At 44.3% G+C, this 71,835-nt stretch overlaps 3 protein-coding genes, 1 long non-coding RNA gene and 1 pseudogene across 9 annotated transcripts in view; 4 read left to right on the top strand and 1 right to left on the bottom strand.

The window, feature by feature from the left end:
• Positions 1-10,643, top strand: part of LOC124045055 (semaphorin-3ab-like) — a 40,393-nt gene extending 29,750 nt beyond the window's left edge. Inside the window, exons 9-17 of one of the 2 annotated variants that reach the window (XM_046364275.1) lie at positions 765-837; positions 2,583-2,727; positions 6,221-6,440; positions 6,527-6,615; positions 6,736-6,777; positions 7,332-7,486; positions 7,787-7,848; positions 9,331-9,473; positions 9,685-10,643. In XM_046364275.1, coding sequence (XP_046220231.1) covers positions 765-837; positions 2,583-2,727; positions 6,221-6,440; positions 6,527-6,615; positions 6,736-6,777; positions 7,332-7,486; positions 7,787-7,848; positions 9,331-9,473; positions 9,685-10,137 — 1,382 coding nt within the window. In that variant the 3' untranslated portion in view covers positions 10,138-10,643. Of the gene's footprint in view, positions 1-764; positions 838-2,582; positions 2,728-6,220; positions 6,441-6,526; positions 6,616-6,735; positions 6,778-7,328; positions 7,487-7,786; positions 7,849-9,330; positions 9,474-9,684 lie in introns of both variants that reach the window. The other variant, XM_046364274.1, reaches the window with a different exon arrangement.
• A 9,343-nt stretch (positions 10,644-19,986) lies between these two features.
• On the top strand, positions 19,987-31,701 carry LOC124045756 (BLOC-1-related complex subunit 6-like). 3 transcript variants are annotated; one of them, XM_046365337.1, is made up of 7 exons: positions 20,068-20,143; positions 24,077-24,114; positions 27,115-27,758; positions 27,971-28,337; positions 28,757-28,926; positions 29,564-29,647; positions 29,777-31,701. In XM_046365337.1, the coding sequence occupies exons 3-7, from the start codon at positions 27,126-27,128 to the stop codon at positions 29,900-29,902; spliced, it is 1,380 nt and encodes a 459-aa protein (XP_046221293.1). In that variant the 5' UTR covers positions 20,068-20,143; positions 24,077-24,114; positions 27,115-27,125; the 3' UTR covers positions 29,903-31,701. The 3 variants fall into 3 exon arrangements, with proteins under 3 accessions (XP_046221291.1, XP_046221292.1, XP_046221293.1); XM_046365335.1 differs by lacking the exon at positions 24,077-24,114 and having other exon boundaries at positions 19,987-20,143; XM_046365336.1 differs by lacking the exon at positions 24,077-24,114 and having other exon boundaries at positions 20,031-20,143; positions 27,108-27,758.
• Positions 31,702-31,777: 76 nt separating this feature from the next.
• LOC124046857 lies at positions 31,778-38,653 on the bottom strand (annotated as a pseudogene).
• A 25,434-nt stretch (positions 38,654-64,087) lies between these two features.
• On the top strand, positions 64,088-69,948 carry LOC124045754. 3 transcript variants are annotated; one of them, XR_006840898.1, is made up of 3 exons: positions 64,088-68,500; positions 68,641-68,729; positions 68,918-69,948. It is a non-coding gene; the product is annotated as an uncharacterized LOC124045754 (long non-coding RNA). The 3 variants fall into 3 exon arrangements; XR_006840899.1 differs by having other exon boundaries at positions 64,088-68,729; positions 69,225-69,948; XR_006840897.1 differs by having other exon boundaries at positions 64,088-68,729.
• Positions 69,949-71,304: 1,356 nt separating this feature from the next.
• LOC124046856 (DNA repair protein complementing XP-C cells-like) overlaps positions 71,305-71,835 on the top strand; it is a 1,657-nt gene continuing 1,126 nt past the window's right edge. The window contains 1 exon segment of the mRNA XM_046367645.1: positions 71,305-71,835. This exon segment is cut by the window's right edge and continues 238 nt beyond it. The gene's annotated coding sequence lies outside the window, so the exon portion shown is untranslated.

Raw genomic sequence — 71,835 nt, 5'->3', positions numbered from 1 at the left:
CAGCATCTTTTGTGGCAGGCAATCCTCTGGCATCCGGATAGCATGGCTGAGCCATCTAAGCTAGTGGTGTGTGATGGACTCGTCAGTGCTCCTGCAGTTGGTTTTCTGTAGGATCTCTGAGTGTGGAACACGATTCTGGTCACTTTCAAAATGCACACCCCACCTCTGGATTATTTTAGTTTCTGAGTCTAAACCCATCTTCACTTCTGAGGGTACGGAGAAAGCAACTTCTTGGGCCGTGTGTGTTCTTCAGGGCATCATAAAAGTGTCATATCTGTATTTCTTGTGCTTTGGAGATCCACCAGTCATTTTGTAGATGTCGTAGAGCACTCTGTGCCTCCCTCCACTGAACATGCCATTGCTTTTGAGGGCTTCAGAAGTGGGGTTGTTGAGTGTGGCTTTATGCACCTTGGCTATGCTGTGGAGGGTGGATATGTACCATGTATATGCTGTGGAGGGTGGATATGCACCTTGTATATGCTGTGGAGGGTGGATATGTACCATGTCTATGCTGTGGAGGGTGGATATGTACCATGTCTATTCTGTGGAGGGTGGATATGCACCTTGGCTATGCTGTGGAGGGTGGATATGTAGCTTGTCTATGCTGTGGAGGGTGGATATGTACCTTGTCTATGCTGTGGAGGGTGGATATGTACCTTGTACCCTGTCATGTCACATATTTAATAATGCAAATCAGCCCTATAATCAGTTTGACCCAAGTTTCTCACCTAATGCAACATGTATCCCTTCTCTTCTCCTTCCAGAGGACATCTTTATCCTCCATGATGGGAAGGACAAGAAGAACCCTCTGATCTACGGACTCTTTACCACATCCAGGTGATTCAGCCTGTTTGTATGTGTGTGTGTGTGTGCGTGTGTGCGTGTGTGTGTGTGTGAGAGAGAGAGAGAGAGAGAGAGAGAGAGAGAGAGAGAGAGAGAGAGAGAGAGAGAGAGAGAGAGAGAGAGAGAGAGAGAGAGAGAGAGAGAAGAGAAAGAGAGAGAGAGAGAGAGAGAGAGAGAGAGAGAGAGAGAGAGAGAGAGAGAGAGAGAGAGAGAGAGATACTGATATGCGTCAACAGTAACCTTGAGAAAATCCTCTGCATTATTATTAACAGCAGACTCGTACATTTCCTCAATGAAAACAAGGTACTGAGCAAATGTCAAATTGGCTCTTTACCAAATTACCGTACGACAGAACATGTATTCACCCTGCACACCCTAATTGACAACCTCTTTTCATGCTTTGTTGATTTCAAAAAAGCCTTCGACTCAATTTGGCATGAGGGTCTGCTATACAAATTGATGGAAAGTGGTGTTGGGGGTAAAACATAAGACATTATAAAATCCATGTATACAAACAACAAGTGTGCGGTTAAAATTGGCAAAAAACACACACATTTCCTCACACAGCGCCGTGGGGTGAGACAGGGATGTAGCTTAAGCCTCACCCTCTTCATCATATATATCAACAAAATCCATTTTTTTGTCTGTTAAAATAACATCAAATTGATCATAAATACAGTGTAGACATTGTTAATGTTGTAAATGACTATCGTAGTTGGAAACGGCAGATTTTTAAAATGGAATATCTACATAGGTGTGCAGAGGCCCATTATCAGCAACCATCACTCCTGTGTTCCAATGGCACATTGTGTTAGCTAATCCAAGTTTATCATTTGAAAAGGCTAATTGCTCATTAGAAAATCATTTTGCAATTATGTCAGCACAGCTGAAAAGTGTTGTTGATTAAAGAAGCAATAAAACTGACCTTCTTTAGACTAGTCTAGTATCTGGAGCATCAGCATTTGTGGATTCGATTACAGGCTCAAAATGACTAGAAACAAAGAACTTTCTTCTGAAACTCGTCAGTCTATTCTTGTTCTGAGAAATGAAGGCTATTCCATGCGAGAAATTGCCAAGAAACTGAAGATCTTGTACAACGCTGTGTACTACTCCCTTCACAGAACACTGCAAACTGGCTATAACCAGAATAGAAAGAGAAGTGGGAGGCCCCGGTGCACAACTGAGCAAGAGGACAAGGCCAGCATCCTGGAGTCACCTCCTCACTGTTGAGGTTGAGACTGGTGTTCTGCGGGTACTATTTAATGAAGCTGCCAGTTGTGGACTGGTGAGGCGTCTGTTTCTCATACTAGACACTCTAATGTACTTGTCCTCTTGCTCAGTTGTGAACCGGGGCCTCCCACTCCTCTTTCTATTCTGGTTAGGGCCAGTTTGCGCTGTTCTGTGAAGGGAGTAGTACACAGCGTTGTACGAGATCTTCAGTTTCCTGGCAATTTTTCTTTTAAAATTATAAACTTGGATTAGCTAACACAAAGTGCCATTGGAACACAGGAGTGATGGTTGCTGATAATGGGCCTCTGTACGCCTATGTAGATATTCCATAAATAATCTGCCTTTTCCAGCTACAGTAGTCATTTACAACATTAACAATGTCTACACTGTATTTATGATCAATTTGATGTTATTTTTAACGGACATAAAAATGATTTTCTTTCTAAAACATGTGACAGTTGATTGAAAGGTAATAATGACTGACACACTATCCCCTCTCTTCCCCACAGTGACGTTCTGAATGGTTCAGCGGTGTGTGTGTACCGCATGCAGGACGTGGTAAGGGCCTTCAAGGGAAACTTCTACCACAAGGAGGGACCGCAGTACAAGTGGGCTGAGTTCACAGGAAAGGTCCCCTATCCAAGACCTGGCACAGTAAGTTCTCTACTAATGAGCTGCCATTCCCTGTCCATCGTTACTCACCATATTCTGATTCGTGGCAAGAAAAAGTACAGTTGAAGTCAGACGTTTATATATACCTTAGCCAAATACATTTAAACTCAGTTGTTAAACTCAGTAATCCAAGTAAAAATTTCCCATCTTAGGTCAGTTCTTTTTTATTTTAAGAATGTGAAATGTCAGAATAATAGTAGAGAGAATGATTTATTTCAGCTTTTATTTCTTTCATCACATTCCCAGTGGGTCAGAAGTTTGCATACACTCAATTAGTATTTGGTAGCATTGCCTTTAAATTGTTTAACTTGGGTCAAATGTTTCGAATAGCCTTCCACAAGCTTCCCACAATAAGTTGGGTGAATTTTGGCCCATTCCTCCTGACAGAGCTGGTGTAACTGAGTCAGGTTTGTAGGCCTTGCCTGCACACACTTCTTCAGTTCTGACCACAAATTTTCTATGGGATTGAGGTCAGGGCTTTGTGATGGCCACTCCAATACCTTGACTTTGTTGTCCTTAAGCCATTTTGCCACAACTTTGGAAGTATGCTTGGGGTCATTGTCCATTTGGAAGACCCATTTGCGACCAAGCTTTAACTTCCTGACTGATGTCTTGAGATGTTGCTTCAATATATCCACATAATTTTCTTTCCTCATGATCCCCATCTATTTTGTGAAGTGCACTAGTCCCTCCTGCAGCAAAGCACCCCCATAACATGATGCTGCCACCCCGGTGCTTCATGGTTGGGATGGTGTTCTTCAGCTTGCAAGCCTCCCCCCTTTTCCCTCCAAACATAACAATGGTCGTTATGGCCAAACATTTCTATTTTTGTTTCATCAGACCAGAGGACATTTCTCCAAAAAGCACAATCTTTGTCCCCATGTGCAGTTGCAAACCGTAGTCTGGCTTTTCATGGCGGTTTTGGAGCCATGGCTTCTTCCTTGCTGAGCGGCCTTTCAGGTTATGTCGATATAGGACTCGTTTTACTGTGGATATAGATACTTTTGTACTGGTTTCCTCCAGCATATTCACAAGGCCCTTTGCTGTTGTTCTGGGATTGATTTGCACTTTTTGCACCAAAGTACATTCCTCTCTAGGAGACAGAACGTGTATCCTTCCTGAGCAGTATGACAGCTACATGGTCCAATAGTACTTGCGTACTAATGTTTGTACAGATGAACGTGGTTCCTTCAGGTGTTTGGAAAATGTTACCAAGGATGAACCAGACTTGTGGAGTTCTACAGTTTGTTTTCTGAGGTCTTGGCTGATTTCTTTTGATTTTCCCATGATGTCAAGCAAAGAGGAACTGAGTTTGAAGGTAGGCCTTGAAATATATCTACAGGCACACCGCCAATTGACTCAAATGATGTCAATTAGCCTATCAGAAGCTTCTAAAGCCATGACATCATTTTCTGGAATTTTACAAGCTGTTTAAAGGCACAAACAACTTTGTGTATGTAAACTTCTGACCCACTGGAATTGTGATAGTGAATTATAAGTGAAATAATCTGTATGTAAACAATTGTTGGAAAAACTACTTGTGTCATGCACAAAGTAGATGTCCTAACCGACTTGCCAAAACTATAGTTTGTTAACAAGAAATGTGTGGAGTGGTTGAAAAATGTTTTTTTAATGACTCCAACCTAACTGTATGTAAACTTTCGACTTCAACTGTACGTGAACCCTTTGGATTTACCTGGATTTCTGCATAAATTGGTCATCAATTTTGATCTGATCTTCATCTTAGTCACAACAATAGACAAACATACTGTGCTTATACACACAAATTATTGTATTTTTCTTGTCTATATTGAATAATTTAAACATTCAGTGTAGGCTGGAAAAAGTATGTGAACCCCTAGGCTAATGACTTCTCCGAAAGCTAATTGGAGTCAGGAGTCAGCTAACCCGGAGTCCAATCAATGAGACGAGATTGGAGATGTTGGTTAGAGCTGCCTTGCCATATAAAAAACACTCACAAAATTTGAGTTTGCTATTCACAAGAAGCATTGCCTAATGTGAACCATGCCTCAAACAAAAGAGAGCTCAGAAGACCCAAGATTAAGAACTGTTGCCTTGCATAAAGCTGGAAAGGGTTACAAAAGTATCTCTAAAAAACTTGATGTTCATCAGTCCCCAATAAGCAAAATTGTCTATAAATTGAGAAAGTTCAGCACTGTTGCTACTTTCCCTAAGAGTGGCCATCCTAAAAAAGATGACTGCAAGAGCACAATGCAGAATGCACAATGAGGTTAGGAAGAATGCTAGCGTGTCAGCTTAAAAGATCTACAGAAATCTCCTGAACACGCTAACATCTCTGTTGACGAGTCTACGATTCGTAAAACAGTCAACAAGAATGTTGTTCATGGGAGGACACCACGAAAGAAGCCACTGCTGTCCAAAAATAATCCATTGCTGCAAGTCTGAAGTTTGGATGTTCCACTGCATTACTGGCAAAATATTCTGTGGACAGATGAAACTACAGTTGAGTTGTTGGAAGGAACACACAACCCCATGTGTGGAGGAAAAAAAGGCACAGCACACCAACATCAACAACTGTAAAGTATGGTGGAGGAGCATCATGGTTTGGGGCTGCTTTGCTGCCTCATTGCCTTGACAGCTTGCTATCATCGACGGATAAATTAATTCTCAAGTTTATCAAGACATTTTTCAGGAGAATATTAGGCTCTCTGTCCACCAATTGAAGCTCAACAGAAATTGGGTGATGCAACAGGACAATGATCCAAAACACAGAAGTAAATCAACAACAGATTGGCTTCAACAGAAGAAAATATGCCTTCTGGAGTGGCCCAGTCAGAGTCCTGACCTCAAACCGATTGAGATGCTGTGGCATGACCTCAAGAGAGCGGTTCACACCAGACATTCCAAGAATATTACTGAACTGACACAGTTTTGTGAAGAGAAATGGTCCAAAATTCCTCCTGAACATTGTGCAGGTCTGATCTGCAACTACAGAAAATGTTTGGTTGAGGTTATTGCTGCTAAAGGAGGGTCAACCAGTTATTGAATCCAAGGTTTCACTTTTTCCACCCTGCACTATAAATGTTTACACGGTGTGTTCAATAAAGACATGAAAGCATGTTATTGTTTTTGTGTTAGTTTAAGCAGACTGTTTGTCTATTTGTTTTAACCTAGATGAAGATCAGATCAAATTTTATGACCAATTTATTCAGAAATCCAGGTATTTCCAAAGGGTTCACATACTTTTTCTTGCCACTGTATACTGAATGTAGCTGGGAACGAGGCTCTCTACCAGTCGAAATTAAGGAATACAAGCACTATCTTTGACCCAACTCAAGCTCAACAAATATTCTAGTCCAAAGGCACAACTTTTTACAACTCTTCTCAACCTTAATTTGATCCCAACTTTAACCATGTTTTGCCCAACTCTTTCCATTTCATTGAATGCTTGATGCCAATGCAGCTCTCCCTATCTCTCTCCCTCTCCCTTCAGTGTCCCAGCAGTACATACGGTAGCTACAGCTCCACCCGGGAGTACCCTGATGACGTCATCTTCTTCAGCCGTACCCACCCTCTGCTGCAGGAAGCAGTGCTGCCGCAGGGAGGGTGCCCTCTGTTGGTCAGGGTGGGAGTGCACTACAAGTTCAGCCGACTGCTCGTGGACCGAGTAGAGGCAGTGGACGGACAGTATGACGTCCTGTTCATTGGCACAGGTGTGGGGATAGGTTTTGTGTATGTGTGCGTGCACGTGAGTGTGTGTTTGAGTACAGTACAAGCAGGAGTGTCCTCTGTGTTGCAGACTCAGGCCAGGTGCTGAAGTCTATCCCCCTCCCTAAAGAACACGGTGGCACCCAGGAGGTCACCCTGGAGCAGCTGCAGGTCTTCCAGGTACAAGTTTGTTGTATCCTTACTTTGACAAATCTGTAGTTTTAGATCATTTTTTGACATATCTGTAGTTTCTTCTGTTGTCTGGTTTACCCTAACACCTTTTCCCCTCTCCCACCACAGCACAAGTCACCTGTGACTACCATGACACTGTCCAAGAAAAAGGTAAGAATGATGCACATATACCCTCCCCCCCAAACACACACAAAGCTCCCCATCTTATATCTCCAAGAAGTGCTTAAGCACTGGTTGCTATGGTAACCACAGAGCGATGAGGAATCCCACTGGCTACAGACGTCAATCCAACGTCTATTCTATGTTAGTTCAAAGTAATTTAATTGAAATGACATGGAAACAACCAGTTTTTGCCTAGTGGGCTGGTGCACATTGAGATGGTGAATCTACATAAACACACGTAAACATGCTCTGTAGCAGTCAGTCTCAGTCGTGTGTGAATTTGGAAAGTGTGAATCATCGAAAGCATAATTCCTGAAATAACTGACGGTTGTGGCATTTGCTCTCTCAGCCATTTTATAATGATGTGTTTTTCTTCTGTTTTCTTTTTGCTTTTTGTGTGTGTGTGTGTGTGTGTGTGTGTGTGTGTGTGTGTGTGTGTGTGTGTGTGTGTGTGTGTGTGTGTGTGTGTGTGTGTGTGTGTGTGTGTGTGTGTGTGTGTGTGTGTGTGTGTGTGTGTGTGTGTGTGTGTGTGACTACAGCAGTGGCTGTTTGTGGGTTCTGCGGAGGGTGTGGCCCAGTTGGCTCTGTTCCAGTGTGAGCTGTACGGCCAGGCCTGCACTGAATGCTGTCTGGCCAGAGATCCCTACTGCACCTGGGACGGACACGCCTGCAGCCCCTTCATGCCCATTGCACGCAGGTGGACACGCTTAGCTCACACGCAACCCAGACCCAACACTTACTGTATATCTAGCTAGCACTTCACACAGTTACAGTATAGAACTACAGTATAAACTAAACACGAAGAAACATACTGTTAAAATAGAGAGGAAAATAAAGTTGTAAGTTTAAGTCTATGACATGCCTGCTCACTCTCATATACCCAGTACCCACTCATCCAATACATGTCTATGTAGCTATAGGCCTGCCCTACTCATAAATGCTCACATTTAGTGCATACTCTTATCTACCATTATGTATTTTTTCTCTCTCACCGAAGGAGGAACGCTCGCCAGGTTGGTGATGAGGAGGACCCTTTGACACAGTGTGTCAGACAGGGAGGTGAGCAGAGACTGTCAGAAGCCGCAACCCCACAGACATACAGTACCAGTCAAAAAGTTTGGACACACCTACTCATTCAAGGGTTTTTCTTTGTTTGCACTATTTCCTAATAATAGGGAAGTCATCAAAACTATGAAATAACACACATGGAATCATGTAGTAACCAAAAAAGTGTTAAATAAATCCAAATATATTTAATATTTGAGATTCTTCAAAGTAGCCACCCTTTGCCTTTATGACAGGCATTCTCTCAACCAGCTTCAAGAGGAATCCTTTATCAACTGTCTTGAAGGAGTTCCTATATATGCTGAGCACAGCCGTCCAACTCATCCCGAATCATCTCAATTGGTTTGAGGTTGGGTGATTGTGAAGGCCAGGACATCTGATGCAGCACTCCATCACTCTCCTTCTTGGTCAAATTGCCCTTACAAAGCCTGTGAAGTGTGTTTTGGGTCATTGTCCTTTTGAAAAACGAATGATAGTCCCACTAAGTGCAAACTAGATGGGATGGTGTATCATTGCAGAATGCTGTGGTAGCCATACTGGTTAAGTGTGCCTTGAATTCTAAACAAATCACTGACAGTGTCACCAGCAAAGCACCCCCACACTATCACACCTCTTCCATGCTTCACGGTGGGAACCACACATGCGGGGATCATCCATTCACCTACACTCTACTCTGCATCTCACAAAGACACGGCGGTTGGAACCAAAAATCTCAAATTTGGAGTCATCAGACTAAAGGACAGATTTCCACCGGTCTCATGTCCATTGCTCATGTTTCTTGGCTCAAGCAAGTCTCTTCTTATTATTAAGAAGTAACTCTGGGTCTTCCTTTCCTGTGGAGGTCCTCATGAAAGCCAGTTTCATCATAGCACTTGATGGTTTTTGCAACTGCACTTGAAGAAACTTTCAAAGTTCTTGAAATTTTACGCATTGACTGACCTTCATGTCTTAAAGGAATGATGGACTGTTGTTTCTCTTTGCTTATTTGAGCTGTTCTTGCCATAGTATGGACTTGGTCTTTTACCAAACAGGGTTATCTTCTGTATACCACCCCTACCTTGTCACAACTTTACTGATAGGCTGTAACGCATTAAGAAGGAAAGAAATTCCACAAATGAACTTTTAACAAGGCACACCTGTTCATTTAAATGCATTCCAGGTGACTACCTCATGAAGCTGGTTGAGAGAATGCCAAGAGTGTGCAAAGCAGTCATCAAAGCAAAGGGTGGCTACTTTTATGAATCTCAAATATTAAATTTACTTTGATTTGTTTAACACTTTTTCGGTTACTACATGATTCCATGTGTGTTATTTCATAGTTTTGATGTCTTCACTATTATTCCACAATGTAGAAAATACTAAAAATAAAGAAATCCCTTGAATGAGTAGGTGTTCAAACTTTTGACTGGTAATGCATACTAGCTTGGGTTTCTATATAGAGCAGACCTTGTGACAATTTTATCTGTCTCTGTTCAGCTGGTCTGCAGGTGAAAGCAGAGCAGAAGATGATGATGGTTGCTGAGGGTAACAGCACCTATCTGGAGTGCATGCCCAAATCCAGACATGCAGCCGTCACCTGGTACATACAGGCAGGAGAGAACAGCCCTGAGCTGCATCAGGTACATGCTGACACACAGGCAGTTACACACACACACACACACACACACACACACACACACACACACACACACACACACACACACACACACACACACACACACACACACACACACACACACACACACACACACACACACACACACACACACACACACACACACACACACACACACGCTGGCCTACACACTCACACTTCTCTCTGTGTTGCAGTTGCAGTCAGGAGAGCAGCTGGTGGTGATAGAGAGAGGTGTTCTGATCCGTCAGGCCGAGATGGGCCACTCTGGCGTGTACCACTGTCAACTGGAGGAGCATGGCTTCCGTTGGACTGCCGTCACCATCCGTCTGAGTGTGTGGAGCCCCTCCCGTGCCCTCTCCTGGTCCCCTAACAACCCTAACCCAAGCCCAGATGCCTTCCAGCCTTGGTACCAGGACGTCATGGCCCTCATCCATCCCAGCAGCCTGGAGAAGCACTGTCAGAGGCTGGGCTTCCGACAACGCCGGAACCGCAACCGCGACCAGGATCAGACCAAGGACACCAACCGCAAGACAGGGGACGGCCCCAGGGGCGAGAGGCACAAACATGGAGGCCGAGGTGGAGGTGGAGGAGGAGGCGGGAGGAAGAGCAGGAGCAAACCCCAGCAGAGGTCTCCACGAAGTGCTTAGATGCTCTACTGTCTAGAACATGCTTTCTTCTGACTTACACCCTCAAACACTGTCTCACTTTCTCAAAGACACACACACACACACTTACAAAAACACATATTCATGTAGATTGGGGACATAGGAGGTTCAGTGTGGGCTGGACTCAGAAATGTGAATGTGGTTGCGTAGCGTGTTGTATGAAGGATGCACAGCATGTCCAAGAGAATGGTGAGGAATATATTAAGGCATGAAGAGGACCTGGAAGAATGTGGTGTCTCATAAGACCCACTATGTGAACTTGTCTGAGGAACTGACTGGGTCTAATGTACAGAGGAGGTGAAGCTAGCTGGGATCTGTCCCAACGAAAGACAGAGAGGGAGTCAAAAGGACTCAAGCACGTGAGAGAGACTTATGTGTCTCTGAGGCACAACATTTGTGATTTGTCTTTGATGTTTAATGTAAAAAAAATATTATTTAACTATGTGTCGTATTTATTTATGTTTTGAATAAAAAGGTTTGTTTCAGTAGTTGTATTAAGGTCAGTTTTATTTAGTAAATGCTCTGTGGTGTTCATCAGGCTTTCAACTCAAGCTTGACTCCACATAACTGGCATCATTGATGCTGGGTGTGTTTGACATTAGTGCATCAGAGGAATTAAAAGGGGGAAATCTGAGTCAAACTTGCAAGACTGCCAAAATTAAATGCAGCAAAGCTAAAGCACTTCTAATGCTGTAGGAAAATAAACTTTAGTTTTATGTTCTGGAGCAGCTGCATAAAAGCAGAGAGAGACAGAGACATTTTTAATGTTGTCAGACTTCTTTACTGAGCAATGTCCTCGCGGCGCGCGCATGTGTGTGTGTGTGTGTGTGTGTGTGTGTGTGTGTGTGTGTGTGTGTGTGTGTGTGTGTGTGTGTGTGTGTGTGTGTGTGTGTGTGTGTGTGTGTGTGTGTGTGTGTGTGTGTGTGTGTGTGTGTGTGTGTGTGTGTGTGTGTGTGTGTGTGTGTACTTTATTCACTACCTTAAAGTATGATGGAAAGTATTTTATAATGAAACAGGTAATGTTGATGCTTTCCTCAAAGACCTTGTTCAGATCCTTCCCTGATTCATTATGCGCTCATGTATTTCATTGTGTAGCGTATATTTGTATCTCTGTGCCAATATTTATTTCATGTGATTTTCCAAATTGACTTTAAAATTAAATCAAATGTTTTCAATTGATCTCTCCCAAGTTAAGGAGACACCCAATGTAAATATTAAATTCTGCCAGTATGTTTTCATACGTTTCCTTTTTGTGCTATAGGAAGCCTGTCAATCAACAAAGGGAGACATACACGCACACATGCAGTGCATTCGGAAAGTATTCAAACCCCTTGACTTTTTCCATATTTTGTTATGATACAGCCTTACTCAAAAATGGATAAACAACTTTTTACAGATCAAAAATCTACACACAATACCCCATAATGACAAAGCAAAAACTGGTTTTTAGATTTGTTTCTAATTTATTACAAATAAAAAACAGAAATACCTTATTTACATAAGACCCGTTGCTATGAGACTCGAAATTGAGCTTAGGTACATCCTGTTTCCATTGATCATCCTTGAGATGTTTCTACAACTTGATTGGAGTCCACCTGTCGTAGATTCAATTGATTGGACATGATATGGAAACGCACACACCTGTCTATATGAGGTCCGACAGTTGACAATGCATGTCAGAGCAAAAACCAAGCCGTCATGGTGAAGGAATTGTCCGTAGAGCTCCGAGACAGGATTGTGTCAAGGCACAGATCTGGGGAAGGGTACAAAAAATGTCTGCAGCATTGAAGGTCCCCAAGAACACAGTGGCCTCCATCATTCTTAAATGGAAGAAGTTTGGAACCACCTTCCTAGAAGGAGGTGACCAAGAACCCGATGGTCATTCTGACAGAGATCCAGAGTTCCTCTGTGGAGATGGGAGAACCTTCCAGAAGGACAACCATCTCTGCAGAACTCCACCAATCAGGCCTTTATGGTAGAATGGCCAGATGGAAGCCCACTTGGGGTTTGCCAAAAGGCACCTAAAGGACTCTCAAACCTTGAGAAACATGATTCTCTGGTCTGATGAAACCAAGATTTAACATTTTGGCCTGAATGAGAAGTGTCACGTCTGGAGGTAACCTGGTGCCATCCCTATGGTGAAGCATGGATAGTGGCAGCATCATGCTCTAGAGATGTTTTTCAGCTGCAGGGACTGGGAGACTAGTCAGGATCGAGGGAAAGATGAACGGAGCATGATACAGAGAGAGCCTTGATGAAAACCTGCTCCAGAGAGCTCAGGACCTTATACTGGGGCAAAGGTTCACCTTCCAAAAGGACAACGACCCCAAGCACACAGCCAAGACAAAGCAGGAGTGGCTTCAGGACAAGTCTCTGAATGTCCTTGAGTGGGCCAGCCAGAGCCTGGACTTGAACCGGATCAAACATCTCTGGAGAGACCTGAAAATAGCTGTGCAGCAACGCTCCCCATCCAACCTGACAGAGCTTGAGAGGATCTGCAGAGTGTAACGGCGTTCGTCTGTTGAAGGAGAGTCGGACCAAAATGCAGCGTGGTGGTTACTCATGTTCTTTAATGAAGAATAGCGATACATGAAATAACTATTATATTACAAAACAACAAACGGAACGTGACAACCTATACAGCCTGTCTGGTGAATAACTAACACAGAGACAGGAACAATCACCCACAAAATACACAGTGAAACCCAGGCTACCTAAATATGGTTCCCAATCAGAGACAACGAAAATCACCTGACTCTGATTGAGAACCACCTCAGGCAGCCAAGCCTATGCTAGACACAACCCTAATCAGCCACAATCCCAATGCCTACAAAAACCCCAATACGACAACACAATAAACCCATGTCACACCCTGGCCTGAACAAATAATTAAAGAAAACACAAAATACTAAGACCAAGACGTGACAGACCACCCCCCTAAGGTGCGGACTCCCGGACGCACCTCAAAACCATAGGGCGGGTCCGGGTGGGCGTCTGTCCATGGTGGCGGCTCCAGCTCAGGACGTGGACCCCACTCCATAAATGTCATAGTTCCTCCCCCTCGCGTCCTGGGATAATCCACCCTCGCCGCCGACCATGGCCTAATAGTCCTCACCCAGAACCCCACTGGACTGAGGGGCAGCTCGTGACTGAGGGGCAGCTCGGGACTGAGGGGCAGCTCGGGACTGAGGGGCAGCTCGGGACTGGCTCGGGACTGAGGGGAGCTCGGGACTGAGCCCGGGACTGAGGGGCAGCCCGGGACTGAGGGGAAGCCCGGGACTGAGTTGAAGCCCAGTACTGAGGGGAAGCCCAGTACTGAGAGGAAGCCCAGTACTGAGAGGAAGCCCAGTACTGAGATGAAGCTCAGGCAGGTAGTAGGCTCCGGTAGATCCTGGCTTGCTGGCGGATCTGGAAGATTCTGGTTGACTGGCAGATCTGGAAGAGTCTGGTTGACTGGCAGATCGGGAAGAATCTGGTTGACTGGCAGATCTGGAAGATCATGGCTGACTGGCGGATCTAGCTGCTCTGGCTGCTCCATGCTGACTGACAGCTCTGGCTGCTCCATTGAGACTGGCAGCTCTGGCTGCTCCATGCAGATTGGCAGCTCTGGCTGCTCCATGCAGACTGGCAGCTCTGGCTGCTCCATGCAGATTGACAGCTCAGGCTGCTCCATGCAGATTGACAGCTCAGGCTGCTCCATGCAGACTGACAGCTCTGGCTGCTCCATGCAGACTGGCAGCTCTGGCTATTCCATGCAGACTGGCAGCTCTGTGCAGACTGGCAGCTCTATGCAGACTGACAGCTCTGGCTGCTCTATGCAGACTGGCAGCTCTGGCTGCTCCATGCAACCTGGCATCTCTCGCTGCTCCATGCAGGCTGGCAGCTCTGGCTGCGCTGAACAGGCAGGAGGCTCCGGCAGCGCAGGAGAGGAGAAAGGCTCCGGCTGCGCTAAACAGGCCGGAGACTCCAGCAGCACTGTAGAGGAGGAAGGCTCTGGCTGCGCTGAACAGGCGGGAGGCTCCGGCAGCGCAGGAGAGGAGAAAGGCTCTGGCTGCGCTAAACAGGCGGGAGACTCCAGCAGCGCTGTTGAGGAGGAAAGCGCTGGCTGCGCTGAACAGGCGGGAGACTCCGACAGCGCAGGAGAGGAGGAAAACGCTGGCTGCGCTGAACAGGCGAGGCGCACTGAAGGCCTGGTGCGTGGTGCTGGAACTGGTGGTACTGGATCGAGGACACGCACAGGAAGCCTGGTGCGGGGAGCTGCCACCGGCGGACTGGTGTTTGGAGGTGGCTCTGGATAGACCGGACCGTGCAGGCGCACTGGAGCTCTTGAGCTCTTCTAGCCCGGCCAATACGAAGAGCTGGTATGAACCGCACTGGAAACACTGTGCGCTCCATAGCATAACATGGTGCCTGCCCGGTCTCTCTAGCCCCCCGGTAAGCACAGGGAGTTTGTGCAGGTCTCCTACCTGGCATAGCCATACTCCCTGTAAGCCCCCCCCAATACATTTTTGGGGCTGACTCTCAGGCTTCCATCCGCGTCGCCGTGGTGCATCTTCATACCAGTGCCTCCCCGCTTTCGTCGCCTCTAGTTCTTCCTTGGGGCGGCGATATTCTCCAGGCTGTGCCCATGGTCTTTTCCGTCCAATATCTCTTCCCAAGTCCAGAAGTCCTTTGAACGCTGCTCCTGCTGTCGCTGCCTGTTACCACACCGCTCGGTCCGGGTGTGATGGGTGATTCTGTAACGGCGTTCGTCTGTTGAAGGAGAGTCGGACCAAAATGCAGCGTGGTGGTTACTCATGTTCTTTAATGAAGAATAGCGATACATGAAATAACTATTATATTACAAAACAACAAATGGAACGTGACAACCTATACAGCCTGTCTGGTGAATAACTAACACAGAGACAGGAACAATCACCCACAAAATACACAGTGAAACCCAGGCTACCTAAATATGGTTCCCAATCAGAGACAACGAAAATCACCTGACTCTGATTGAGAACCGCTTCAGGCAGCCAAGCCTATGCTAGACACACCCCTAATCAGCCACAATCCCAATGCCTACAAAAAACCCAATACGACAACACAAATAACCCCATGTCACACCCTGGCCTGAACAAATAATTAAAGAAAACACAAAATACTAAGACCAAGGCGTGACACAGAGAAGCATGGGAAAATCCCCCCAAATACAAGTGTGTCAAACTTGTAGCGTCATACCCAAGAAGACTCAAGGCTGAAATTGCTGCCAAAGGTGCTTCAACAAAGTACTGAGTAAAGGATCTGAATACTTACAGTACCAGTCAAAAGTTTGGACACACTTACTCATGCAAAGATTTTTCTTTATTTTTACTATTTCCTACATTGTAGAATAAAACTATGAAATTACACAACAGGAATCATGTAGTAACCAAAAAAGTGTTCAACAAATCAAAATATATTAAGTAGCCACTCTTTGTCTTGATGACAGCTTTGCACACACTTGGCATTCTCTCAACCAGTTTCACCTGGAATGTTTTCCCAGCAGTCTTGAAAGAGTTCCCACATATGCTGATAACTTGTTGGCTGCTTTTTCTTCACTCTGCGGTCCAACTCATCCCAAACCATCTCAATTGGGTTGAGTTTGGGTGATTGTACAGGCCCGGTCATCTGATGCTGCACTCCATCAATCTCCTTCTTTTGTCAAATAACCCTTACACAGCCTGGAGGTGTGTTGGGTCATTGTCCTGTTGAAAAACAACTGATAGTCCTGCTAAGCGCAAACCTGATCTGAGGGCGTATAGCTGCAGAATGATGTGGTAGCCATGCTGGTTAAGTGTGCCTTGAATTCTAAATAAATCACTGACAGTTTTACCAGCAAAGCAGCACCACACCATCACACCTCCTCCTCCATGCTTCACAGTGGGAACCATACATGTGGAAATCATCCATTCACCTACTCTGCGTCTCACAAAGACAGCATGGTTGGAAACAAAAATCTAAAATTTAGACTCAGACTAAAGGACAGATTTCCACCCGTCTCATGTCAATTTCTCATGTTTCTTGGCCCAAGCAAGTCTCTTCTTCTTATTGGTGTCCTTTAGTAGAGGTGTCTTTGCAGCAATTTGACCATGAAGGCCTGATTCATGCAGTCTCCTCTGAACAGTTGATGTTGAGATGTGTCTGTTACTTGAGCTCTGTGAAGCATTTATTTGGGCTGCAATTTCTGAGGCTGGTAACTCGAATGAACTTATCCTCTGCAGCAGAGGTAGGTAACTGGGTCTTCCTTTCCTGTGGGGGTCCTCATGAGAGCCAGTTTTGTTTTAGCACTTGATGGTTATTGCAACTGCACTTGAAGAAACTTTCAAAGTTCTTGAAATTTTCCGCATTGACTGACCTCTATGTCTTAAAGTAATAATAGACTGTCGTTTCTCTTCACTAATTTCAGCTGTTCTTGCCATAATATGAACGTGTCTTTTACCAAATAGGGCTATCTTCTGTATACCACCCCTACCTTGTCAGAACACACAACTGGTTGGCTCAAACACATTAAGAAGAAAATCAATTAACTTTTAACAAGGCACACCTGTTAATTGAAATGCATTCCAGGTGACTACCTTGTGAAGCTGGTTGAGAGAATGCCAAGAGTGTGCAAAGCTGTCATCAAGGCAAAGGGTGGCTACTTTGAAGAATCTCAAATATACAATTTATTTTGAGTTGTTTAGCACTTTTTTGGTTACTACGTTTGTTGTGTTATTTCATAGTTTGATGTCTTCACAACTACACAGTAATAAGGCTGTAATGTAACAAAATGTGGAAAAAGTGAAGGGGTCTGATTACATCCGGATGCACTGTACACACACATAGCGTGCGGACACATGATAGATCTGAAGGATTTATATCATCCAACTCTATTAGTCCACATACACATTATCCATCATCGACTACTCAAATTCCAATATTGTTCAATGCAAAATAATGCATTTGACATTATTCTGCTGTAAATCCGCAAACATACAAAACATTAAGAACACCTTCCTAATATTGCTCTCAGAACAGCCCTTTATTTGTTGGGGTGTTGAAAGTGTTCCACAGTGCTTCCCACGGTTGTGGATGGCTGGATGTTCTTTAGGTGGTGGACCATTCTTGATACACACAGGAAAATGTTGAGGGCTAAAAACCCAGCTGCGTTTCAGTTCTTGACACTCAATATCATGCCACAAGGCAAGACCCAGATGCAGACACAGGAGGCAGATGGTTGGAGTCTTACAATGTTTATTAATCCAAAGGGGTAGGCAGGAGAATGGTCGTGGACAGGTAAAAAGGTCAAAACCAGATCAGAGTCCATAAGGTACAGAGTGGCAGACCGGCACATATTCAAGGCAGGCAGAATGGTCAGGCAGGCGGGTACAAGGTCCAAAAACAGGCAAGGGTCAAAACTGGGAGGACTAGAAAAAGGAGAATGCAAAAAGCAGGAGAACGGGAAAAACACTGGTTGACTTGGAAACATACAAGACAAAACTGGCACAGAGAGAAAGGAAAACAAGCAACATCTGGAGGGGTGGAGACAATAACGAGGACAGGTGAAAATGATCAGGGTGTAACACTCATACTGGTGCGCCTGGCACCTACCACCATACTCCGTTCAAAGTCACTTAAATATTTAGTCTTGCCAATTCACCCTCTGAACAACACACATAAACAATCCATGTCTCAATTGTCTCAAGACTTAAAAATCCTTCTTTAACCTGCCTCCTCCCCTTCATCTACACTGATTGAAATGTATTTATCGGGTGACATGAGTAAGGGATCATAACTTTCACCTGGTCAGTCTGTCATAGAACGTTCCTAATGTTTTGTACACTCAGTGTATAACATGAGTACATAAATAATGAAATAGCAAAGTCATAGAACGTTCCTAATGTTTTGTATACTCAGTGTATAACATGAGTACCTAAATAATGAAATAGCAAAGTCATAGAACGTTCCTAATGTTTTGTACACTCAGTGTATAACACAAGTACATAAATAATGAAATAGCAAAGTCATAGAACGTTCCTAATGTTTTGTACACTCAGTGTATAACATGAGTACATAAATAAATGAAATAGCAGTCATAGAACATTCCTAATGTTTTGTACACTCAGTGTATAACATGAGTACATAAATAATGAAATAGCAAAGTCATAGAACGTTCCTAATGTTTTGTACACTCAGTGTATAACATGAGTACATAAATAATGAAATAGCAAAGTCATAGAACGTTCCTAATGTTTTGTACAATCAGTGTATAACATGAGTACATAAATAATGAAATAGCAAAGTCATAGAACGTTCCTAATGTTTTGTACACTCAGTGTATAACATGAATACATAAATAATGAAATAACAAAGTCATAGAACGTTCCTAATGTTTTGTACACTCAGTGTATAACATGAGTACATAAGTAATGAAATAGCAAAGTCATAGAACGTTCCTAATGTTTTGTACACTCAGTGTATAACATGAGTACATAAATAATGAAATAGCAAAGTCATAGAACGTTCCTAATGTTTTGTACACTCAGTGTATAACATGAGTACATAAGTAATGAAATAGCAAAGTCATAGAACGTTCCTAATGTTTTGTACACTCAGTGTATAACATGAGTACATAAATAATGAAATAGCAAAGTCATAGAACGTTCCTAATGTTTTGTACACTCAGTGTATAACATGAGTACATAAATAATGATAGCAAAGTGGCTCTTACAAACAAGATATCCCATTAGGTCTGAACTGAATAAAGAAAACCACACATTAAAACATTTTCAGTGGATTGTGTTGTTGGGATGGTCATGGTTATATTTGGGCGGATCTCAATCACCATGGTTCAGATGTGGTTGAACCTGCTCTCTGTCACGTTTGCGGTCTGTAAGCTGTTCCCACACAGGACACCACATGGCTTAGGGCCTTTAGGTCTCCTCACGTCCAACTGAGGCTTCATCTAAATGGTGGTGAGATAGCGTTTAAACATATGGTTTGTATATTGTGTGTGTTTCCCTTGATACCGGTGTCCTATAAAACAAATAAACAGATGAACGTACAATTGACAATTTTGGCTGTTGGCTCACTATTTGAGCACAAGCGAATGTGTTGTGACACTATAAAAAAACTCATTATTTTTGTGTGAAGAATTACCTCAGAGTCCTTGAGCACTGTGAGTTAGCCCTTGTAGGTTAGGGTTATAGCTGTGAAGACATATATCCCCAGGGATAGTCTGTGTTCTGTATCTGCTCTGCCTCTGCCATCTTGAACATCACAAGATTGTGGCAGAGAGGCGCATGGGTGGGGCTCTCTCAGCACAGCTTACACATTCATGGCCATGTGGCAAATACTGTAGCTCGGTGACATCAGAAGTGATGGGCAATGGTCTCTGTCTCCCTCTGTGGGGAAGAGAGATAACTGCATGTGTAACAGTATAGACTTTACGGCCGTCCCCTCGCCCTGACCTGGGAGCAAAAAGATGAAGGCACTGGAGGCAAAGCTCATAAGTACACCACAGGAGGTTGGTGGCACCTTAATTGGGGAGAACGGGCTCGTGTTAATGGCTGGAGCGGCATCAGTGGAATGGTATCAAATACATCACACACTTGGTTTCTATGTGTTTGATGCCATTCCATTTGCGCCGTTCGGGGCATTATTGTAAGCTGTTCCCCCCTCAGAAGCCTCCTGTGATACACAGATATGATTTACTGTGTTTGATTAAATTCCATTTAATACAACTTCATTCTGAAATTATTCAGTAATTACAATTATTATGGGTTTTATTATATTTATGAAACATCACATACTTACTACTGCATTTAATCGTCATGTCAGACATTTACTGTGGTGAGCCAGGCCTACTAGTTATTCTATGATTATGCGGAACTATTGCGTTCTCTACTGCAGGTTGTAGGGATAAATATACAGAGCGGACTGGACTAAATTTCATGGTTGACTAGATCTCTTGGAAAGCATTACACTGGTAAGTGTTTATTTATTTGATTACGCTAAAAACATGCAGATTTTTTATTTTCCTTAAAGTTAGTCGTAGAAATAAGTATTCCCACACATTTCCGGGTGATGGTTACTCTTGACAGACACGGAGTAACAAGGGAACTGAAAACAAGATAATACTCCGAGGCCTGGCTGCTAGCATCGACAGCTAGCTAGTTAGCAAACGTCATCTGACTGATGAGTAAACTGTTCGTTTATGGCTGATGAAAGCAATATGTCAACTTGCTTGTTGGATGTTGTACCCATTCTTTATGATTTTTACATAATTAGTCTAATAGTTCGTATTGCTCAATGTTTTACAGCCTCCTGTTGCGAGCTGATTAAGCGTTAGCTTACTAGCCGTAACGTTAGCTAATCACACTGACAGCTTGTCTGAAGATACCGGCCCTACCGTAACTCTTGTTTACACTGAGCTGCACTGGGGTTGGAACGCAATCATGGTTACATTTTAGCAGAATATACTACTCTACCTTTAAGCTTGTATACACAATGCTTAGAATGCAATCAAGGTTACATTATCCTGCCCTGAACTTAGCCACTGTTACTAGCGGGCTACCACCCAGTACTCAACCCTGCACCTTAAGACACTGCTGCCCTATGTACATAGTCATTGAACACTGATCACTTTTTAATAATGTTTACATACTGTTTTACCCACTTTGTATGTATGTATGTATGTATGTATGTATGTATGTATGTATGTATGTGATGAGTGTGTGTATATATATATATTGCATTTTGGTCAAGACTCATCCTATATAACTACTGCTGTACACACATTTTCTATTCATATACTGTCCAATTGGCTGCCCGCAGATCAATTTCCTCCTTGGGGTGAACTCCGTCATGGTCTCAATTTACTGTTGCGAGGTAGAATACACAAGGTGCAATTTTGAAATTTGGTTGCGCATCAACAGTTTTCTCTTGTTATATCAGTCACTGATGGTCACCAATTAGCCCATGTCAGCTAAATGTTTCTATTGGTAAGTTAATCTAGCAGCAAGCTATCTAAACTTGTATGTCGAATTTGAGCCGGGGGGGGGCTCATTGATTTTTGTCAGTCTCACTCCGACATCATATTAAAAACTGCAAGCATTTGTCTCCGCCCCATGGCAAAATGAGTAGAATTGCACGTAATTAAAACACTGCGGCCCCTCATGAGTTGTGATTTTTTTTATTTTTGCCACACCGCATCAACGTTTCCCATCCCTGGTCTTTACACACATTGTGCTGTAGTGTGTGGTCGATCACGTTACATTTTGTGATACAAAAATAAAAAGGAAGAGGGAAATGAAAATGTTTTTGCCACCAACTAACCCTACACCTATATACCACTATTTCATACAAGTACAAATCCACACCCCATTCAACTACTTTGACCCTAACTGATCCTACACCAGGCCAATGGCATGGAAGGATGGGACTCTTTTGTTCAACAAACCTTAACTCTTCTGCAGTAAAACTCAAACACCCAAGTACTTCTCTGCAGATGACACCACATCTGTTTTCTATAAATGATGTTCTATTTCTGCGGTACAGTTGATAACCATGGCAATGAACGCTAAGATGCCAACCTTATGAAGCACAAATGCATATCACTCTGTATTGGCCTAGCTCTACTGCTCACCCTTGACCCATAATCCTCTACTGTTTTTACTGCCTCAGCATACTGCACCTTCTGTTCGACACTGACCCTGACAACCTCAACCTGTCTCTCTTGCACTGGGCACTTCTGATCCCCAGCAACTGATACTACACATTCGTTTGTTTCATGTGCCCCTGCACACTTCTCACATCATGGAATCTCCCTCATACACACTGCTGCAATATGACCATAAGCTTGATATCTAAAACACCATAGTGGGTGCGGCACAAAAGCTCTCACGGGATAACTGACATATCCTAACGTGACTTTCAGGTAAAGACCTTCATGTCTTAAAGTAATGATGGACTGTTGTTTCTCTTTGCTTATTTGAGCTGTTCTTGCCATAATATGGACTTGGTATTTTACTAAATAATGCCATTTTCTGTATACCACCCCTACCTTGTCAGAACACAACTGATTGGCTCAAATGCATTAAGAAAGAAAGAGAAATCCACAAAATAACGTTTAACAAGGCATACCTGTTAATTGAAATGCATTCACAAAGCTGGTTGAGAGAATGCTAAGAGTGTGCAAAGCTGGTACTGTATAGTGTATCAAAGAATACACAGTGCTGTTTGTACTTGGCGCCATTCTTCCTGAAACGCATCTTCCCTCTGCACTCCGCTCTTCTTTTTCTTCCTCGCTGTCCATAATGACATCTGTTCATTAACCACGCTATTGCAGTGCCTTCTTCCTCTGTATTGCATTTACATTTACATTTAAGTCATTTAGCAGACGCTCTTATCCAGAGCGACTTACAAATTGGTGCGTTCACCTTATGACATCCAGTGGAGCAGCCACTTTACAATAGTGCATCTAAATCTTTTAAGGGGGGGGGGGTGAGATGGATTACTTTATCCTATCGTAGGTATTCCTTAAAGAGGTGGGGTTTCAGGTGTCTCCGGAAGGTGGTGATTGACTCCGCTGTCCTGGCGTCGTGAGGGAGTTTGTTCCACCATTGGGGGGCCAGAGCAGCGAACAGTTTTGACTGGGCTTGAGCGGGAACTGTACTTCCTCAGTGGTAGGGAGGCGAGCAGGCCAGAGGTGGATGAACGCAGTGCCCTTGTTTGGGTGTAGGGCCTGATCAGAGCCTGGAGGTACTGAGGTGCCGTTCCCCTCACAGCTCCGTAGGCAAGCACCATGGTCTTGTAGCGGATGCGAGCTTCAACTGGAAGCCAGTGGAGAGAGCAGAGGAGCGGGGTGACGTGAGAGAACTTGGGAAGGTTGAACACCAGACGGGCTGCGGCGTTCTGGATGAGTTGTAGGGGTTTAATGGCACAGGCAGGGAGCCCAGCCAACAGCGAGTTGCAGTAATCCAGACGGGAGATGACAAGTGCCTGGATTAGGACCTGCGCCGCTTCCTGTGTGAGGCAGGGTCGTACTCTGCAGATGTTGTAGAGCATGAACCTACAGGAACGGGCCACTGCTTTCAGACCACACACTGAGGGCGTTTTTCCAAAACCAATCTGTTCCTTAGCCAGACTTTTGGGCTATCTCCGTACTCTCCATGCTTGCTCAACCATGGAATGGCAGTGTCGGCCAATCAGCTCCTTTTGATGTTCAATACAACGTGCCATTCCGTAATGACTACTGTGGTTGAGGACGAAAAGGGCAGTTTTCCGGGAAAACTAGCAGTAGCCTTCGATCTTCTCGATGGAGCATTGTGGATAAAGGTACAGTGGAATCCCTGAATTGAAATACGTTTTCTGACCCATATCTCGTACTGGCTCAACGCTGTCTTAATGTAACCATGATTGCTTTCTGACCCCAGTGCAGCTCAGTGTAAACAAGTGTAACGGTAGAGTTGGTGTCTTCTGGCAAACTGACAGCCTGTGTCTTTATGAGGTAAGTTAGCTAACGTTAGCTGTTGTTGGCCAAAGATATTCTTATCTCGTATTGTACTCACGCAACCTTTGTTATATTTTAGTTTTCATGTGTTTATTGGTAGAGGTCGACCGACTAATCGGAATGGCCGATTTAATTGGGGACGATTTCAAGTTTTATTTTTGGGCGCCAATTTAAAAAAAATATATATATATATGTATTATTATTTTTTTACCTTTTTTTTATTTAACTAGGAAAGTCAGTTAAGAACACATTATTATTTTCAATGACTGCCTAGGAACGGTGGGTTAACTGCCTTGTTCAAGGGCAGAACGACAGATTTTCACCTTGTCAGCTCGAGGGATCCAATCTTGCAACCTTACAGTTAACTAGTCCAACGCTCTAACCACCTGCCTCTCATTGCACTCCAAGAGGAGCCTGCCTGTTACTCGAATGCAGTAGAAGGCAAGGTAAGTTGCTAGCTAGCATTAAACTTATCTTATAAAAAAACAATCAATCAATCATAATCACTAGTTATAACTACACATGGTTGATGATATTACTTTTATCTAGCGTGTCCTGCGTTGCATATAATCGATGCAACGCTGGGGGATGATTTAACAAAAGTGCATTTGCGAAAAAAGCACAATCTTTGGACTACTTTACCTAATCATAAACACCAATCCCTTTCTTCAAATCAATACACAGAAGTATATATTTTTAAACCTGCATAATTAGCTAAAAGAAATCCAGGTTAGCAGGCTATATTAACCAGTTGAAATTGTGTCATTTCTCTTGCGTTCATTGCATGCAGAGTTAGGGTATATGCAACAGTTTGGGCAGCCTGGCTCATTGCGAACTAATTTGCCAGAATTTTACGTAATTATGACATAACATTGAAGGATGTGCATGTAACAAGAATATTTAGACTTAGGGATGCCACCCGTTAGATAAAATACCGAACTGTTCCGTATTTAACTGAAATAATAAACATGTTGTTTTTGAAATTATAGTTTCCGGATTTGACCATATTAATGACCAAAGGCTCGTATTTCTGTGTGTTATAATGAAGTCTATGATTTGATAGAGCAGTCTGACTGAGCGATGGTAGGCAGCAGCTGGCTCCTAAGCATTCATTCAAACAGCACTTTCGTGCGTTTTGCCAGCAGCTCTTCGCAAGCACAGTGTTGTTTGACTTCAAGCCTATTAGCCTAATGGCTGGTGTAACCGATGTGAAATGGCTAGCTAGTTAGCTGGGTGTGCGCTAATAGCTTTTCAAACGTCACTCGCTCTGAGACTTGGAGTAGTTATTCCTCTTGCTCTGCAAGGGCTGCGGCTTTTGTGGAGCGATGGGTAACGCTGCGTCGAGTGTGGCTGTTGTCGATGTGTTCCTGGTTCGAGCCCAGGTAGGGGCGAGGAGAGGGACGGAAGCTATACTGTTACACTGGCAATACTATAGTGCCTATAAGAACATCCAATAGTCAAAGGTATATGAAATACAAATGGTATAGAGAGAAATAGTCCTATAAATACTATATTAACTACAACCTAAAACCTCTTACCTTGGAATATTGAAGTCTCATGTTAAAAGGAACCACCAACTTTCATATGCTCTCAGGTTCTGAGCAAGGAACTCAAACGTTAGCTTTTTTACATGGCACATATTGCACTTTTACTTCTCCAACACTTTGTTTTTGCATAATTTAAATCAAATTGAACATGTTTCATTATTTGAGGCTAAATTGATTTTTATTGGTGTATTATATTAAGTTAAAATAAGTTTTGTAATTGTCATTATTACAAATATATATATTTTTTTAATTGACCAATTTAATTGGTATCGGCTTTTTTGGTCCTCCAATAATCGGTATCGATGTTGAAAAATCATAATCGGTCAACCTCTATTTTTTTGGATTGCGTTGAGCTGCAAAGTAGTATTGTTGACAGTTTAGTTTGGTGGGTCTTCCAATGTATGCTGGCTACCGGTACTGGAAGTTACTTCGACGCAACTAATCCCCCTCCTGTTCAGCCTGTACATTAATGATCTGCCTTCTGTCTTTACTGGGTCTGAAGTTCAAATGTATGCAGATGATACAGTGATATATGTGCATGCAAAGAGCAAACAACAAGCTGAACAAGAACTCACTACTGTAACGGTCCAGGTTACAAAGTGGCTCAGTGACTCGTGTTTGCATCTCAATGTGTGAAAAACTGTTTGCATGTTCTTCACAAAGAGGGCAAAAGATGCTACTGAGCCAGATGTCTATAGATGTCTATTTTAAGTACCTCGGCATCATACTTGATTCCAACCTCTCTTTTAAAAAGCATGTGAAAAAGGTCATTCAAATAACTAAATTCAACCTAGCTAATTTCCGATTTATACGAAATTGTTTGACTACAGAGGTAGCAAAACTGTACTTCAACAATATGATACTCCCCCACTTAACATACTGCTTGACTAGTTGGGCCCAAGCTTGCTGTACAACATTAAAACCCATTCAGTCTGTCTACAAACAGGCTCTCAAAGTGCTTGATAGGAAGCCCAATAGCCATCATCATTGTCACATCCTTAGAAAACATGAACTCTTGAGTTGGGAAAATCTTGTGCAATACACCGACGCATGTCTTGTATTCAAGATCCTTAATGGCCTGGCTCCCCCTCCACTCAATATTTTTGTTAAACAGAAAACCCAGACATATGGCAGCAGATCCACAAGGTCTGCCATGAGAGATGACTGTATAGTTCCCCTAAGGAAAAGCACCTTTAGTAAATCTGCATTCTCTGTGAGAGCTTCCCATGTCTGGAATAAATACTCTGCCATCAGACACACAACTGCACCACATATCACACTTTCACAAAATGCTTGAAGACATGGCTAAAGGTCAATCAGATTTGTGAACATGGTCCCTAGCTGTGTGTTGCCGCTTTCCATGTTGTCTGTTGTCTGTAGCTTGTGAGGTGTGGAAACACTTTGTTGCTTTTATGAATTTTGTCTTGCTGCTTTTTGTCCTATGTTGCTCTGTCTGTATGCTACGTCTTGCTTGTCCTATGTTGCTCTGTCTGTATGCTATGTCTTGCTTGTCCTATGTTGCTATGTCTTGCTTGTTCTATGTTGCTATTGTCTATATTGTAATCGTTTTTAATAACCTGCCCAGGGACTGCGGTTGAAAATTAGCCGGCTGGCTAAAACCGGCACTTTTACTGAAACGTTGATTAATGTCCCTGTAAAAATAAAAAATCAACTCAAACTCAATCCAGTTTGTTGGGACGTTTGGCTGTTATCAAGAGATTAATAGAAAGCATTGTGTGTAATATGTTAGTCTTTCTCCCACCGTCCCTTGAAAGCAAACAAGCCCCAATTACAAAGAGAAGCTAGAGTCCTAGGTGGGCAAGTTGATGTGCAATGATTTGTTGAATCCAACCCAGTTATTTATAGTTGTATGTCTGTTTTCTAACATATTGAATGCAGCAGGTGGAGGGATGAGCCTCTTCTCTGTGATTGACACATATGTGCCGGAAGCAGCCAATGGGGTGGATACACCAGACTCCCCTGGATCCTGCAGTGAGAATGGCCCGCACATCTACTCCCCTACTACCCCCTCGCAGCTCCTGAAGTTTGGGGGCAGGGTGCCAAGGCCTGGGCACGGATCCCTTGATGGGACCCCTGAAGAGACTGAAAACTGTGTGGATGGAGAGAGAGCATGCCATGTACAAGAAGACCCCATAGACACTCCTCACAACTACATGTCCCATTCAGACAAACAACACAAAGACACGCTCCTATCACAGCCCTCCCGTCCCACTGCCACATGCACGACAGACACAAACCCACACCCGGCCCCTCGAGACATGTCCCTCACTGGACCCCTCCAAACAGATGAGCCCCTAAATGATGTTCTGTCTAGAGACTCACAGCATACCGCCACCGCAACAAGCATTCCATCCAAAGACACAGCCCCACAGAGGGACACTCCCAGTGCAGACACACTTCCGTCAGAGACAGAACACACAGAGCCTTGTAACTGCTGTTCTGTAGTAACAGAGGAGGAGAAGCAGGAGGAGGAGAGCGAGGAGCAGCATTCAGGAAACACCCAGGCTGAAGTCTCAGCTCAGGTGAGTCTGCCATATAGACCGCTACTGCCCCTGTACATAATTGTTGAAGTGCCAGAGCCAACAGCTCAAGAATAGAAAATTATACTTTAACCATTGTAATGCGGAAATGTTTTGTTTATGTATGGATTTTTTTGACCACCTGCAATAGTAAGGATAATATATGTTTGTTCATACGTCTGGTACCGGTATGTAAGACTGCCTCTTCCTCTCAGCTTACAGAGGAGCCCTCAGCAGCAGCTCCCAGCCCAAGCTCTGGCCCAGCCAAGAGGAATTCATCAGACAGCAGCCCCTGCCCGCCACACGTCATGGCCCAGGTGCATGTGCGGAACGTCCCAGAGCGGGAGCGCATCGTCCGGGGCATGCAGGACAGCAAGAGTCTGGATGAGATCAGCCAGGCGTGCGGGGGAGGGGGTGGTGGCCGGGGGGGCCAACCAGAGGGCCGCAGGGCCACCATCTCCTCTGCCCTGGAGCTGGAGGGAACAGTCAGCCACGACGGGGACCTGACTCACTTCATCTGCCGCAACCTGGAGCAGAAGATCAAGATGAGCTCCAAGCCCAGCCTGGACTGTGACTGTGACTGTGAGTATAACACCGGAGGACGGATGGTTATTCTCCTGGGTTTTCATTAGGAACCAAACTGACTAAAACAGTGAGAGATCACCTGAACTTGTCCAGTAAGATACACTTGTTTTCTGTTGCAAAACGTTTTGCTACGGTTTACCTGACTACGACCCTGGTGATCAGTGAAATGCTGGTTCACTGTTATGATTTCAGTGATGCGTCAGTGTTAGAAGCTGCAGTTGAAGGCCGAGTTCCAAATCAAATAAATTCTTCCCCTTTCCTCTTGTGATTAGATTAGCATCCTCAGGAAGGGTGGGAGGACCGATGAGTGTCCTAGCACTGCTTGGATGAGGGAGGCTGATTTGGTTTGCTTTGTAGACTGTCGAGATAAGGTAGTAATTTCCTGTGTGTTTCTGTCTCTCTCTTTCTGTATCCAGCGGACTGCTCGGGTTCCATCAGTAGCAGGGGTCGGGGGTCGTCGTTGCGGCAGCCGGCAGACATCCCTCCCATCGACCCTGCTGTCCTGGTGGACCTACAGAGACACACTCAGGATGTTGCCCACAGTGTGGAGCTGATGATGCGCAGCCTCAACGGAACCATCCAGAACGTACGTGAGCTCAGTTTGTTCACAAACATGGACCATTTTGATCTGCATTCAACTATCCTTTTAGTCCTACCCTGATATACATTGCAAGTTGCTGATATTAAGGGTTTGCTATTAAGGGTCTGGTATGTTAATAGCTGAGTTTACAAAACATTAAGAACACCTGCTTTCCATCAAACAGTTGAATCCAGGTGAAAAGCTATGATCCCTTATTAATATCACCTGTTAAATCCACTTCAATCAGTGTAGATGAAGGGGAGAAGACATGTTAAAGAAGGATTTTTATGCCTTGAAACATGGATTGTGTATGTGTGCCATTCAGAGGGTGAATGGAAAACACAAACAATTTAAGTGCCTTTGGTATTAGGTGTTAGGTGTTAAGAAGTGCAACATTGCTGCTCCACAGTTTCCAGTGTGTTTCAAGAATGGTCAACTGACAACTGTGGGAAGCATTGGAGTCAACATGGGCCAGCATCCCAACATGGGCCAGCATCCCAGTAGAATGCCTTCGACACGTTGTAGAGTCCATGCCCTGACGAATTGAGGCTGTTCTGAGGTTAAAAGGGGGTGCAACTCAATGTTAGGAAGGTGTTCCTAATGTTTGTACACTCAGTGTATGTCTTTATCTGTGTGTGTCCAGATGACAGCGCTGAGTGTGGGATACATCCAAACCTACAGAGACTCCGTGGACAGCCTGGGGGAGTCTGTTGACATGAGCATAAAGGTGAGAGAAGAGCGAGCTTGGCTAGACATGAGTTGAATTATGATCAATGGCAATTATGGATGCTTGTTGTGTCATAAGTATATGATGTGTGCTCACTTCCTCCATGTATTCCATCGTGTGTGTTCATAGGGAATGTACACGCTGATGGCGCGCTGTGAGGAGCTTGACCGTTCCATGCAGCCTATCCACACCCTGGCTGCCCAGATCCGGGACATCAAGCGCACCCTGGATGCCCTGGAAGCTATTTGCAAGTAGCCCCTCCACCCTGGAGACCCCTCTCCCCCAGAGACCCTCGTCCACTGCAAACACTTTGTTAACCTAATGACCCCCCTGGAATCACTGCTACTAATCATGCCAGCTTCATGGGTGATCTACATTAACCCCCTCTCCTCACACCTCCCCATGGAGACGCCCCTCCCCTGAGATCCTCACTCGGCTAGGAGCCCTCCACCTGACAGAACTGGAAGGAAACGGAACACTTGATGCTTTTCTTAATGTATTCCCGTCCGACCCACTTGGTTCAGATTGCACTAACTGCTGCTGCCCACAAGGTGGCACTCTCTCCCTCAAGTTATCATTACTCATTGTGTATCTATTATTTAATGTTTTACTTTTCTATTATTTCTCTTTTTTTCTCTGTATTGTCGGGAAGGGCCTGTTGTTTATGAAGCATGTGCCGAATAAGGTCTGATTTGTATGGAGCATGAGCTTTAGGAACGGTTGTGATAAGATTTAGATGTTAGTCATTTCTTAGGCCGGTTCCTGAAACTGCCTGTGGCAGGTTTTAATAGTGACATGAGACAGCTGAAGGTGTGGGGGTACATATTATATTGTATAAAGGGCAGTCCCTCCATGTTCTATACCTGTTAGTTATCAGGCTGTTACCAACCAAAAGCCATTCCCTGTAAAGCTCTCCTCGGTGTTCCCTGGATAGATTGTTGTGCTTTAGGAGACTGTGGTACCTTTTTGTCATGTCACAGGCTTGCTGGTAGGTAGGCCTGTCTCAATTTCTAAAACGTCTATTTGGCTTAAATTGTGTTGCCATGGTGAGAGGTTCTGGACAGCCATTACATGTAACATGCCCTTACAGGACTTGTATGTTACCAGATGTCGTCAGACCTGCTGAAGACCCACCTAGATAAGGCAGCACCCGCACACTATATATAAAAGGGAATGGGCTGTAGGACTTTAGACTTTGGGGGGGGGGGGGACGCATGTTTGTCTGGGGAGAGAGGGATGGCCTCCTCTAACTGCTCTTAATAATATCTCTGTACAATCAGAAGCACCTTTGTGCATATCTTTCTGTAACAAAAAAATGATTTTTGTCCTATGTGTATATTTTAAGAAAAATAACAAATTTACATGAGCTGCAAAGAGTAGCTGTCTGTTTTTGTTCCTTGTTTGGTTGTGATGACATGAGTGCATAGATATAGGAAATCTAGAGTGCATCCAATACATTTTATATAACATATTAGTACATTTCCACAGAAAAAAGGCATGATTTATTGTAATCACAGTAGCATGACCAGTAAGAACACAAAGGTAATGTTGAATGGTGAAATCATCTCTGTTGATATGACTGCAGAAACATGTTGTAGAATGTGTGTTTGAGGAAACCAACTTGGGAACCATATTACAACAAAGCCATTCACATGTAAGGAATAGAGAGAAGAAAAGTGTGCAGATGAACAAAAATTAGTACATTTTTATGATTTCAGATACTCTTATCCAGAGCAAGTAGGGTTAAGTGTCTTGCTCAAGGGCACAGTGACAAACTTTTCATCTAGTCTGCTTGGGGATTCGAACTAGCGACGTTTCAGTTACTAGCCAAATGCTCTTAACCGCTAGGCTACCTACCGCCCCAGAAACATCCAGTACTGCCCTGTTATGAAGTAAACACACACACACACAACTGTCGACGAGACAAAGTATGGCAATGTTAACCGCATCCTATGAATAAAAACTGTATTTGTTTGTTTAGACAACACAGACTCAAAAAGGATCCACTTTCCAAAATAAAATTATAATTTTCAGATTTCACTTTTAGAAATAGATCTATTTTGTACCATGCTCCTTTTTTATACACTAATGCGACAGTCTTTAGCCTGACCTGATAGTCCTGCAGGTTAGTCAGGAGTTCAGGCATAAATCTGTGTCCAGGCTAAGGCTTAAAGCTGTGGTTAATACCGGTAGGAGAGGTGCAGTGAGTGACGGTCCACTGTGGTTCAAGAGAGCGAGGGTGGGGCTGGTTTCCTGGTTCAGCTCACTCAATAAGGGGGGATTCAGTCTAGCTGGAAGGGCACTCTGTGCCCTGACCTCAGCCCTGTCCTTGAGGACCTCATCGGTGACTGGCCCCTCCAGGGATTCATAACACTGACACTTTAAGTCCCTCTTCCGGGCCTCCAGGTTGCCAGGGTCCAGCTGGTCCGTGACCTGCACCATCTCTACCTTCCTCTCTGTCATCAGAAAGTTGGAGGGCGGCAGGTGCAGGTAGGCGTAGCTCTTGTATTTGTGGCGCAAGCAGTGGCCATGCCCCTGGCATAGGGAAATGGCTGTGGTCACGTTGATGGCATACGGGCCCAGAACCTCAAGCATGAATGTGGCTAGCTCTGAGCAGGCTCTCTGGGGGGAGACGCAGACAGAGGGGAAATGTCATTCGCAAACCTCAGACACAGTTACATTAGTATGACTGACAATGTATGGAAGATTTAAGAGATCTGAGTCCTTGTTAATAGCGACCCGTCATTCAGGGCAGGTGGGACAGAGCCCCACATTTTTAGCAATGCCTGTTTTGCATGTTATTTTGGCATTAACACATGTCACATATCAGTTTGCAAACCATGTCAAAAAATGTAATATATCATTGAGTTTATAAAGCTCATTACAATCATGGTCTCTTTTGTTTTCTTGAATAAGGCAGCTCCAAAACGCAGGTGTTTCATCTAAGCTCAGTGCTTTCTTTGGTGGCGGGGCAAGCCAGCAGAAAATATGGAGCGTTGCGTCGTGATTGAGTCAGTGTTTTGTCACCCATGGGGACACTACATCACTGCCAAGTCTAAGGGTATAGATTGAAAATTCAAGCCCCTTGGGTGCTGCCATCGAGTTACATTAGAAGTGCCCATCCAAGAAGGCTCAAGGTCGTTGGCCACAGATAAAATTACGTCAAATCACGTTATATGTTGTCGTGACGTTGTATTAGTTAATGTGACGACTGTTGTTCATCGAATGATTAAAGTTTCTAATTGCATGATTAAGTGAATCAAGCAATTATTAACTCATTAACCTGGGGCACCATGGGAAAACTAGTTTTTATTGAGTTTCTATTTCCCAAATGAACTCAAAGAATATCCGAATATCGATTTTTACAACAGCCGCTAATTAACCAGTTGCTTCTACCAATCTCGTTCTGAACGCCTTGTAGCCCGTGAATCTGCACGGACCAGGGTCTCACCAATGAATTCGTACCACACCAATCTTAGTTTAATATTTATTTACTAAAAAGCTAAAATGATGATAAAAGATACACATAGACAAAACACATTATAGGCTATTGATTAGAACTTAGGACAACGGGCCAACACACTATGGCGCGTGTTACCCACAATGGGGATTTAGGAAGAGAGAGAAAAAAGGAAGTACACAAGTGAAATATATATTTGGGTGAATTTGTCAGCTACGCTATTCTGACCCTAGCCTTGCCCCAAACTGCCGCTCTTATGGGTCAGAATATAATGATGTAATTACGTGGGGATGCTCTCAGAGGATTCTCTGCGTAGCTGTTCGATGACGCACTACTCCGGCGCACCTCTCTGAGCGTCCTCCCGATGTCAGTGTCCTTTTTGGCTTAGGAGTCTGTTCCCTCACCCTTTGCTCTGGAAGGGGTCTTCTGAGGACAGAAAGCTCTGCAGCTCAGAGCTCACAGCATAGGAATGAAACCCTTTAGATACCACGATTCGATGGGAGATGGAGGCTAGGTGGTTCGACTTGAATTCACCCACTTAGACAACTACTCATCCGTAGCTTGGATAGAAAAGGATTTCTTTGTCCTCAAACTTGCGTTGCGTTCTGGGTTAGTTTACTTTTTAGACCTTGCTGCAGCTTGGGTCATGTAGTCTTCTAGTAAATTCTATACTTACAGGTTTTATACCCTTGGGTCAGGAGTGGGCGTAACCGCCTTTTAGGGTAATTCACTGGGAGTACCAAGTTAATGAGGCAAGGTCTAGATTTGATTCAAATCCAATTTTAGACAACTAACTTAACATTTCATCTTCCCCAAAACATTCTCTTTGATTTGGATATGTTCCATACAACGTACAATGTATAAACATCAAACATCTACTATGAAAACTTCACATTACAATGTTTTTGTAATATAACGTCATCTATTAACCTTAACCATTGTTCCAAAGTCCCTTCATTTCATGTTTAATGTTCTAAGGCTGGTTCTCCATAGTAACAGGACAAAGGAATTTGTCTGTGGCCTGAGATTTACCAGGGCCGTGAGGGGTCATAAAACTCCCCACATCTTCAGACCCCTAGATCTCTCCTCCTCTGTTGGGGTTGAGAGATAATCTGTAGCGTTGTGGTCTCCTGTAACCTGACCTGGTCAGGACAGTCATGACAATGTACAGTAGCTTTGGTTGGACTGATCTTGTCAACATCATACCTTCAAAATCTTAGCAGTTATCATCGCTAGCAGTTATCATCGTGAAGCAAGTCGACAATCTACTGGCAAATCCTTTTTAATCCTTGTCATATGAAGAAAAATTAAAGATAAAATGTCTCGATGCTCATCGGCCATTGGACATAAACATTGCACAACAAGTTGGAAATAGCAAATTCAACAATGAGTGGTTTGGAAGGAATCAGTGGCTAAATACAAGCTTGCAAAGCAATCACTAGCCTGCTATTCAGTGGAGTGGTTGTGCGGTCCCAAGTCTAAGATTAAGGGGCTCCTTTCCTAGTTTAAAATGATAAACATTCAACATTGGCCATGCTGTCAATTAAACATGATTTGTGCCGCGGTCAAAATAACAAGTCGGAACTGCAAAATCTCAAAATCTGACTCGTAAGTTCAAGAGAACTAGGAACTCAGGAAAAACGAGCTACGACTGGGAAAATACGTTTTGAACTTTCATCCAACTCGGAATTGTAAATCCGGGTACTCTGGCCTCTTTCTAGAGCTACGACCTGAAGATCACTGACATCATCAAGATTCAACCTTTTTTTTAGTTCCCAGGTGTCTTGAAAGCACCAAAAATCCAGAGAATGCCAGACTTCGATGACAAAGTTTGATGACAAAATTTGCCCGTGAAGGACTGCCGTGCTACCTTCCTGTTCAAGTGAGCACAGCACAACAAGGTGAGTCCAAAAATGTCTTGTATGCTGCTGCATAAATGATGTCATATGCCAGGGAGATATGTATACTGTAGCTAAGAAAGTAATGCTAAGTGTATGTTGTGTAGTAAGCTGTTAGTAGCCCATGTGCCTCACCCTAATAATTTGGTCTATTTTCACCTCTTAACTTCACCTACTGTTCTAACTTGGTGTGCACATGTAGCCTATAAACTGTGCTTGAGAAATGTCTGCTTATATGCCCCCTTTATTTATCCTACGGTTCTGACTTGGTGTACAGGGAGAACACTGTAATAACGGCCCATGTTCTGAATTATGTCGCTGTACATTTCAAAAGTGATGAACAAGTAGTTATATTGATGAAGTCCTTCCTAGTTCACTCATTGTCTTAATCGAAATTACGGATTGCCTCTAATCAGATTGTCATTCCCTTATGCCATAGTTTGTACATCTCAATTGTCAGTAGAAACCACGTTTTTTTAAGCAAGTAAGCCATATCAGCTATGTTTTTCTAAAAGGCAGTAAATGAGGCTGAATTAACTGTTTTGCTGCCAAACAAGGCACCACTGATAGCCAGGTGTAGCAGTGGTAAGGTGTTGGGACTGCTGTTGGGACAGCTTTATGTAGGCACTGTTTGTCACCGTTATAGTGCTATTAATGTATTGGTTAGTGTTGTGTAGTGGCTTTGCTGGCATCTTGGTGGGGCAAAAAAATAACATGTGGGGATACATGTTGTTTTTTTGCCCCACCAAGATTTACACGCTAAAATTGCCACTGGTCCTTGTAGAGAAGACACCTGGATCGTTCTCCCAGAGGATAACACCTTCTACCCCCATGGCAGCACTCTAACCAATACCGTTGACCAAGTCCACCTGAGGGAACATTACACATTAGTTACAGACCCACCAGACAGAGAAACCACTATCAAAAATATGGTAACATCCACTTCCACCCAGCACTATCTCTCACCTCATACAGAAAATAGTTAGTTGACGTATAGACACTGACTAATAGGAACACAGGAAGGTCGTAGGCGGTCTCAGCCAAGCCTGTCACTCTCAGTGCGTCTCGGATCTGATTAGATGTGTACAGTCTGGCCCTTGAGATCCTGCCCTGCAGCTTCTCTAGCGTGAGGGCAAGATAGAGGGCTGAGCAGCGTTTCCATAGCCATAGCGGCACGTCGTTCAACGCCATTTCAGCAGCGGGACAGCGGCCCGTGTAATTGGATATTGACTGGGGGGGCCAGAGTTCTAGTAGTTGGGGTACTAGGACACGCCCCACAGAGCCTTGGGGCAGAGCCTCATCTCCTACAGTGTCTCCATAAGGATGGACTGGGCCGCCATCTCAAAGTCCACCTGGGGAAAGGGATGACATCATTATTATGAGACAACTGGCATAGTGAATAGCATCTATAACATCTGTTTATCCTATTACTATAAACTGGCACTGTCGTGATGAGGATCTTACCTGAGACCACTTCTCCACCTCCTCTGTGGTCCAGTTAGGGAAGAATGTCCTCAGTAGAGCCCTCCAGGTAGATGCCCTGTTTCTCACGGTTGCTTCCCCACTGCTGGGAACACTGGCCCCAACCCAGTACCCCCATTCCCTGGTACTCCGGAGAGGGTAGCGCGGCCGCGCTTCCGGTCTGAGGTGTTGGGGAAGGCCTCCGTTCACATGCTGTTCCTGGTCAGTGTAATAAGGGTACTTCCCCAGAGTGTCCTCATAAAACATGGCTAAGCAGCCTTCTCTCTCCATCCCAAAGGCTCCTGGGTCGGGACGTCCAGAGAACCCACCTTGTTGGCTACTCCCCATAGTACTATTATTATATTATATATTATATATATTACTAGGAAAGGCTGCCCTGGTGACAGAGAGATGCGGGCAGGCTTTGTGGGACCACCAAGGCAGCGGGAGGTGAGGAACATCAAGAGGAGGAATGGTAGGAGGGCCCTGTGTGGCCCAGTGTTGAACCATGCCTGGACCACGAGCTCAGTCCACACCATGGAGCTGCCTGCTGCCTCTATGTCTCACCACGGTTCCAGGTCCTCACAACCAACCATAGCCCTGGGAACACAACACTGAAAGACCCTCACCTCAGCTGTCAACATGTGGAGGCAACACATTGCTACAGTATGTAAAGTTAACAAATGACATGTATATTCATTTAATCATAGTCAACAAAAACAATTTAATCACCAAAAACGTGACGTCAACAAACAAATGACATTGCCAGGCTGCCCCAATCACTCCTAGGGCTCTATTCAATCTGTATCACTGAAGCGTTAGGGTAAAGAGCCGACATAGGCATATTTGACTGTGAATGCTGTCTCCTCTAACGCCGGAACATTGCTTTTACATTTCAATCACGCTGTAATGCTAAACTTCCGCGATATGGATTGAATAGAGCTTCTAGTCATCCCCATGTCGCCACCAGTCACTATTTAAACCTTTCTCATTGACTGGCGAGATTCTTATGCAATCTTATTTGGGCCTCCAAGAGTACAGGCCTGAAACAACAAAGGAAAAGATGATTGATGAGGTGTGTGTGTCAGTGGCAGCACCAGCAGAGGAGACGTAGACTAGAGGAAAAGGATGCCTCAGAAAGGCAATTACCAAGAGTTAATTACCAAGAGTTAATTACCAAGAGTTAATTTGATTCATTAGTGCCGCCCACATTGGCCAGAGATGCTGCTCAGGAATACTACTCAGTAGTGCAGCAGAGGGAGCCATGCCAAAGACAACTACAAAATCCAACAGGCTTTTTGTTATACTACACTATGATTTTTGATCACTACCGTTATAGCCCTGTGAAAGACAGTAAATCCCTAATACCGGACATGTTTAAGAATCTGTCCTATTTTGGGTAAAGCTCTAATCTTTGAACAGTAATCTGCTTTTGTTTGTTTTACTGATCAGGAGAGAAGGGGAGGGTACACCACCAAGCATGTGAACATGTAGGATTCAATGTCAAACCTAAAGGGTTAACTACCTCGGTCTAACAAATCAGTCAACCGATATCATGGACAAGAACCCATTGTGCTGTTGTTGGGTGGCAGGTAGCCTCCTAGCTGCGGAAAGTAGTGGACCCCCCCAATCTAAAACAGTGGGGTAAAGTACTTAAGTAAAAATATTTGAAAGTATTACTTAAGTTGTTTTTTGGGGTATCTGTACTTTACTTTACTATTTATATTTTGAACTTTTATTTTACTACATTCCTAAACAAAATATTGTACTTTTTACTCTTTTTGACACATTTAATCATGCACTCATACAGTATACTCTAATCCAAGTCACTCCCTGTCTGGAAAAAGTACAACAAATACTACAGTGCCATAGCCTAAGAAATCCCCCCACTAAACTTAAGAATCAGACTCTAAACTTAAGAATCAACCTCTAAACTTTGGCAACAGAATCTTTATTTGGATTTCTTTAAAAAACGTATCCTGCTCTTTCTGTGGAACTTTAATGTGGAAGAGGACTGGAAAATGTTGCCATCATTGAAAAATACAAGTTTACTGAATGAGGCAATGTCTCATCCTTCCTAGAATTTGTCTGAAAAGCTAAAAGACAGAAAGACGTGTGTCATATACTTTTGTCTTTTTCATTTCCCTCATGTTTCTTACTTTCTCTATGCTTTTCCCCAGTATCCATGTTCCTTAGTCAGCAGCTCTGTATTTTGTTTTCAATCTATCAATATTTTCTACAGTTTTATGTCTATTTGGGCCTGAACATAATATATATGCTATTTAGCCTGACGCTTTTATCCAAAGCGACTTACAGTCATGTGTGCATACATTCTACGTATGGGTGGTCCCGGGGATCGAACCCACTACCCTGGCGTTACAAGCGCCATGCAAGCGCCATGCTCTACCAACTGAGCTACAGAAGGACCATCAGCATAGAATCCTAATGGTGATTAAAAATATGTACTAAAAGTAATTTAGGTTGGTTTGAGAATCACTTTGCCTGTTTTCCATGCTACAATCATAGAGATCATTGTGTATTTATGTCTACGATTGCTTTTCTGTGTGTGTGTCTGTGTGTGTGTTTGCGTGTGTCCATTCGCCCATGTGTGGATTGGCGGATAAGATATTCCTGGCTGGTTGAAAGACCTGAGATTATGAGGGATCTGAGATTAATCCTGCACTCTGGTGCCCATCACCATGGAAACAGATCAGGTGGTTTGGGTGACCTACAGGACAGGTGGGTGTGGTGTTGAATGATCTGTGTGCAAAGCACTGGTGGTTGACTGGGGTACTGGCAGGTTTTTAGGTCAGCTGGCTGGGTGGCAGCAGGTTTTTAGGTCAGGTGGTGGTGGCACGCCTTCAGGACGGCTCGCAGTTGGATGCATTGCCTCTAAAGTTGTATGTATAAGGTGGTGGTTGGGTAGAGATAAGATGAGAGTAGGTCCCCTTTTACACTGTTTCATAGGATATATATTTTGTAGAATATATTCTGTTCACACTTACAGGGACGACAGAGGGTTAAATACACAACATCTAATTGATGGAATTGGAACCAGGTGTGATGGAAGACAAGACAAAACCAATGGAAAATTAAAAGTGGATCGGCGATGGCTAGAAGGTCGGTGACTTCGACCGCCGAATGTTGCCCGAACAAGGAGAGGGACCAACTTTGGCGGAAGTCGTGGAAGGTAGTCCCTAGTTACCACCACAATGTTCCCATTTCTACAATCTCTCTTCTTTAAATGTTATTTTAAATCTAACTGTAACCACACTGCTAACTTTTTGCCTAACCATAACCTTAAATTAATGTTAAAATTCGTTTTTCATTAAATTTTTACATTAAGCCTATAGTAAATTTCGACTTTGTGGCTTTGGTAACTAGTGGAAACCCTAATTGAATCCGAACTCTTCATTGCGACAACGCTGAAACATCAATTCCTGGGCGAGACAGTGCCACATTTTCATTTGTGCCGAAATCAAAACAGAAATGTTACATAAACAATCACACAAAAAAACATCTTAGTCAAGTATTTAATCAGTCGTCTTACTCATGAAGAGAATGATGACGCAATCTTTGCAAAAGACATTGATCAGGGTAATTACCCTGTAGTTAGCACAGGGAACAGCGCGAGCAGAGACGACGTCATCACGTCATCCAAAAACATGGTAGGCATTGACTCTGAGTGATGAAAAAATTAAAGACCTCAGCAACAATTATTAGAATAATTGAATGGATGTTTTGTGCACAAAGGTGGTGGCTAAAGTATCTTATAAGGAATTTTCATATCTGACTTCTCTATGTGGCCATCTATGGAAATTGTCTTTCTGGGCCGGGTGTCAGTTAAACTGCAGTACCCAAACAAAACTGTAGGAGCAGTCGAAACAGTGCTTCTAGACCAGAACCCTGGCCCTTGAGCAGATAAGTACGGAAGTACTGAAATCCAGCAAGGAATAAAAAAAAGTATTCACTCGTTATATCGAGATCATCATTTATTTATCTCATATGATCACGACATAACACAAGTTTTGTTGAGATGTTCTCTGTTGTTGTAACAAGAACCCACGAGAGAAGTCACACATCCACCGTTGTGGGTGGTGGACAACAAATATTCCCTATGTACCACATTCTAGGCCAAGATTTACACTTTTGCCCTCCTCAAGCACTATCACAATCCAAAAGACAGACACTCTCTGCCAATCAGCCAACCATCTTTTACGACTCACCTGTTTACGAGGGATTTTTAGCTAGTCTTTCAGGTGCCAGGGACGTGAATTCCAGGACAGGGGGGGTGTATGCTATCAATAGCGCAAGGCCATTTAACCACGTTTTCTGGACAATGTATCAAACTGAAGGACTCATTACATGTTGAGAACTTGAAGCATACTGTGAAATTTCTCTTCTGATATCTTTAAAATGGGTATAATGTGTATTTGCTGTAACATGAAATGTGGATATTTCACCCAAGGCATGTTTGGAACCTACAGGCCGCGTATTTCATCCTAAGGACTGTTGAACTGTTTTCTGTACAATAGGACATGTTGGACACTTATGAGGACATGTCAGGTTTGTGTCAATGGACAGGAATGTGCTGGATTTTCAGAATCAACTGGGTGATCCCTGTGACACGCTGTCTGGCCTAATCAGCCGCCCTCCGCGAGTATCCGTATAAATTACAGGACTTGCTATCAGACGTCAGGTTAAGTTTCTTTGCGCGGCCACACCAGTTGAACAGAGTGATCCATACCTCCTTTGAAGCCAAACACCTAATGACGAAAACATATTCTATTCAGACCGAAGCAATCATGCCAGAGGTGGCCCTGCGGAACACACAGTGCTCTCATTTTAAACAAAGTAACTAAGTTCACCATCCATCCCACCTGTGATCAGATAAAGAATTAGCTGCACGGAAACAACTAATGGACTTTACTTTCCTGGACTGAGTACTGACAGAGAGAGAAGTGGGTATCGCTGCTTGGGCTGTGAATTATTTGGCCTCAGCACTGCTGTCGAGAGAGACTTGGACAACCATCCATCCCTGCTCCATCCCATCCTAATCGGAATCCAACTGGGCAGGCAACACTGACATAGAAGTAATATATCCCTGTTATATTCTTCATCTCCTCTGAAAGTGGCATTGTGTGTGTAAAGTGGTGGAAGTTATAAGAGTACTGTAAGACGGTTTAAAGTTTAATTTACAAACCCATGATCAATACTGTCTCAGCACTCTACACATCGGAGGCTAATTGGTAGCCTAGTTCATGTCTTTTCCTGGTTGGTGCGCTCTAGACTCTGTGAATGCCTAAATTGATGAAGTCCTCACATTTTCTCTTTCAATGAATAAGATCATGTCATTCTCAAAATTCTTGTGAACGTTCTGTTGTATTTGCCTGAGTGGAATACGGAAACCAGTTATACTGTGGAGACTCTCACCTCAATAACTGTGTTGTACCCCATTGTACCCTGTTTTATAACATGTCTTTAACAATCTTGTTTTCCAACTTATTAAGTCTAGTAAATAAAACCTTAAATTAATTATTTGTGGCACTGAGTTCATTTGCGAGCGTTTGGGCTGATAAGTGAGGATTCTGCCTTGTAGGCTCTCTGCAAGGAGCCTTACATATGAAACAGCTTACAAAGCAGCGTCTGGATTTATCAGCTTCTGAGGCTGCTATTGAAATTGATCAGCCTGTCAGGAATGGAGCTCACCCACTCTGTAAATGTAAATATTATCTATAAAACATGAAGTGTCCCTTACAATTATACACATATCAGTTATGAAAGCTAACAACCAGCACATATAACAAGCTAGCTAGATATCTATCTAACTAACAAAACTACCTAACTTGCTCACCTGCTCAAAAGACTAGCCAAGTTAGGTGCATTGTTGATTGCATGTGATTGGCTGTGGTCTGGTAGGTAGCACAAAGCCTGGGAGACAGTGCTGCCTGTCAGGCATCATTCAGAGTTTAAATGCCCCACAAGCTCTTAGTTCAAGGTAAGGGGTGTTTAGCTTGCTAACATTCTAATTTGTAAACTAATAATGAGCTCCAAACACTAATGAAAGCATGATGTTAGCATGAAATGTACCATCCCATAGTGTAAGTAAGTAAGAAGCCTTGGCTTCTTGCGAGCCGGACTGGCTCATAGGGCAGGACCCTATCTCCTGCTTCTGTAGCGTGGAGCACTGTAACCAACTTCATATAGCCACCCAGAAGAAAAGCACACGGACGCCCACACTCCAGGTTGTCTTGGTTTTTATCTGCAGTAAAAGATATCAAACGATAATGACAGGCATTGACAGGACAGTCACAGCCACACGTTCACTGCTCTCAGAATATCTCTCTCAGACTCTATGCACAAAGTGATCATATAGTATAAATGCGTTGTGCTTAGAAAATAACAAAAATAAAGTAAAGCATTCCTGCAGTAGAAGATATCAAACAGTGATGACAGGAATTGAGAGGACGGTCACAGCCACACGTTCACTGGTTAGGTAAGACACAAGATATATTTTTGAACGCAACAACAGTAATAATGCATGTCCTTTTTATATAAACCTTTTAAGGTAGTAAGAAAATACATTCACTTAATATTTCTATAAATCACCTGCTAGCAATAGCTAGAGTGACATTACAGTGCACTGACTGACGGTGCTCGTTAGCTTGTCATTAACGTGGCTAGCTAAGCCAGCAAAAACTTGCTTAACTTGCTGAAATAGGCTTTAAATACATTAACGGCAACATAAATATATACATAGCCACATTCGCTATTGACTTTGGAATATATGAACCAGTTTTCAAAAGACACGATTGTGTTATACAGTTTTAACCGGTTAAGACTCTAGGGGCAGTATTTCATTTTTGGATAAAAAGACGTGCCCGTTTTTAGCGCAATATTTTGTCACGAAAAGATGCTCGACTATGCTTGGAATTGATAGTTTTGGAAAGAAGACACTCTGACGATTCCAGAACTGCAAAGATTTTCACTGTGAGTGCCTTAGAACAAAACCTACAGGCAAAACCAAGATGTTTGAGCGACCAGGAAATCAACAGGATTTCTGATGGCACGTTTTCCATGATCGCCTTATATGGCTGTGAATGCGACAGGAATGAACGGACACTTCCTATCGTTTCCCCAAGGTGTCTGCAGCATTGTGACGTATTTGTAGGCATATCATTGGAAGATTGACCATAAGAGACTACATTTACCAGGGGTCCCGCACGGTGTCTGCGTGGAAATTGGTGCGCAAAAGTCAGGTACCAGTATTTTTCCATCCGAATCTGAGAACAATGCAGGCTTCCAGGAATGGCATTTCAATGAAGAGATATATGACAAAACACCTTGAGGATGGATTCAAACAACGTTTTCCATGTTTCAGTCGATATTATGGAGTTAATTCGGAAAAAAGTTTGACGTGTAGGTGACTGAATTTTCGGTTAGTTTCGGTAGCCAAATGCATAGTAACAAAACGGAACGTTGTGTCCTACACAAGCATCTTTCAGGAAAAACTGGACATCTGCTATGTAACTGAGAGTCTCCTCATTGAAACATCTGAAGTTCTTCAAAGGTAAATTATTTTATTTGATCCCTTTGCTGGTTTTTGTGAATATGTTGCGTGCTAAATGCTAACGCTAAATGCTAAGCTAGCTATCACCACTCTTACACAAATTATTGATTTTCTCTGGTTCTAAAGCATATTTTGAAAATCTGAGACGACAGGATTGTTAAGAAAAGGATAAGCTTGAGGATAGGCATATTTATTTCATTTCATTTGCGATTTTTAGAAATCGCTAACGTTGCGTTATGGTAATGAGCTTGAGGCTATGATTACGCTACCGAATACGGTGTGGGTAGGACTAACAGGTTAAACCATTTTTTTATGTACAGATGAAATAGACTCTCATAATATCTCTCTCAGACTGAAGAGCAGGCAGACCAACTTTCCAAATAGGGGAGAAGAACTCAAAGCCCACTAGTTGTTCTTTCAAGGAAAATATTTTTTTAATGCTATTGACAACAGTAGAATGGCAGCAAATATTTTTATGAATTCGACAACACATAATGAAAGGAAATTTATATCTGCTACATCCTAATCTGTTTCACCTGTCTTTGTGCTTGTCTCCACCCCCTTCCAGGTGTCGCCCATCTTTCTAGCTTTCCCGGTTTTTGACCATTCTGCCTGCCCTGACCTTGCCTGCCATTCTGTATCTTGTCACAACACCCTGGATTACTGACCTCTGCCTGCCCTGACCCTGAGCCTGCCTGCCGTTGTGTACCTTTTGGACTCTGCTCTGGACTACTGACCTCAGCTTGCCCTTGACCTGTCGTTTGCCTGCCCCCCTGTTTCTTTAATAAACTTTTGTTACTTCAAAACTGTCTGCATCTGGGTCTTTTCCTGAGCCTTGATAGTACGAACTGGCCATGACGGACCCATCAGACTCAAACCAGCTCCGCAACGCCGTCTGCTCCCAAGTAGCCACCATTGGAAGGCATGAGGAGTTGCTTCGTGGTTTTATTGAAGGGTTCCAGACCTTGCCCAAACGCCATGAAAGCACGTTGAACACATTGCTGGAGAAATTCTGTGGGTTGTCTGTCAGGCAGCCTACCATGACAGTAAATTCCCAGCCACTCAGTAACCCGGCTGTTAGCCACCCCGGTTTCCCGAGACCCCGCTTACCTCCCCTGAATGCGTCGCTGGAGAACCTGTCACGACATTTCTCACACAGTGTTGTCTCATCATCGAGCTGCAGCCCTCCTCCTTCCCCTCGAACCGCTCAAAGATAGCCCTCCGGGACATCAGCGTGATGAGGTACGCTATCGCCTGGGCTACAGCAGTGTTGGAACAACAATCAGCCTTATGCTTCAGTCTGGAGGAGTGTGTGGCAGAGGTGAAGAAGGTTTTGATTCTCCATTGTCCCGGAGAAGCTGCCCAGAAGTTCCTCCAGCTTCAGCAAGACTCCCACAGTGTGGCAGACTATGCAGTGGATTTCCGCACGTTGGCAGTTGAGAGAGCCTGGAACCCGTAACCGTTGTTCGACACGTTCCTGCATGGATTATCGAAGGAAGTTAAGGACGAATTAGCAGCCCGGGACCTACCGATGGATCTCGACACACTCATTGCATTGACCATCTGGATCGATGGGTGGCAACGCGAACATACAGTAGGAAGGAGAGGAGGTCTGATTCCACTCGCCCTCCCAAGGATTCTACCTCGCTTCTGAGGCATTGCCTGAAGTCAGCGCCGCCTGGCCCGTGACGTCTTCCGGTGGGCTCAGAAGTTGCCCCGGACCTCTCCGCCATTCCTGTGGAGTACCAGGTTCTCTACAAGGTTTTCAGTAAGGCCCTTCAGTTCCTTCGCACCGACCCTATGACTGCAGGATCAACCTTCTCCCAGGCACCACACAGCCCCGAAGACGACTGTAATCTCTGTCGGGTCCGGAGACCAAGGCTATGGAGACCCATATTGAGGACTCCATAGCTGCAGGGTGTATCTGTGCTTCTGCCTCCCCCGCCGGCACAGGGTTCTTCTTTGTGGAGAAGAAAGACAAAACCCTACGCCCATGCATCAACTACCGGGGCCTCAATGACATCACGGTGAAGAACCGCTACCCACTACCACTCATCGCCTTGGCCTTCGAGACGCTCCAGGGAGCCACAGTTTTCTTCAAGTTGGACCTGCGGAATGCTTACTATCTGGTGCAGATACGGGAAGGGGACGAGTGAAAGACTTCCTTCAACACGGCCAGCAGTCACTACAAATATCTGGTCATGCCATTTGGCCTTACCAACGCTCCAGCTGTCATCCAGGCCCTGGTCAATGACGTTCTCTGTGACATGTTGAACCGGTTCATCTTCGTCTACATCGACGACTTCCTAATTTTCTCCCAATCAGCCCAAGAAGACGTGTTCCATGTCCGACAGGTCCTCCAGCGCCTCCTGGAGAACCAGTTTTAGTAAAAGTGCAGAAAAGCGAATTCCATCGCTCCACCGTCCCCTTCCTTGGTTATATCATTGTTGCAGGGAATGTAGAGATGGAAACCGGGAAGGTGAGAAAGGTGGTAGATTGGCCCTAGCCTACGTCTAGAGTGCAGCTGCAGCTTTTCCTGGGATTTGCCAACTTTTATTGCTGTTTTATCCAGGGTTACAGCACCCTGGCTTCCGCACTGTCCCCACTGTCTGCACTCACCTCTCACCGGATGTTTGTTCCTGATGCTGTCCGCCCCTTGTCCCTGGAGTGGGCCCACTCCTCCAGGCTTACCTGCCACCTGGGCACCCGTCGGACTTTGGCCTTTGTGCGGCTACATTTTTGGTGGCCTATCATGGTCCCGGACGTCTCCGCGTTCGTTGCCGCCTGCACCATCTGCACGCAGAACAAGACTCCTCTGCAAGCTCCGGCTGGTCTCCTTCAACCAGTGCCTGTCCCTCACTGTCCCTGGTCTCACATATTCCTGGACTTTGTCACCACCAACCTGACAGTAGTGGACCCGTTTTCCTAAGCCGCTCACTTAATTTCTCTCCCCAAGCTACCCTTTACCAAAGAGACGGCCCAGCTCATGGTGCAGCAAGTCTTCCGGATCCATGGACTCCCGGTGGACATAGTCTCCGACCAGGGTCCTCAGTTTTCATCCCGGTTCTGGAAGGTGTTCTGCACACTCATTGGGTTGTCGGCCAGCCTGTCCTCCGAGTTCCACCCTCAGTCCAAAGGCCAGTCGGAGCCTGCAACACCCCCCTCTGCTCTGGCACTGGGTTCTCGCCTTTCAAGTGTTCACAGCCCTTTGTCTCCTGTTTCTATGCCCACCGCTCTTCCCTGTCTCATAGACGGCCAACTGGCGTACACGGTGAGGCACATCCTGAAGGTTTGACCGCGGAGCAGGAGATTCTAGTACCTGCTTGACTGGGAGGGTTATGGCCCGGAGGAGAGGTGCTGGGTACCCGCTAGGGACATCCTGGACCCAGGCCTCATCGTTGAGTTCCTACACCGGCACCCCGGTCAACCAGGTATGCGCCCAGGTAGGACGCCAGGTGGCGCCCCTCCAGGGGGGGAAGTCCTGTCACACCCTGATCTGTTTCACCTGTATTTGTGCTTGTCACCAGCCTCTCCAGGTGTTGCCCATCTTCCCCATTATCCCCATTGTACTTATACATGTGTTCTTTGTTTGTCTGTTGCCAATTTGATTTGTTTGTTTCGTCAAGCCTGTCAGTTTTTCCCGTGCTCCTGTCTTTATCTAATTTCTGTTTTCTAGCTTTCCTGTTTTTTTATCATTCTGCCTGCCCTGACCCTGAGCCTGCCTGTCGTTCTGTACCTTTCGGACTCTGCTCTGGACTACTGACCTCTGCCTGCCCTTGACCTGTAGTTTGTCTGCTCCCCTGTTTCTGTAAAAAACTTTTGTTACTTTGAAACTGTCTGCATCTGGATCTTCTCCTGAGCCTTAATAATATCACACCTTTTTCTGAAGTAAATGGTTCCACCCATTACTCTGCCCACAAACTGCAGTGTTCTTTGATATTTAAATTGCACCCAGTGCAAGCGAGGTTGATGGAAACTCTACATTTCACTTTGTCACAGCAGCTTGATGTACAAGTTCACCCCCTGGACAGGACGCTAGTCTTTCACAGGGCCTTATCCCCAGTCTACTGTATCTCCTCAGTGCTGAGTGCCAAGCAAAGGCGCATCAGGTCCCATTTTTACCATTTTTGCTATGACTCGTCAAGGGATAAAACTCACAACTTTCCATTCTTAGGCTGGACACTCTAACCACAAGGCCACTTAGTGTAGCAATTAATAAAAATGGATGCGCTGGTCCACCGTGCCCTGCCACCTCAACCATACTGTCAATCTATCATGAGTATGTTCACTCCTATTTATAGAGTTTATCTTGTGATCTCGACAAAACAACGTTTGTTACATGGTGATCATGAGATAAATAAGTTGTGATCTCGACATAATGATTCGTTGCCATAGAAATGTACCTAGATAAAAGGTTAGCCACTTCAACATGTGATCGTTATCCCGAGTTGAACTCAGAGTTGACCAAAGTTACCTTGCTAACTCCTCAAACCTGCTTTGTAGGATACCCCTTAGCAGTGAACCACAGTAAACAGCAAAGAGCAATGGTTATAAAGTTAGTCGGTTGTTGGTCAAATCCTCTTGCCGATGGTCTAAGTGTGGCCGTGAAGGCCACCTCCTGAGGCCAGGCTACCACTGAGCTCCCTGTGTATCCATCCATCCGCTCGCCCGCCAGCAAGCCATCCAGCCAGCCAGTAGCTTCAATCAACAAAGTACAGCCCAGTACAGCACAGCACACAGACACACCACACAAGCATTCGAGTTTGGCTGACATTGCAAGACTGGACTAAGAGTAGAATTGTTTCCAAGTGTAGGCTATGCTATTGTGCTGTGTTCTACATGACTCCATCCAGTAGGAATGTAAGCCAAATGGGAGAAAAGAACATCCTCAAAAACGGGGTTTTAACACTAATATAGCTCCTACAAGTGTTGCGTGTTTGAATATCTCACCTATAATAGTAATAAACATGTGAATAAAGTCCTGACCCAAACCACTGGTATACTGAAACATTGACACTGGGAGCTCTGTGAGATTACAAAATTGGGTCAAATAATGAATTTCCACACTAAATTGCGGTATTGAGGATATATTGTGGCTACCTCACAATTTCTGAAGGAGCCTGATTCGTGAAAAAAGTTTCCAATCCTTTCACCTTTCAGTGCTAGTGATGAGGTGAAAAGGAGAAAGGGAAAGGAATCCATTAAATAGTGTTAGGTCAAAGTCGATGCCCACTGTGAAGACCCTCCTGTGATTAATATCTCTGAGCATTGATCAGTCCCACTGAGCGTGCTGGCTAGGTGCATTATATGCCCAGTGAGGCAGAGAGGACTGTGGAGCCGAGGTATGTCAGGCTAGGTCGGGCTGCTTGACCTGTGACCTGCTAGCTGTTGGTGGGGGCCCTCTGTGGTCTGTAGCTGATTGGAGTTGGCAGGCCGGACAGCCCCTCAGAGGAACTGGGCTTTGGGCCACAGCTGCAGGCAGGCTCCCTGATGCCCAGAGACAGAACATCCCCCCCACCCCTCCTGCCCAAAGACCTTCCCCCAGACAAAACTCCTCAAGTCTTTGAACTGGACCGCTAATCCGCAGCTCTCTTCAGGTGGCTCGTCCCCATGGAAGCGGGAATGGGGCAGTGGAGTGTGGTGTAGGGAGGGGAAGAGAGGGAGTTCACGGTGCAGAAGGAGGTGGTTGTGAGGAGGGGGGGGCTACCAGGGCGGTTGGGTCCTTTAGGGAACCAGATGACAATGGAAGCAGTTGGACATGGCACAAAACCAGAAAAGGGTTCCACAAAGAGAGAGCGAGAGAGCGAGAGAGTGACACATGGACCGGGACAATGCTTCTCTGGATGGAGGGAGAGCAGGACGTTGTGGGGAGGGCCAGGCCAGTTTGCTTTGATCTCTGTCTTATTTAGAAAAGGATAAATGGAATTAGAGGAGCAGGACGGAGTTGAAGTAGAGAAAGGGGGAGGGGAGCAGATCCTGGATCCTCTGCTCTTGAATGCGACACATGGAAGGAGCTGATGTAAGGGGGTGGGATGTTTCTAGGTCCACCAGCCATGTCAGAGCAAGGATGTGGGGGGAAAGGAATTTACAAATGAAAGGACGTTTTTATTTTAATACGATAACGTTTTTCCATTTCGCTGCTCCACCAGCAGGCAGTTCAGCTCTTTAAGTGCAGCAAGCTGCAGAACAATGTCTTAGAGGGGAGCTGGCAGGAGGTACAGAGACAGAGAGGAGGGCTGTGGAGGAAGGAAGGGTTAGATATCTTAGAAGAAGAGCAGCCATGACAGGTATACAGTACGGCATGGAGTCAGTGCATTACTATAGTATTATACACACTACATGATTCTAAGAATAGTAGGACAAATCGTGTCTTATTCCAACAAGCAAGCACAGCCCGTTCGTTAAAATCTAAAGCAAGTCATATGTGCATAACGTATATAAGTTTTGTATTTTTAAAACGGTCCCTGCCCTGACTTTTTCTCATCCCGAACAGGTGAACACAATTGATTCAAAACAAGATAGAATGTAGCCTGTTGTGTGACAAAAACGATCTTAAGGGCCCAATCCAGAAACTGCTATCCTGTCCTCTTTCCTTGGCCTCGGTTCCTGGACTGGGTCTTTGAGTTCTGGCACGGACGTCTGTGTTACCAGGTCCTGTCTAACAGTGTTACTGCCAGTCTCTGAAGCTGACAATGTTATTGAAAGTGTGGGAGTCTGAGCCGAGATACAGAGGTGGTACATGGACATAAACAGATTATCACTGCCCTGCGAATGGAATGGCTTTTGTTTCTCTCATTGAAAAATGTGTCAAAGTAACCACTTGTTGTCTGTGTCTAAATGCTTTCCCCGACCTGCATACCACAACACGCATTTAAGGCTTTATGGATACATTCTGAATCACTCCCAAGATTGAAAAGGGACATTCATAGTTGAAATATTAGGGGCATTTGAGGTAGGGTGACAAGTGTGGATCACACAGAGTCCCATCATCAGCCCTTGAACTGAACCATGTCAAAAGGTCAAAGTAAAGGGAGTCGTGTGGCAATTGGAATCAAGGTCGGGTCCATGGGCTGATCTGTGGGGCCGTGTGGAGAGCTACAGGTCATTTGGGCTATGTGGGTGGGTCAGGAGCCCTATTGGAGGTTCATAAGGCCATTGTAAGGGGTTCAGAGACGGGAACAGGGACAGAATGTCACTGGTTTTGTATATGTGTTAGGGCTAGAGGGTCTGTGGACTTGGATTTGATGATCCATGACAAATACAGGGAGGAATAGCTCCATCAGAGATGCTGTGTTAATCGAACCACTAGATTTGTGTGTGTGTGTTTATGTTTGTGTGTGAGGTTGTATTTTTATGTGAGGTTGTTTTGTGTGTGACGTTGTGTTTGTGTGTGAGGTTGGGGATGTGTGTGAGGTTGTGTTTGTTTGTGAAGTTGGGGGGATGTGAGGTTGTGTTTGTTTGTGAAGTTGGGGGGTGTGAGGTTGTGTTTGTGTGTGAGGTTGAGTGTGTGTGTGAGGTTGGGTGTGTGTGTGAGGTTGGGGGTGTGTGTGTGAGGTTGGGTGTGTGTGTGTGAGGTTGGGTGTGTGTGAGGTTGTGTTTGTGTGTGAGGTTGGGTGTGTGTGTGAGGTTGGGGGTGTGTGTGTGAGGTTGGGTGTGTGTGTGAGGTTGGGTGTGTGTGTGTGTGAGGTTGGGGGTGTGTGAGGTTGGGGAGGTGTGTGAGATTGGGTGTGTGTGTGTGAGGTTGTGTTTGTGTTTGTTTGTGGTTGGGGGTGTGTGAGGTTGGGTGTGTGTGAGGTTGTGTTTGTGTGTGAGGTTGGGTGTGTGTGTGTGTGAGGTTGGGTGTGTGTGTGTGAGGTTGGGTGGTGTGTGTGTGAGGTTGGGGGTGTGTGTGTGAGGTTGGGGGTGTGTGTGAGGTTGGGTGTGTGTGTGAGGTTGGGGGTGTGCGTGTCAGGATCTTAATCATGCTTGACTCTGAATGAGGTGGAAATGCGTTGGGAAATGTGACTGAATTTTCTTGCTTGAACTTCACATTTTGTGCTTGGGTGAGCGTGTCTGTTCTGTGGTCTGGGAAGCAGGAACGAGTCTGTGTGTGTGTGTCAGTGTGTGTGTGTGTCTGTGTGTGTCAGTGTGTGTGTGCTTCTGGTGGGAGGGGAAGATTAACTGTCATTGGTAGGTGATGCTGACATCCTGCAATTTGTGTCAAGCACTAAGGGCACAGTGAGTGAACTGAACTGGGAGTACACACACACACACACACACACACACACACACACACACACACACACACACACACACACACACACACACACACACACACACACACACACACACACACACACACACACACACACACACACACACACACACACACACACACACACACACACACACAGTGGAATATAATTTTCAGGGTTCACCCTGTCAACCTGCTTCACCTTGCCCTCTCCTGCCCCTCTGCCCTCCTGTTGTGGGATGGCACCAGTGGTGTGGCAGTTGTCCCCACACCCCCACAGAGATGCAGACATTCACAGCCCTCTTCAACTGTACCAGCGGGGTCCTCCTCTCATCATCCCCCCCTCTGTGTGCAAACACATTCCTGGAGCCGCTGACCCGCTCTCCCTGGGTTACCATAGCGACCACTGCTTCTCCATAGCGACCATTACTTCCCTAAAGCACACACAACAAGGGGCTTCATCTCCAGGTGACCAGTTTAGTCTCTGTCTTTCTCCTGTCACTTTCCTTCTCCACTCCTCCACTAGTTACCTCTGTCGTTCACTCTCTCCCTCTCCCTCTCTCTTTCGTCTCACACCATCTCTGTCTTTCTCCTGTCACTTTCCTTCTCCACTCCTCCACTAGCTACCTCTGTCGTTCACTCTCTCCCTCTCCCTCTCTCTTTCGTCTCACACCATCTCTGTCTTTCTCCTGTCACTTTCCTTCTCCACTCCTCCACTAGCTACCTCTGTCGTTCACTCTCTCCCTCTCCCTCTCTCTTTCGTCTCACACCATCTTTGTCTTTCTCCTGTCACTTTCCTTCTCCACTCCTCCACTAGCTACCTCTGTCGTTCACTCTCTCCCTCTCCCTCTCTCTTTCGTCTCACACCGTCTCTGTCTTTCTCCTGTCACTTTCCTTCTCCACTCCTCCACTAGCTACCTCTGTCGTTCACTCTCTCCCTCTCCCTCTCTCTTTCGTCTCACACCGTCTCTGTCTTTCTCCTGTCACTTTCCTTCTCCACTCCTCCACTAGCTACCTCTGTCGTTCACTCTCTCCCTCTCCCTCTCTCTTTCGTCTCACACCATCTCTGTCTTTCCTTTGCTCTATTAGTCTGTGGTCGGTGAGGTCCAGGGATATATGCTTGCAGAAAAGAGTCAAAACTTTTTTGAATTTCCTCAGTCTGTAGTTTCTAAAGACTTTGAGCATGGTCGCTGTGAACTGATCCCATTCACAGTGGGAAAATGTGATATTACAGTAACAACGCATAATACAAACATGACATTATTGGACACTAGAGAAAATGGGATATGATCTGATGATGAAATCACGCCCAGGCTTGAGCATGTCCCGGGTAGCCTCTCTTCTCACAGCCAGACAAGGCTTCAGGTCTCTGGGTGGTCGCAGGTAAAGAAAGGCCATGTTATGTACTATGTCTTATCATCAGGCTCTGTCCTCTGTTGTTTCTTCCTATTCATCTCCATTGAAATGAACCCTGGTGCTGTTCGTTCTAACCTCAGCTGCCTGCCATCCCAATCCCATTCCACTGCTGACAGGCCCTTGGTATTGACAGAGATCCGCAGTCAAATTTGTATTTTTTTATTCTCCTCGTTCATTTTTTGAGGTCAGCGCTTGCTTTTTGTGAGAGAATGATTGTAGCCTTTACAAAAATAAAATGCCCCGCATCCCTCCTCCCCCCTCTCTGACAGGACTGCCGGTTTCCTAGCGTGTCCTGACCTTTCTCCCGAAAGACCATAACAAGACCAACTGAGAAAAACAGAGAGAGAGAATGTGTATGTAAATGGTTTAATTACACTGTAATGGAAGTCAATACACGTGCATGTGCGCGTGTGCGAATGTGTGTGTGTGCGCATGAGTGCGATTGTGTGTGTGTCGGAAAGAAAATGTAGATTAGTTATGATGACTGGGGATGGGGTTGATGTAAATAAAGATATTTACTGCATTCCATCTTCCTACTGTAGCCATGACAACTTCATAGCGGGAATAGATGTCTGTCTTACTGTGCTGACATGAATGTAGAAGGAAGCACTGTTTAACTCCCTTTCCTCCCCCGAACACACACACACACACACACACACACACACACACACACACACACACACACACACACACACACACACACACACACACACACACACACACACACACACACACACACACACACACACACACACACATCCTACACCCCTTGAGAATACAGCTTTTTCCGGTCTTATAGTAACACTGGCCATAAGACCGAAAACTATGGTGGGCTGGGGAGGTGGGGGAGAAAAGGAGGGACTTTCCTTACAAGTGGATTTAAATGAGTAAAATATGTTTAGTGATATCTAGCTTTCTTCAACATCAGATTGGCAACTTTACTGTTTACACTAGCCTTGGACACAGTGTGGTCAAAGCCACATTCCTGCTTCATGTGTGAGTACAGCTATTATATTAGCATACCATAAATATCATGGTATATAGACAAACAAAATAAGGATAGCAATTCACACTATACAAGGGCTTCTAATCTAAACCATATTGCACATAGTGTTGCACACTTGATTAATGCAATGATTCACAAATGTGTGGATATTTAAAAATATATATATTTTAAAAGCCTTTCATTTTCCATTTGGCTAACAAAGCAAAAATGCTGTCTACTGGTATTACGGTAAGTAAGGTCATCCTTGCAGAGAGATTAGTTGTCCTTACACTGTACCACTCAGAGGGGGGGTATGTGGTGTAGATGTCCCCCACACTACCTCCGGAGGTGGTGTGGGAGACATCCCTTAAAGAGAGATTTGAGTCTAGATCTGTCTCTTTAGACTACACAAGTATCTCTCCTGGACCAAGTTTAAGTTGTCAAAGTTTAGTAGTGTAGTGCAAAGAGGCCCTTAGCCCCAGAGCGAACCTAGTCTCTAAAGTACTCCTAAAATAAACTGTAACCTGGATATAAATATATATCTCCTCAGTCTTCACTGTCAGCAGGACAAAGCAGAGGCAGATTGTGACCAAGCACAGACTCACTCTCTGGCCCTGTGTCCCTTTTCTTCCACAGGAAACAGGAAGTCCATGACTGCATCCCAAACGGCACCCTATTCCCTACATATTGCAAGAAATACACTATAAAGAGAATAGGCTGCCATTTGGGACTCATCCCCATTCATACCTACTGCTGGATATTTAACAGATTAGCTGATGATTGCAGGGCTGCACTGCTTGATAGAACAACGTTGGAATAGATGTGTGTTTGAAAACGGTGTTTCAAACAGGACTTTCAAAGTGATTAGCATTTCATTCAGCTCTCAAAAACCCAGAGAAGAACCGACATCAATAAAACATTCTGAGAAATTAAAATAGATTGTGGAATTAGAGATGGATTGCAAGCTTTTGTGTGTGTGTAATAGTGTTCTCTGTCAGAAGTCTTCTGTCACACTTGGTAATGATCAAAGTCCTCCTCTGGACCCCCTACTGAACATACATACTCAGTCATCTGAAGCAGAATTGCTCATCCATGCAGCTCAACACATTTGTACCACAACTCCTTCCCTAGTATTCTTCACAGGTAGAGTCGTTCTACTAGTGCTTGTGTTTCTGATAAAAAACTGTGATCTTTTGCTATTCAAATCCTGAAGTTTCAAGTGTGGGTTGATCATGAGTGTTTGCTGTGGTTCCAGTACCTCTGTATAAGCATTTGTGTGTGTGTACGTACATGCGTGTGTATATGTGTGTGCATGCGTGTGCTTCCAATGCCTGTGTATTATATTGTATGTGCGTGCATGTGTGTGCTTCCAATGCCTGTGTATTATATTGTATGTGCGTGCATGTGTGTGCTTCCAATGCCTGTGTATTATATTGTATGTGCTTGCATGCGTGTGCTTCCAATGCCTGTGTATTATATTGTATGTGCGTGCATGTGTGTGCTTTTCAGTCGGTACTCGGCTGAATCAGGAGTTCCAGAAGCTCCCGTTAGGTCGGAAGCATAAGAGAGGGGCAGGGATGGGTGACGGCCTGCCTTTGTGCTCTAAATCCAGGGGGAATCCACCACCCATTGTGGCTCCTGGATCGTGTGCCAGGCAGAGAGCTGAGAGGGGATTTCTAATAGAAGCTCTGCACAGTAGACGAGATGACTCGCATGTTGTTTTTTTAAACTCTGTTTCTGTTATTGTTTCCCTAGATGGACCCGTTGCACAGTCAGTCCCAGAGCCCCAGAGCCCAGACCATGACAGGGAGGTGGGCCTGGAGAGGTGGGTCTGTAGGGCCAGGAGAAGTAGGGGCTCAGGTGTGTGACTGGGGGAGCAGTTCGAAACATCCAGTACAGGATGAATGGGCTATTAGCCTCTTCAGAAAAGCCCATCACATTCCTTCTCTCTCTAACAAACACATTCTGTAAACTACACTGAACAAAAATATAAATGCAATATGCACAATTTCAAGGATTTTACTGAGTTACTGTTCATATAAGGAAGTCAGTTTATTGAATTTCTTTTTATTAGGCCCTAATCTATGGATTTCACATGACTGGGAATCAGTGGCAGTCGGTTCCGTTTAAGACAAGGACTTATTTCTATTACAGCATATTGGATGAGTGTCATTCATATTCCATTCACCCATCTCAATGTAACATCGATAGCTTGAGGCTACTACATGATACATTTTTCCCTGTACCAATTACAAGGTTTACACAACCTGGCCTATGAAGTTTACAACATAGGTGCAGAGATCTAAGAATTTTGAGGTGACAGACAGACAAGGTGACAGACAGACAAGGTGACAGACAGACAAGGTGACAGACAATTTCAAGATGACAGACAGTGAAACATGCAATATCGCCTTGCACACAATTGCCTACATCTAGCTGATCTAGGGTGTAATCATTAGTCCAACAATTGCAAACAATAATTTCTATTGGACAAATTATTGTATGTTTATCCCCATTTCTTTCAGTTTCCTTCCATTTAAGAAACGTTTTTCAACAGAATCGGTGGAATGAATACACTCCTGATCACACGCAAACAGTTCACATTCATAGCAGCCACATAAAAACAGCATGATCATTTTGCTCGTTGTATATATCAGTGGAGGCTCCTCAGAGGAGGAAGGGGAGGACCATCCTCTTCAGTGAATTTCATAATCAAAATAAAAATAGTGAAACATTTAAATAGTTATCTTTTTTTAGATAAAATATACTAAATATATTCACATGACCAAATAATTGATACAAACACTGTTTTGCAATGAAGGTGAAGAGTAGCCTCAACAGCACTCTGTGGGGTAGCACCATGGACAGCTAGCTTCCATCCTCCTCTGGGTACATTGACTTCAATACAAACCTCATGGCTCATGGTTCTCACCCACTTCCATAGACTTACACAGTATTTAAGACAACTTCCGGAGGGCGTCCTCCAACCATTCAGAGCTCTTGCAGCATGAACTGACATGTTGTCAACCCAATCAAAGGATCAGAGAAGGAATCTGGTCCTGAAAGCATAAGCTACAGCTAGCTAGCACTGCAGTCCATAAAATGTAGTGTGTAGTTGACTCAAAGAGAGAGAAAGACAATAGTTTAACAGTCTTGAGCAAATTCATACATGAAGGAGAAGCTGTGTAAGTCTATGGAAGGGGATGATTATTATATTATTATAATAATCAATTATTTGGTGACGTGAATATACTGTATTCAGTGTTTTATCTAAAAAGGATCACTTTTTTTATGTTTCACTATTTTTATTTTTATGAAATTCACTGAAACATGAGGTGATGGCAGTGGATGAATGGCACGACATTGGGCCTCAGGACCTCGTCATTGTGTTTGCTGTCCATAGCTTATACCTGCCCATACCATAACCCCACCGCCATCACGGGCACTCTGTTTTCATTTATTTAACCTTTATTTAACTAGGCAAGTCAGATTAAGAACAAATTCTTATTTACAATGACTGCCTAACAAAAGGCAAAAGGCCTCCTGCAGGGACGGGGGCTGGGATTGAAAATGTAAATAAATAAAATAAAAATACAGGACAAAAAAAACACACATCATGACAAGAGAGACAACACAACACAACACTACATAAAGAGAGACCTAAGACAACAACATAGCATTGCAGCAACACATGACAACACAGCATGGTAGCAGCACAACATGGTAGCAGCACAAAACAGGGTACAAACATTATTGGGCACAGACAACAGCACAAAGGTCAGGAAGGTAGAGACAACAATACGATCTAGAAGAAAAAGAAATGCACACCTATTAAGACGAGGTGCTGGCTAGCAGAGTAGAAACTTGAAAATAAAAGAGAGCCGCACACTCTTGGAGCTCAGATGCAAAAATGTAATACTAACGTTTCGACAGCCAATCTGTCTTCATCAGGGTATAATCACAAACACTGAGGGATGACTCTTTATATAGTGTCAAAAGACACAGGTGTCTGTAATCATGGCCAGGAGTGGCCTAATATCATTGGTTAATAATCAAATATTAAAATGTCATACAAAGAACAGCATACAAACAAATGGACATCACGCAAAGCAGTCGCAACTGTCAGTAAGAGTGTCCATGATTGAGTCTTTGAATAAAGAGCTTGAGATAAAACGGTCCAGTTTCAGTGTTTGTTACAGTTCATTCCAGTCGCTAGCTGCAGCGAACTGAAAAGAGGAGCGACCCAGGGATGTGTGTGCTTTGGAGACCTTTAACAGAATGTGACTGGCAGAATGGGTGTTGTATGTGGATGATGAGAGCTGCAGTAGATATCTCAGATAGGGGGGAGTGAAGCCTAAGAGGGTTTTATAAATAAGCATCAACCAGTGGGTCTTGTGATGGGTATACAGAGATGACCAGTTTACCGAAGAGTGCAGTGATGTGTCCTATAAGGAGCATTGGTGGCAAATCTGATGGCCGGACATCTAAACCCTCAGAGGTAGAAATCACACCTGTGGGGAGAGGGGCATTCTTCTTACCAAACCACATGGCCTTTGTTTTGGAGGTGTTCAGAACAAGGTAAGGGCAGAGAAAGCTTGTTGGACAATAAGAAAGCTTTGTTGTAGAGCATTTAATACAAAATCCAGGGAGAGGCCAGCTGAGCATAAGACTGCTCATCTGCAAAAAATGGATGAGAGAGCTTCCTACTGCTTGAGCTATGTTGTTGATGTAAATTAAGAAGAGTGTGGGGCCTAGGATCAAGCCTTGGGGTAGACCCTTGATGGCAGGTAGTGGCTGAGACAGCAGATGTTCTGACTTTATACACTGCACTCTTTGAGGTAGGTAGTTAGCAAACCAGCCCAAAGACCCCTCAGAGACATCAATACTCCTTAGCCGGCCCACAAGAATGGAATAGTCTACCGTATCAAAAGCTTTGGCCAAGTCAATAAAAATAGCAGCACAATATTGCTTAGAATCAAGGGCAATGGTGACATCATTAAGGACCTTTAAGGTTGCAGTGACACATCCATAACCTGAGCGGAAACCAGATTGCATACCAGAGAGAATACTATAGACTTCAAGAAAGCCAGGCAGTTGATTATTGACAAGTTTTTCCAACACTTTAGATAAACAGGGCAAAATAGAAATAGGCCTATAACAGTTAGGATCAGCTTGATCTCCCCTTTAAATAAAGGACGAACCGTGGCTGCCTTCCAAGCAATGGGAACCTCCTCAGAGAGGAGAGACAGGTTAAAAAGGTCAGCGATAGGTTTGGCAATTATAGGGGCAGCAACCAACTTGTTAGGGAGTTATATTCCTGTAGAAGAAAGTGTCTAAACCATCCGACCCAGATAGTTTTTTGGGGTTCAAGTTTAAGGAGCTCCTTTAGCACCTCGGACTCAGTGACCACCTGCAGGGAGAAACTTTGTAGCGGGGCAGGGTTAAAAGAGGGAGGAGCATAGGGGCTCGTCGCATTAGAATGGGTGGGAGATAAGGAAATGTTGGACGGGCAAGGATGCATGGCTGAGTCAAATAGGAATCCTGACTTAATGAAGTGGTGATTAAAAGGCTTAGCCATGTGCTTCTTGTCAGTAACAACCACATCATCAACTTTAAGTGACATGGGCAGATGTGAGGAGGAGGTTTTATTCTCCTGGTCTTTAATTGTTTTCCAGAACTTCTTTGGGTAGGACCCACAGAGAGAGAACTTCTCCTTAAAGTAACTAACTTTGGCCTTCCAGGTTGCCTGAGTGCACTTATTTCTCATTTGCCTGAACGAGAGCCTGAGAGCTTGCGTGTAACTCTGCAAGATCATGGTCGAACCAGGGGCTGAACCTGTTTTTAATTCTCATTTTCATTATGGGAGCATGTTTGTTAATAAACAATATCACTGAAAAAATATAAAAAGAAGGTCCAAGCATCTTCGAAAGAGGGGATCAAGCTGATTCTATACCAATTTACATTGTTCACAACATTGACATTAGCAAACCGCTCGCCCACACGACGCCATAAACGCTGTCTGCCGTCCGCGCAGTACAGTTGAAACTGGCATTCATCCTTGACGAGCACTCTTCTTCACCATGCCAGTGTCCATCAAAGGTGAACATTTGCTCACTGAAGTTGGTTATGACGCGGAACTGCAGTCAGGTAAAGACCCTGATGAGGACGACGAGAACGCAGATGAGCTTCCCTGTGATGGTTTCTGACAGTTTGTGCAGAAATTCTTCGGTTGTGCAAACCCACAGTTTCATCAGCTGTCCGGGTGGCTGTTCTCAGATCATCACGTAGGTGAAGAAGCTGGAAGATGGCGTGGTGACACGTAGTCTGTAGTTGTGAGGCCATTGGACGTACTGCCAAATTCTCTAAAACGATGTTGGAGGCGGCTTATGGTAGAGATATTAACATTCAATTTTCTGGCAACAGCTCTGGTGGACATTCCTGCAGTCAGCATGCCAATTGCACGCTCCCTCAAAACTTGAGACTTCTGTTGCATTGTGTTGTGTGATCAAAATGCACATTTTAGGCCTTTTATTGTCTCCAGTACAAGGTGCACCTGTGTAATGATCATGCTGTTTAATGAGCTTCTTGATATGCCACACCTGTCAGGTGGATATATTATCTTGGCAAAGGAGAAATGCTCACTAACAGGGATGGAAACAGATTTGTGTACAACATTTGAGAGAAATAAGCTTTTGTGTGTATGGAGAATGTCTGGGATATTTTATTTCAGTTCCTGAAACATGGGACCAACACTTCACATGTTGCATTTATATTTTTGTTCAGTATAGATGGTCATCCTACCAGAGCCTTTGATTCTCATTCTATGTCTATGAGGGCAGAATTATAATACAGTCTTTTGATATGAGTGAGTCTGATCAGCCTCCATGAATACTGACTGTTTAGAATGCCAACTGAACTGAATGTCCATGTTAGTCTTGTTTTATCAATCAGCTGGGGTCTAGGGGTCTCCTAGACACCTGTATCAATTTAGGAGACATGCACTGTTACATGATATGTATGTCCATGATGTGCACTTATATCAGATCTCAACTATGTAGAGGCACAACATGATGGCAGTAAGTGACATCATTTGACATTTGCCCAAAATGGCCATAGTGAGCAAATGCATGAAGAAGCCTGTGTCTGGCTGCTGTCTTCAGCTTGCTTCCGGAGAAGAAGCAAGCCCCCCCCCTCCCCCTCTTGAGCACAGATCAAGGAACAGTGTTGCTTGGAGGAACAGGGGAGCAGGGAGACATAGGAATGCAGGAGCCTCAAGGAAAGGAGGGGGCAATTAATTCTACAACATCCCTCTAAGTGTTTTTTCTCCCTGTAGACATTTTGGGTTTCTTTTGTTTCCACTTTCTCCTTCAGTCTCAAGCTACAGTTCTGTTGTTAAGACAACCAGAATGAATGGCTGGCGACTTGTTGGTTTGTAATTCCTGTCTGTCCTCATGGAAGGGCTAGTGTAACAGGGCACCACCACACATCCAAACACACAAACAAACGGGGTATTACAGACACACACACCTCATCATGGACACACACACTCACACACACATATGCTCTGCAGCCTCTGACGTTCAATACCTGACTGTCTCAGTCTGTCTCACTCTACTTTATTTTTTGTAGAATGAAAGTGCTTTTTGGCGGTATTTGAATGAGAGTGAAAATACCCTATTCAGCTTATATGACCCTTTATTAACACGCGTCTCTAGAGCTGCACAAAGCCCCTCGAATGGAGGATGTCTCGTGCTCAGGTATGATGTCCCCTTTCATTCTCTGTGCTCGCCATTCATTGGCTCCCCGGCGCTGGGGGGCTTTTGTTCTTCCCCTCCCCACTCCCTCTCTGTCTGAGCGAGTGAATGGAAATACGCACAGATGTGTTCAAACTTCTCCTGCGCTGTCGCGCAACGGCCAGGCTAGCCTGTGTGTGGTGTCCTCTAACTGGTGGTTAAAAAGATGCGATAGCCTATCCACCTGCGGATGCCACTCTAGCCGGCGGTCTATTGCCGTGGTTCACCGGTGACCAGTCCAAGGGTAGTAGCTGTTCTCGAGGTGCAGACGGCAGCCGGGAAAGCAGCTGTTCTTTTCAGGAGGCGAGACCTTGATCCCCGGCGTCATGGAATGGATGATGCAGCTCAGTGAACCCACATTCCCTTCACTATCGTATCTCAACTCGTCTGCAGTCTAAAAATTACAGAGGCCGAAGGAGTTTATTTTTAAATTAAGGTTAGGTAGCCTGTGCTGTTTATCACTAGGTTATATTGCACCTGCTTTCAACTGCTCGCTATGGTTATGGAAATCTCTACTGGTAGGATATTATTAATTTGTTCAGGATGAATTTTCTATTTTCATTTAGCCTACCACTTAGGCCTATGTAGCTTTTACAAATCACATGTTGATCTATAAAAGGTGAACTGATGTGTGATTTTGTTGATCTAGAATAAAACATAGATTTTGTAATTTGTTTCATAACAAGCATATGGCTGGGATCCAAGGACCACTGTCGATGTTTCTTGTTTTATTTAAAGAAAAATATAATGATGACGCTTGGCATTATTTGATTTCATAGTCATTGAGAGAGCTTCATTCTTGATCCGACTCAATGGTGAATATATGCCACTGCATTTTCTCTTGAGAAAGGAGGCTGAGGGCAACGGGGCCACCAAAGGCAGTCACAGACAGCGAGAGTTAAAACAATTACTACTTTCACCTGCAAACGGCCAGACATCTCGGAGAACGCGTCAACTTACGACAGGACAACAGGTGCCTCTGCGCACCACGACGGACACAGAACTGGCATTGCGCAGCGGGGTAGCAGTGAGAGAAGACACCTCTTACCTGGTGTGAAAACGGAAAAGGTTATACATGCTTGTGCTTTTGATTTAAAAATATAAAAAGGTGTTGAATAAAGTCGTGGGGGAAATTTAGCCCGCTCCGAAGTGGATTCATCTACACCTGTACCTTTCCTTACCACTAGGTGCAGCGCGGCACCATACCTGCTATAATAGTGTAGTTACTACACCACTCCTGTATGTGTGTGTGTGTACACTGTTTGTGTAGCTGTAGCCTGTGTGTAAGTTATGGGTAGTTTATAGTCTGCTCAGAGTGCCCACTGCACTGTATGGCTTTTTATTCCTATCTGACTGCGTTGAGGGTTCATATAGGGATGGAAGCCATGCAGTGCGCTGGGCTCATATCACGCTGGACCACAGAAGAGGACCACGGATACAATCCCCCCAGTGCTCACCCCCCTCTCCCCTCAACTTCCCAACCCCTCCCCATGATGATCTGTCTCCTACTGCATCAAGACTGTCTGGAAATGTGTCTCTCTTATCAGTTCACAGACAGCTCCCTGAAGTGACATAATACCTCCAGGCTCCATCATCACCCAGATGTACATCCACAACAAGAAAACATTGTGTGTGTTTGTCCATGAGGAGGTGTGTGTATATGTGTGTGTCTGTGCCACCTTATCAAATACAGAGCTATATGTTTATATATCCCCCTCTGCAGCTTGTTATGGTCTAATCTCACATGTTGATTTTGAAAGATGATTGTGGTTTGGCCAATGTACAATCACAACAATATCAGTCACTGACAAGTAACGTGAATAGATGACATGTCTTGTGACTAGACTCAAACATGTCAGAGTGAGATATATATAGAGTGATATCGAAGGGGTGAGAGGGTGGTGCATCTGGCTGTTTTATAGAACAAGTGTTAAGAGTGATGACATTTACCCCTTCCTGTGCCCTCACACACACATATCGTTGGAGTCAACCAGTTTATCTCGCCTTTGGATTTTCCTGGTGCAGACCATAAATGCAAAAACCCTTTCTGCCAGTTAGCACAATACTGCCACACCCAGTAATGCACAGTGCACTGCATTTTAGACTTAGTTGTTCTTATCACAGAGTTTGTCAAATCACCACTACATATTACAATCATGTGCACTGAGTGAATTTAACAAATATTAGATCTACCTACACTAGTCTGGAACTTGTAGCCTACTAACCACTAGTACCCTAAGGTCTCTATGGGTTGGCTTATCGGTATCGGTCTCCCAGACACACAGTCTCCTCCCACCCAGTCTCTCCCCAAAAGAAACTCCGATCAGAACACAACCAAAAGTAATATATGGACTATTTTACAACCATTTTACCACTAATCTGAGTATTCATGTGAATGGCACTGCTGGCTGTAGGCCATCTCTGTTTCTCTCTCTAGGGAGTACTGATGGCACAGCGGAAGTGGATGCGGATATAACGTTTTCTGAAACCCACCCACAACAATCGCCGCACATTGAGGGCATTTGATTAATCTGGACCGGGAACTCGTATAGGCGTGTTTTGCACCGGGTATTTGGTGTTTCATTAGGATCCCCATTAATTGTTGCAAAAGCAGCAGCTACTCTTCCTGGGGTCCACACAAAACATGAAACATAATATAGAATGACATAATACAGAACATAATTTAGACCGGGTAAAAGTTGATTGCATATTCGTTTTGGAACCTGGCTGCCTCCCGGGCGTGAGCCAGGTGCAGGTTGACGTTTATTGCCATGAGTCTTGTCCTGGAGGCAGCACTGAGCGATTTCCCATTCGATAGGCCAGCTGTAAAGTCAAAATGGGTATATTGTTAGAATGAATGCATTTAAAAAATATACATTTTTGGTCGCAATTTAAGATTAGGGTGAGGCATTAGGGTTATCAGTGTGGTTAAGGTTACACGTAACGGGACATAGACCGGTGTGCTGCGGCTCGGTATAATCGAATCTGCCCACTGTATTATGAAATGCTCGGAAAAGTTGTGAAAATAATCACGGTTTCTCGCACGTTTACACAACTCCACCTGTGCATGGGAAACGCAGTCATTCATGAATCTGTAATACTGTAAAAATAACACAATTAATGTTGGAACAGTAGTGAGCCTCACAGGAGGTTGGTGACACCTCCTGTGATGACGGACTCGTTGTAATGGCTGGAGCGGAATGGGAATCGTGGAATGAGTTCGCCGAACACATGGTTTCCATTTCGTTTCCATGTGTTTGATGCCATTCCAATCGTTCTATCCATTATTATGAGCCGTCCTCCCCTCAGCAGCCTCCGTTGCCATTGCCAAGCGTAAAGAATCTACAGACACACCATTGAAGACCGATGCAAAGAAGCTGAAGCAGGTTGCAAAATTACATAGCTGGCGGACTAAGAGCCAAAAAGACCAAGGTATTGGTACATTTAGCCAACTAGTTACAACACTCGGCTAGCTAGCTAACACTGAGGAAATACTGATTGGAAACATCCATGGAAAAATCTGCTCTGTATCTTGCCATTTAGCTAAGTTAGGCTACATTGTGACACTGACAACATAACATATCAAATGTTTGGCTGCCAGTTACATGTAAAATGCAGACTTATAATGTTGCAGTTGCATCTCTCTGAGTCTGACCGCATGACTTCAATAACTCCTGGTTCAAATGTGTCACTGATGCGTTTTAATGGGCTAGCATCTGTCAGATACATGTTTTCACAGATTGTATGCAGGTGCATAGTTTTGCATGGTTACCATTGTGGATCAACTATCTGTCGGATACATGTTTTCACAGATTGTATGCAGGTGCATAGTTTTGCATGGTTACCATTGTGGATCAACTATCTGTCAGATACATGTTTTCACAGATTGTATGCAGGTGCATAGTTTTGCATGGTTACCATTGTGGATCAACTATCTGTCAGATACATGTTTTCACAGATTGTATGCAGGTGCATAGTTTTGCATGGTTACCATTGTGGATCAACTATCTGTCAGATACATGTTTTCACAGATTGTATGCAGGTGCATAGTTTTGCATGGTTACCATTGTGGATCAACTATCTGTCAGATACATGTTATCACAGACTGTATGCAGGTGCATAGTTTTGCATGGTTACCATTGTGGATCAACTATCTGTCAGTAAACATGTTTTCACAGATTGTATGCAGGTGCATAGTTTTGCATGGTTACCATTGTGGATCAACTATCTGTCAGATACATGTTTTCACAGATTGTATGCAGGTGCATAGTTTTGCATGGTTACCATTGTGGATCAACTATCTGTCAGTAAACATGTTTTCACAGATTGTATGCAGGTGCATAGTTTTGCATGGTTACCATTGTGGATCAACTATCTGTCAGATACATGTTATCACAGACTGTATGCAGGTGCATAGTTTTGCATGGTTACCATTGTGGATAAACTATCTGTCAGATACGTGTTTTCACAGATTGTATGCAGGTGCATAGTTTTGCATGGTTACCATTGTGGATCAACTATCTGTCAGTAAACATGTTTTCACAGATTGTATGCAGGTGCATAGTTTTGCATGGTTACCATTGTGGATCAACTATCTGTCAGATACATGTTTTCACAGATTGTATGCAGGTGCATAGTTTTGCATGGTTACCATTGTGGATCAACTATCTGTCAGTAAACATGTTTTCACAGATTGTATGCAGGTGCATAGTTTTGCATGGTTACCATTGTCGATCAACTATCTGTCAGATACATGTTTTCACAGATTGTATGCAGGTGCATAGTTTTGCATGGTTACCATTGTGGATCAACTATCTGTCAGATACATGTTTTCACAGATTGTATGCAGGTGCATAGTTTTGCATGGTTACCATTGTGGATCAACTATCTGTCAGATACATGTTTTCACAGATTGTATGCAGGTGCATAGTTTTGCATGGTTACCATTGTGGATCAACTATCTGTCAGATACATGTTATCACAGACTGTATGCAGGTGCATAGTTTTGCATGGTTACCATTGTGGATCAACTATCTGTCAGATACATGTTTTCACAGATTGTATGCAGGTGCATAGTTTTGCATGGTTACCATTGTGGATCAACTATCTGTCAGTAAACATGTTTTCACAGATTGTATGCAGGTGCATAGTTTTGCATGGTTACCATTGTGGATCAACTATCTGTCAGATACATGTTTTCACAGATTGTATGCAGGTGCATAGTTTTGCATGGTTACCATTGTGGATCAACTATCTGTCAGTAAACATGGCTGCATATAGGAACGTGTTTTTCAATTGAGTTGAATTTATTTTTGGTTAATTCTGTGCAGAATTAAACTAATGTTATTTACCACACAACTTTCATATAACCGTAGCCATGTTCATGAACTGGCCTCCTTCCTCAAGATGCTTTTATAGGGCTTTAAACAGAGATTTTAGGGTAGGCAGCCATTATGTTGAGAAACTACGGTTTTGTCTACTTTATGGTGTGGCACAAAAACAAATCAGTGGACTAGTGAAAGTCTTTCTCTCACTCTCATCTTACAATGACTCATCTCTCCACCCCCTCAGAGAATGGAAACTGAGAAAGTTTCAAAGAAAGGCCAAGCCCACAACTACAGTAGGGGACAACCAACACCAGTAAATACTTCCACAAGGCTCCAGTGAAAGAGGATCCTACTGACATGACTCCTGAGAGTGATATCATCCCTCCTTTTACAAGAGCTAGGATATACATGTATACAGTAAAGCCTGGGGGGGAAAGAAGAGGAAGATGAGAAAGGAATGAGCACTAGTTTTGCTTGTACAGTGTTTGTTTACATCACATGTAGATTAGTGTTCTCTGTATGTAGGCCTATGATGGCTCCGGTCCTTACTCTGTGTGTGTGTGGCCGTGTGATATTGTCTTCTGTCTACAGAGCTGGCTGAGCCCTTACGTCCAGTGGAGCCAGTAGAGCCCAGCCCTCAGCCTGTGGAGACAGAGATTGAGGCCCTTGACAACATCTGCAGAAAAGTGGAAGATGCAGTCTGTGTATTTGTGTGTACTCCTTTGGAAAATCAAGTGTTCCACCATAGATAAAACTATCAGAGACTAGGATTATTGTTTATTTTTCCAAGATGAAGATATTAACCAATCAATCACCATGACAACTCTGGTGGTAAACCACATGACTCCAGGGAGAAGAGGAAGGCAGAGTTTGAGACCTACCTGCGACACGATGAACCGCTTCAACAAAGATGTGGTGGAGGACACACACACACACAAGGTGAGCACACATGCACGCCCACACACAAGGCCATGTGGAGGTCCTTACACCACATGTTATCTCACAGACTGTCATGCTGCGTTCACCTGATAACAGAATGACTGTCGTCCTTTTTTCGCCTTAACATGTTCTCTTCTCATCTGAACACTGTATTCTTACGATATCGATTCTTAACATCTCTCCCATAGGTCCACCTCGTGTCTTTTAGCCAATGGGATGTTCCGGAATTGGTTGTGTATTGAACCTGCTGCCCACCCACTTTACCATGTTGGCCAAGGAACACATTGACACGAACTACCCCTCTGGCCTGCTCAACTGGCTAGAAGGGCCTTCAATGTGTGTGTGTGACTTTAACTGTGTGGAAACCTATTTCTCTGCTTATTCCTGAACTATGTTTACCCTTAACCTGACTCATTTAATCATACCTGGCTATGTTGTTAAGTCTATGTGTTGTTCTTTGTACTTTATCCTGTTTGATGTCATCCTTCTCTCCAGGTTTGGGGGAATGTTCATGCTGAACCCAGATCTTCCCTGTGAGGAGAGGCTGGGACCACAGGCCATGCTGGAGAGGAGGCTGGGCAGCCTCACTGCTAAACACCACCAGGAAATGACACTTGAGGGACATGTATCCAATGTAAATGTAAATGTATCCAAATTGAAGGCACCTTGCAGAAACGTTTGTGCATGTTCGTCTGTTGCATATTCTTTTTTTCACTGCGAATGGAGTATGTTTGTGAGGGAGGACCATATTCTTTTGAACAACTTGGGCTCTTATGGTATGACTTGTTCTCTCTAGACATAAATCAGGCCCAACTTGGTTTGGCTTGATGGTACTCAACTGAAGCCTGTTTCCTTTGTCTTACCTGCATGATGCAACTTTGACCTCTGACCCCTGTGCTTGTCTGTTTCCATCAGATGTTTCTGTTGGTGCTTAGGTTGTTGCAGCTCTTGTCAACTGCTGCTCTCTATGCAGCCCCTGTCACTGAAGCACCCCCATCAGCCAAGGGTACAGCCTGACTGAAGGCTTTTGGGTCGTTCTACGAAATGTGTGCATTTTGCATCCCTTTGATATTTTCAAGTACAAATTGTGCACCAATATTTGATTTTAAAAGCCTTTTATATTACATGACGTGCCCTTTAATAGAGACCACATGGCGTATTCAATAAATCTGATTTTTCTTTACATGAATAAAGACTGCTAAAGTGCTAAAATCCCGCATTTTGATGTGTCCCTCCGTGCACCCTCTGTGAATCTAGGAAGATTTTAACCCACTTAATCCCAACATTTTGATGTGTCCCTCCGTGCACCCTCTGTGAATCTGAATCTAGGAAGATTTTAACCTACTTAATCCCAACATTTTGATGTGTCCCTCCGTGCACCCTCTGTGAATCTAGGAAGATTTTAACCCACTTAATCCCAACATTTCTCCAAGTTGTTGCCATCATTGTAAAGCCATAGTTATTTTGTTGCTTTGACAGTCATTTCTCGAGATTAATATTTATTTAATCTGATTAGTGATTGATTTACATCTGTCCCTCATTTTAAGGTCAACCCTGTTACGTGAACTGAACTCCCATTTTAATGTGGTGAAGCTATTCCTTTTAAAATATTTTTTAACATCTAATAGTCAAACCATAGTGTAAAAGCAGGTGAGCTGGTTGTACTCTTTTTTTTGGGGGGGGGGACCAATTTCTGATGTTTTGTGGTGGAAAAATGAGCAGGTCGAACATAACAACCCTGTGTTACCCATAGATAGACAGGCTAGAAATGTTTTAACTATTCCATTTTTTGGGTGAAACTTACTTTCAATTTCCCCTCCCTGTGGCACACAACAATCTTCCATTCCCCCTGGTCCCAATGGGATTTATGTCTGTTTTCATGTTAAATAGTCAACCTGTTAATTTATATGGTACTTAATAGGCACATACTATAGTCTTTTAAAATGTTTAATTTAACCTCTTGAGATGGGAACACATTTATTTATGAAGTTCTCTTAATGATAAAATTAGGTGGAATCAAAAGTTACTACTCAAAAGGTATCCAATTTGTGGAACAAACCTTTTATTTATTAGTGTGCTTATGTTCATTGCGGTTGTATGTATACCCTTGTTATAGTTCACCGGCTCTGTGTGTGTCCTTATCTGATCCAAATATCTTCCTCATAGCAAGGCAGCCTCAGGTAGCCTGCCTGGAAAGAGTCCCTTGCAGAATAAACCTCCCAAAGAGATCCCCTCAGAGCCCAAGGTCTCCCCAGGGACCAAGAGACCTTAGGGGGAAGGGCAAGAGACCTTAGGGGGGAAGGGCAAGAGACCTTAGGGGGAAGGGCAAGAGACCTTAGGGGGGAAGGGCAAGAGACCTTAGGGGGAAGGGCAAGAGACCTTAGGGGGAAGGGCAAGAGACCTTAGGGGGAAGGGCAAGAGACCTTAGGGGGAAGGACAAGAGACCTTAGGGGGAAGGACAAGAGACCTTAGGGGGAAGGACAAGAGACCTTAGGGGGAAGGGCAAGAGACCTTAGGGGGAAGGGCAAGAGACCTTAGGGGGGAAGGGCAAGAGACTTCAGGGGGGAAGGGCAAGATGCCTTAGGGGGGAAGGGCAAGAGAGGAGGGAAGAAGGCAAAAAAGAAAGAGTCAGGGGAGACTGAGGCAGGTTTTTCAGTGGGACAGAAACCCAGTAACTCCCAAGTGCTGCAGCATAGCCTTGAAGGTGAGTTCGAAAGAGAGCAGTGAAAGGGAGGGACCCAGTAATGGGGAGGAGTTACAGCTGACCAATGAGGAGGACAGCGAGGCATCTGAGGAGCCAAAGCCATCAGGGCCAAGAAAGGGAAAGGAGGCAAGAGTTCAGCTTCATAGAGAAGAAGTAGTGGAGGCAAGAAGAAAGTGAAGAGGGGGATGAAGCCAAAGACGAGTGGTTGAAGGTCTACCTGGAGAAGACTGGGTGCTGGTTGTGTGTGGGTGGGGCACCCACTGTTCTCCAAGCAGGCCACGTAGCCCATAACCAACGTGGTAGTTGTGGATGGAGACAGTCACATGAAGGATCTGGGCAGCAAGTACGACCCCACCTGAATGACCTCCACCAGAATGTGCCAGGGAGACAAGGAGTGGTGGG

The sequence above is a fragment of the Oncorhynchus gorbuscha genome, linkage group LG10 (assembly GCF_021184085.1).
Source record: "Oncorhynchus gorbuscha isolate QuinsamMale2020 ecotype Even-year linkage group LG10, OgorEven_v1.0, whole genome shotgun sequence".
In the NCBI taxonomy this organism is placed as follows: Eukaryota; Metazoa; Chordata; class Actinopteri; order Salmoniformes; family Salmonidae; genus Oncorhynchus; species Oncorhynchus gorbuscha.
Note: the sequence above shows the minus strand (reverse complement) of the source record. Positions and strands in the feature narration are given on the sequence as shown.

Bases quoted from the DNA above. Each gene is read 5' to 3' on its own strand.
- LOC124045756 (XM_046365335.1), top strand. From the start codon at position 27,126: ATGAGCCTCTTCTCTGTGATTGACACATATGTGCCGGAAGCAGCCAAT. The intron at 27,759-27,970 runs GTGAGTCTGCCA...TCTTCCTCTCAG, and splicing joins AGGCTGAAGTCTCAGCTCAG to CTTACAGAGGAGCCCTCAGC. The intron at 28,927-29,563 runs GTACGTGAGCTC...GTGTGTGTCCAG, and splicing joins TCAACGGAACCATCCAGAAC to ATGACAGCGCTGAGTGTGGG.